The sequence below is a fragment of the Dipodomys merriami genome, unplaced genomic scaffold, assembly GCF_024711535.1.
Source record: "Dipodomys merriami isolate MVZ:Mamm:240054 unplaced genomic scaffold, mDipMer1.0.p SCAF_1, whole genome shotgun sequence".
Taxonomy (NCBI): Eukaryota; Metazoa; Chordata; class Mammalia; order Rodentia; family Heteromyidae; genus Dipodomys; species Dipodomys merriami.
The window spans coordinates 73,455,848-73,527,936 of NW_027202270.1; the positions used below are offsets into that span (position 1 = coordinate 73,455,848).

At 36.1% G+C, this 72,089-nt stretch overlaps 1 pseudogene; it reads right to left on the reverse strand.

Annotated features, from left to right (window-relative positions):
* Positions 1–26,960: 26,960 nt before the first annotated feature.
* On the reverse strand, positions 26,961–39,065 carry LOC138837949 (complement C1q and tumor necrosis factor-related protein 9-like; annotated as a pseudogene).
* Between the last annotated feature and the right edge of the window lie 33,024 nt (positions 39,066–72,089).

The window sequence follows — 72,089 nt, forward strand, 5'->3', positions numbered from 1 at the left end:
TGTTTTTCTACTCTTCTCAACAACCAAACTTACTTGTGAACTTGAGTCTCAGTCACTAAACTTGACACACAATTTAAGACTAAACAAAATGTGAGATAGAAAGGTACCAGAAGGGAAGATTGAGGAAATTCACAGTTAATGTTTTTCTACTCTTCTCAAAGCCTCATTAATTCTGTAGTCTATCTCCTGGTTTTCTTTTTTTCTTACTTTCCTCAAGCTGGCAACTGCTCTGGATATGTCTAATTTACTACTATGCCTCAATCCTCCTCGCTTCCTGCATTTTAGCAACTGGCTATTGGGACTTTATAAGCAGGTTGTCTTTCCATCCCATTCCGTTGAATTTAGTTAATGGGAAAAACCACAGGAATGTTGTAATGTGAGGGAAAACTGAAGGGTAAGAGTTGTGTCCTTATACCTCCACAGAGTAATGCTGAAGCCTTCCTCTGAGGACATTTCCTGGAGTTGTACCCATGCTTATCCTTTGTGCTTTGCCTGTCATGTTTCCTTTATTCCCTATTTTCGTGTGTGTGTGTGTGTGTGTGTGTGTGTGTGTGTGTGTGTGTGTATGCACGCATTATATTGTGAAACTACTGTACAGAGGGGTTACAGTTACATGAGCAAGGTAATGAGTATATTTCCTATCTAGCATTGTTGCCTCCTCCTTTGTTTTTCCCCTACCATCCCTTCCCTCTCCACCTGCACAACTACACTCGCCTCTCTCCCCGCCCCACCCCACCTCCGCCCCCACTGGCCTAAATTGTAAACTTCGTTTTTCAACATAGTGTCTTGTACATCTCATTGTTACAATGGGTCAACCTGTATCACTATTTAAACATTTTGTTTTTCCCTTCCCCTCCCCAAATTATACCCACATCAAATACAGTGAAAACAAGGATTATACCATGGGGGAGGAACATACAAAGCAACAAAAAAATCACATGGTACCTTATAAATACGTTAGAAACAATAGCAAGTAGGAATAAACCACCTGTGTCCCTATCTTGAGGTTCATTGTGCTTAACTTTCTCTTATCTGGTCATATTTACATAGCTTTTGACCTTTTCTACTTGTCCCAGACATATACTAGTTATTGCAAATAAGGGAAACGATGGGACTTTTACTGGGCTTACTTTGTGAATAAGACAAAGCCTTCTCCAGGAAACTTGATGAAAAAAAACATCTGAATATTCCACTCTTGGATAATGTTCAATAGCTTTGAGATCTCATATCATTGATATATATGCCCCTTATCATGAGATTTTCCTTAAGCTCCCATAACCAAAAATATATAGGAACCTATGGATCTTTTCAGGAAGGGAGGAGGTATTATTTCTACATATAAATGTTCATATATGTATGTGTGTATAATATATAATATGCACTTCAGGTCATACCATTCTTAAAACTCACCTGTGGACTTGAATTTCAGTCAAACCAACAGCTTAACACACAGGGAGTAAAACGTAAAATGTAAAAAATACCAGAAGGGAAGATTAAGAAAACTCACTTAATGTTTTTCTACAATTCTCAATGCCTCATTAATTCTGTAGTCATTCTCTTGTTTTTCTTTACTTCTTAATATTCTCGAGGTGGCAACTGTTCTGGATGAGTCTAATTTACCGTTGTGGATAAACCCTCCTGTCTTCCTGCATTCCAGTAACTATGTGGACCATACCAACAGTCTGTCTTGCCCTCTGCCATTCATTTGTGTTTGTTAATGGGAATAACAACAGGAAAAGTTCAAGTAGAGAAAAAACAAACTGAAGGCTGAGACATGTATCAATATCTCTTTTCCCATTGCCGGATTACCATGGAGAGACAATCTTCAGAAGAAAGGTCATAGCTTTTGTTACATGGCCTTCTTCAAAGAACCCTCCCTTTCCAAATCAGAGATACTGTTTTCTTTTGGTGTTCCTTTAAGGCTTAGGATACTAAAGGCTAATTTTAAATTACTTCAGTGTCACACTTTCTCTTTTAGTTTATGTGTCCCCTACTAGCAGGATTTTGTAAAAGAGTCCTCCTATTAAATTGATTTTAATTTATCCAATTAAAGTTCCAGCTGTCCCCTAATGGCACATTGATGCAGATTAATTCACAGACAGCCATTTAGTCATGAGGCTGAAAGTAGGATGAGGACTGGGCTAGAGTTAAGACTAAATTTTAAATTGGTGGGATGGGAGCTATAAAGATGTGCCCACTACCTCCCTTATTCCGGCAAGAAAGTTAAAGTTCACATTCTGGAAAGTGTCCTGTCATCTCCCGTTCTGTAATACAGTAGCCCCTGGCCGCATATGACTCTTTAACACTTAATGTGGCTGGAGATTTGCTCTCACTATAAAATATACCAGATGTTGACAACCAAACATGGACAAAAAATGTAAAGCATCTGAATACTTTTCATTTCAATTTTAAATTCAAATGGTATTAATTTAGGTGCTTAAATAAAATACAATAAATGAACACCACTTTTCTTCAAATATTTTTAGCATTATTCTAGAAATTTTATCAGGTCCTCTGTGGCTCATTGTTTTTCTTTTCTCAGAAGAACAGAAATCCCTAATTTCCTAGTTCTGGAGGTTAGGAATCTGAATAATATGTTGTTGCCAGGGCCATGATCCCACTCAAACCTGTAGGGTCAAATTGTTTTTCTTCCTACTTTCTTAGTGTTGCCAGTGAGGGTTCAGAGTATGTCACTCCAATTATGACACTCTTGTCTTAAAGAACTATTTTGAACTGAAGTAATGAGACAAAGCAGATATATGATGAAGTGCTGTTGTTCATCTTCTTCTGAAAACACACACACCTTCTATGAAAGTGCCCTCAGCCGGGTGCTGGTGGCTCACGCCTGTAATCCTAGCTCAGGAGGCTGAGATCTGAGGATCACAGTTCAAAGCCAGCCCGGGCTTTCTGTGAAACTCTTATCTCCAATAAACCACCAGAAAACCGGAAGTGGTGCTGTAGCTCAAGTGGTAGAGTGCTAGCCTTGAGCTGAAGAGCTGAGGGACAGCGCCCAGGCCCAGAGTTCAAGCCCCATTACTGACAAAAAAAAAAAAAAAAGAAAAGAAAGTGCCCTTTTCCACTTCCTGTGCCTGAAAGAGGAGAAACCACTGAAAACCAGGGGAATCCCCATGAAGAAGCCTTATTAATTAGCCTTTATCTGCCATTAGTTGCCATATATTTGTTTTTACATAATTTTCGACAGAGTTCGAAGTCTATTTTCCTTTTGCCTTCTCACTTCTCTCCAAATTGATTATTCCTTTGCTAAAATGCCACATAATTTCAAGTTCTAACTACCACCTTGCTTTGAGTTCTTTACCACCGAGTATTCCTATCAGTATATCTAAATGCATGGTTGCTTTTCTACTTTCCATCTTCATCATCCATCTAATTTGCAGGCCATTAAAAAAAGAACCTACAGTGGATATGGAAACAAAAAAAAATTCCTCCACTACAGCAGCATCCCTGGCATTCCTTGGTTTGTAGCTTCATCACAACAAATTCTGTTTGCATCTTCACAAAGCATGCTCCGCTAGACCACAAGCTTTCTATTGGACAGTGCTACTGTGACTGATTCAACTAGTCACGCTTTTCTGTTATTTGAATTTCACAACCTTTATTCCCTTACATTTGTCAATAATTCAACACCGTTCCTCAAAGTCACTTCTGTAATTTTTCATTGTTCCATATATCTCTTTCTTCATTCTCTCCCTTGGGGCTATGTATTTCATTTAACTCACTGCTTTCATATGAAGTATGTGATCATTGCCACAATGGAAAGCCAAAAGTATTAACACCCAGTGAGTCAGTCACTGTTGCCACTAACACCAGCTCTGCCCTCTGACTTACAGATCCTCTTGTACCACTTAGGAGGTTAGAAATGTGGATTCATTTAAAGAACATGGAACTATTCACTTATAACCATCTACACAGCTTTTGTACTCAAGAGTAAGTGCATTGGAGCAGCACAGTTATGTCATAGATTATACTACATTCATGCAAAAATATCTGTTAGTGAGATAATCTATTGGTTTTATATTCTTTTATAATGTAGGAAATTTATTCATAGTCTCTTAAAACTGAACATCAAGCAGTTGATACACCTGGTATGGCAGATACCTTCACTTTGGAAATACTCAGCTTGTTGAGTCTTGATGAAACTAGGCCATATGGCAAAATTAAAATTTCCAGGCACTGGAGTTTGCCACTATAGATAGATGTGAGGAAAATTAATCTATTACTTTAAACATGATACAAAAGGACTTCCACATACAATAGGTGATTTTTATGAGAATTCTAAAGGTTTCTTCTGACACTTGTGAATTAGGGAGAAATCCTTTAGTCTCAAATAACAAAGCCCAACACAAGTAGGCGTCAGCTAAAAAAAAAAAAGAGTTTATTTCTTACATTGCAAAGTTTTCAGGCCTTCATATAAAATGTGTGTATCCTCTCTAGGTCTCTTTCTTTGATGTTAGCTCATGTCAGAACACCTCTCTCCGTGTGTTGACAAAGTTGATGATAAACCCATGCTTTCTTCTCAGCATCACACAACAAAATAAATGATCTTCTCAGTGGTTCAGTCAGCATCTCAAGTGAAGTTTTCACTGGGGAAAATGTCTATGTACTTACCTTAAGTAGTCTCTAAGATCAAGATTTTCTAGGCTTGGTCATCAGCTTGTCTGGACTTAAGGGGAAAGACAGTTTATAAATAAGAATATAAAAACAGCATTTCACAAAATGTCAAGAGTTCTGTTAACAGAGTTCAGTTACTGGGTATTCCACATTATCAGATAAAATAAGAGAATTAACAGACTAAATTGAAAATCATATTCCTCTTCTTATAATTCAACTTGTTTATTGATTAAATTTCTTAAAATGGTCATTAGGTATTGCTATCAACAGAAAAAAAGACAAAGGAAAGAGAGAAACACTTTATTAGTTGAACTCTGAAAAAAATGTTGATCTCTCCCTCAAGTATTATATTTATATCTAAAGAGAGAGAAAAACTTTTCTCAATTTCTTTATATCCAAGGAAAATCATGATGAGTTAGAAGTACAAATATTTAAACTCATCAAATTCAAAATTTTAGGCTCAACCCAATACTGTCACCTACCTTGTTTTGTAGTTGATATTTAGTGAAATTATTTATTTTGTTCAGTAGCACATAGAAGACATGGATTGAAAATGTTGACTATATTTAGATTCCTGCCAATCAACCAAAAAGGTCCATAGTGATAGTTATATGACTACTACTATACTGAACTTGATAGGAGATACTAAAAGGTCTTATACATGATTTTAGCAGAAGGAACTCAACATCAAATTACAGAAATAAAGCTAACATGAATAAAACAAAAATAAATAATTTGAGCAACAAGAAAACAGCCATAAATGTAGACTCAATGCTATGGGAACACAAAGAAGAAATTCTTATAGTTTTATGAAGGTGAAATATCAATGCTTTGTTCATATACAGACTTAATTAAGAAAGGGTTAATAAAAAAGAAAAGCCAAAATATCAAAATCTTTCTTTATAGCACAAAAACACTCTTTTCTATTACTTACAAGAAATGCATACACTAAACATTCCTTTATTCTATTTCAGAATATTTTAAACACTTACTGATTTAAGATAATAAGATATTCCTAGAAACACAAAAAGGTAAAAACCTTATACAAATTCTAGAGATCATATTGAAATCACTTAAAAATATTCCTAGCATCAAAATTAAATCATGTTATTTTGAGGAAAGAATAACACATGTTCTATGCTGTAGCTAGTGCAAGCCATGATTGGATATAGAGTATGTGTTTCTGTGACAATTCATGACACTGGAAAGAATTTTGTAGGTGTTTCTTGAGTGTCATTTTACTCATTGGCTGAAGTTTAGATATTTTGCGGTTTCTTCCAAAATATGTCATTATCTCAAACTTCAGAATTTAGTTCTAAGCTGAAGCAGAGGATTAAAATTTCATACCCATACATATACTAAACTTATATCTTTGGAATGTCTAGGAATCCTGTAAGAATGGCTCATAAAACTAATTGCCAACCTGGGAAATTATAATATTTCTTTACAGATAGCAACAATGGAAAACAATTACAGGACTATCTTTTACCTTTCATTACATTCTTTACTGATTGTTGATGGTGATAGAGATAATTCTTTATATTTCTTTAAAACCATTTTTTACTTCCATGAGATACTTCAAATGCATGTATTTAAACTTTTCTGTTTCTCATTTTTACTAGAAATATCATTCTTAGCATTCTTTTAAACTTTGTTGGAACTTTTGCACATATGTTGCTCCTAAAGCTTAAATTTAAGCCCTGGGCACTATCCTGTAGCTTTTACCCAAAGTTGGCACTGTACCACTTGAGCCACATTTCTACTCCTGACTTTTGGGGATAAGAGTCTTATGGAATTTCCTTCCCAGGCTGGTTTCAAACCATAACCTTCAGATTTCAGCCACATTAGTGGCTGGGATTACAGGACTAGGCCACTGGTACCCACTTTTTAACATGTGACTTTCTACCTTATATCAACTAAAAATACAAGTTATTACAGTTTTTATGCTGAAAAAAATAAGATATTCTACTTTGGTTAGAATAAGTCTCAACACTATCCAACATTATAACAACTTGCATTTATTTCTAATTAAGTCAGCACTGGCTGCCGATATCATAATTTATATTTTCACATATTTTCTAGAAAACTGATTATTTTACATACTTATAGTGTAAGCAAGGGTAACAAAATACAATCTGTCTTCTCTGTTAAAAATATTATGTTAACAAAACATATGCTTATCTCTCATGGTTTCAAAATGTACTTTAGTTTTTAATCCAATTTCTCATCCACCAAATCAAACTTTTATTTCTATTTTATAAGCAATTTCCTTAAAATATTTCAGCAATACTTTTGAGTACACTGTTCTATTCAGATAACAGGTCATATGCTTTGAGTATTTAACTCAGATTGAAGTCTTATCCTTTTATTTGTGTCTTGTCTACAAAAAATGTATAAAGGGGTTCTTTTGTTGCATTCACAAAGATCTGCCTCCAATGCCCAGGTAAAAGAATGAAGTTTGTTATTTAGAGAATACTAGCTCTGAGCTAGCTTTTGTATACTGCTGGTTCTCATTTTTTTTAATATAGATAACTCAGAACAAAGTAAACTAGTTCATATACATATATATCACTTGCAGATTAGTTTTTAAAACAGAATGTCAAAGTATAGTTTATAGGCCAAATTAACTTGTAAGTTTAAATAAAGTTGTTTTTCAAAAACATCTATATATTTGTTAATATAATATATGTATTAAATAACCATTTACTAAATTAGCACACATTTGCATATATTTATAAATTGGTAATGCAATATCAAAGTTTGAACAGTGGTGGGTCAGTAAAAGATTTACTACTGATTTTATTTTTTAAAGCTGTCCCTATTGTTGGCTTACATAGATTTTTAATATATATATTATAAAGATATTGTACAGAGGGGTTACAGATTAATAAGGTAATGAGTGCTTTTCCTCTTGAGCATTGTTACCCCTCCTTTGGTTTTCCACCCGCCATCCCTTCCCTCCCCACCTTTACAACTCCTCCCTCCTCTCCACTAAGTTGTGGAGTTGGTTTTTAACATAGTGTCTTGTACATCTCATTGTTACAATGGGTCAGTCTGTATCCTTGCAGTGTTTTGTTGTTTTTCTTCCCCTCCCCAAATTAGAAAAATGAATATACAAGATGCAGGGCACCCTAATCAATTACAGTGAAGACAGCGGTTATACCATTGGGGGAAAACATACAAAAGAAACAAAAGAAATCACGGTAGTACATTATAAGTAAATAAAACAACAGCAACAAGAATAAAACCTTTTGTGTCTCTACCTTGGGGTTCATTTTGCTTAGTAACATCTTATATGGTCATATGTGGATAGCTGTTGGCCTTTTCTACTTTTCTGGTAAGGTTATCCTAGACGTATACTAGTTATTGAAAATAAAGGAAATCATGGGACCTATGTTTTTTTGGGCCTAGTTTACTTCACTTAATGTAATTTTTTTCCATGTCTTTCCATTTCCTAACAAATGGGGCAATGTCATTATTTCTGATGGAGGCATAGAATTCCATTGTGTATATATACCACATTTTCTTGATCCATTCATTTACTGAGGGGCATCTGGGTTGTTTCTATAGCTTAACTATGGAGAATAATGCTGCAATAAACATAGTTGTGCTGGTAGCCTTCGGATGGTCTTGTTTGTGATCATTCGGGTAAATGTCCAAGAGTGGGATTGCTGGGTCATAGGGGAGCTCTATGCATGGTCTTTTGAGGAACCTCCATACTGCTTTCAAGAGTGGTTGAACAAGTTTACACTCCCACCAACAATGTAGTAGAGTTCCCTTTTGGCCATATCCCCTCCAGCATCTGGTTTTTCCCCCTTTTTATTTTTGTAATTTGTTCTTTTTTTAAAATACATTTTTATTGTAAAAATAGTGTACAGAGGGGTTACAGTTACATGGAGCATTATTACCTCCTCTTCAGGTTTTCCCCTACCATACCTTCCTTCCTCACCTCTCCAACTCCTCCTTCCCTCCCCTCCACAAGTTGTAAAGTTCATTTTCAGCATAGTGACTTGTATATCTCATTGTTACAATGGGTCAACCTGTATCCCTATTTAAGTATTTTGTTATTTCCCTTCCCCTTCCCAAATTAGAAAAGTGTATATACAAGATGCGGGAATCAAGTACAGTGAGAACAGGGGAGGAACATACCAAAAAACAAAAAAAAATCACATAGTACATTAAAAGTGTGTTAAAAAGAATAGCAAGAAAGAAAGAACGAAAAAACACGTGTCATTGTCTTGGGTAGATTTCTTGATGGTAGCCATTCTAACCGGGTTGAGGTGGAATCCCAATATTGTTTAGATTTGCATTTGTTTTATGGCCAGAGAAGTTGAGCATTTCTTCATGTGTCTATTGGCCATTCTTATTTCCTCTTCAGAGAAGTTTCTCTTTAAGTCTTTAGCCCATTTATTAATTGGGCAGTTGTTTCTTTGAGGATTTGTTGTTGGGGAAGTTAAATTTTTTAGTTCTAAGTATATTAAATTGATATTTGATTATATATTATTCTTATTCTCTTGGTCAAATTTTTCATCACCATGATAAAACATCTGTTAAGAACAACTAGGGAAGGCAGGACTTACTTTGACTTGCAGGTTCAGTGGTTTCAGTCTATATTCAGCTGGTTCCATTACTTTTAGGCCTGTAGCAAGGCAGAAACATCATGGAGAAAAGGCAAAGCAAAGGAAACCTGCTTCTCTTATTGAAATCAAGAAGCAAAGGTAGACAAGAATGGGGCAATATACAGAAGGCTCTATTGCCTCAGTCTCCATCATCTCCCAAAAATGTCATCAAATTATGGATCTACCAATGCCTTTATCCAGTTATATCCTCCAAGTCTTACCAGCTCCTGATAATAACACCACTAGTTGGAACCCCAAAACTTCAACACCTCAGCCATTTCAAGGAATCTTAATATCTATCTCATAACTCTGATTTTTATATCTAGAACAGTGGTCTTTAAACTTAATACTTTGTAAGACTTTATAAGACTTACTTTGATAGAATGTCACAAGGTATCTCACAGGCAGCCAATGAGCTATCATATACAAACAAATTACTGGAGCTTTATAAATTGCTTAGAAATTTGGTTGTTGGTGAGCATCAGGGTAAATAGAGCTTAAAACATATTTGAGAAACATGTACAACAAAGGAATGATAGGATCTAAATAGTGGTGGTATAATGGCAACTCGTAAAAAAAGCAAAATTAGTCATTAACCACTGCTATTGAAGTAAGGCATACCAATGATGCTCCCACAAGTTAAGTGAACATCCATATTCTTCACATATTTGTGACCAGAAGTTTAGCAATAGGATTCTGCACATGTCCTGAATTCCAGCCTCAGTAGTGATATGGTAGCTTGAAATTAATATAAAAATTGGTAGTCCTTACAAACACGCTGGGTGGGTGATTAATAAGTGACCTGTAAAAGTCAAAGTCTTTAAATTCAGCTTTGTAAATTTATTGCCTCTAATGAGTTAAAAAGACTTGTCAGAAGTCCACAGCTGGTAAATAATGTACTAGGCATTTCAAAGCTTTGACTTAATAGCTTTGAGAAGATGTTGACAAAGGACCATACAATAGTTGAGAAAGGACTTCCCTAGAACTTCCCTTGGAAGAGAAAGGACATGAACTCTCCTCTGAGATATTCAAATATCTCCTACCCATTAAGCAAACATCTACAGAGAGCAGAGAGTTGTCCAAATCCAGGAACGAATAAAAGAAACACTGCCAGAATACTGTTATTGTTTGCTTTTCTTGCCAGTAAACTCAGACAGCAAAACCTCCATAAACCCATAATGTGACAGCAGACAATGCCTCAGCATTTTCTAGATGAGAAATGCATAGCTGAAGAAATTGTAAGTGCCTGTCCAAAAACACAGGTGTCCAAAATCCTAGCTCACTATTCTTTCTGTGGCCATTGGTGCAGACTTGCAAATGGTTTAGGGTTTTCAGATCACCAGAAGCAACATTAGCACTGAGTTTCCAGGCTGAGACTCCTTACCATCTCTGTCTACCTCAGACCCTATTGTTTTCCCTTCCTCACCTAATTAAATTCAAACTGTTCCAGATTCCACTGAGCCTGGGTTCTTTAGGGTCATTAAGAAATTCAGCTGCAATCTTTTCTTTGCATGGAAACATTATGGGCTTTATATTTTTATATCAAATAAAAGTATGCATATATTTTTGGATTTATTTCTTAAAGTCCTGCCTAAAAGTTGATTTTTGAACTGCCATGCATTTTTTTTACCTTTCGACTTCAGCTTTTCTGTGAAAGAGATGCCTATTCTTAAATCCTTTTGTGGATGCTCCCACAACAGAGTGTCTTTGTCTTGCACATTCGCTAATGAAACTTATTTGGAATGAGCTGTATGCATGCCACTGCCCCCCAAATGGAGTGCTGCAGATGGAAGGGGGTTCACAGGGGGAAGATAGAAATGAGAAGCTGGATCACACTGTGTATTTCATTAGTATTTTGTAGAAAGATTATGGTTCAGTGGGTTGAGAATATCACATATATCTATTGTCCTAAATGGTGAATAAATTCAAAGCCTGTGCTTAAACTAACTTCAATTTTGAAGATATAATTTAAAAGCCTTCAGTATACACATGGCTGCATGTACTTGCTATGCCCTACATTGAAAATGTAGTTGTAATTCATTTGTGAGAGCAGCATGAGGTAGTAAATCACATACTGGCCTCACAGAGGAGAAACCTGAACTCGGAGTCTTGATGGCTCCAGCTATTGGCTTTGGTACCCTTACCAAGCCCCTTGATTCACCTTAGACTTAGACTTCATTTTTAAAATGAAGACATTGGGTAATGATGACTATAATAAGCACTTTCCAGCTACAACATCAGTGACTACAAATTACACATGGCTTGGCCTCAAAAGACACTTGACTGGACAAAGACAAAACCAAACACTGCTCATTCCTGATATTTCAGCATTGCTGAGATGCTCTAAGAACATACTGAAATGTGTTTCTGTTTGACACAAACCAATTTAATCCCATTAAATAACTGAATGTAATTGAGCCACACCCTGAGAAGCACAGGTAGCCAATTCCATACCCAAGTCATTATACATAATAATGTAAGAGAAGTCAGTTTTTTCCTCAAAGCTTGTATTTCAGACATCGGAAAAGTAGTTTAGTAACAGAACCACTTGACCTGCTTACTAAAACCTAAAGACTTCATGTACTCCTATATCTGTCTCTATTATCACAGCTCTGCTCTAGGTGTAGATGTTTGAAGCATTAGTGGTGACTGGGTAAATCAGTAAATGATAGACATTCTTACAAGTACCTGTGGCTGAGGTAAGTAATGCTTTGCTTTAGAATTTTTGTTGGAGTTATTATGACTTTGTTTGTTGCCTTCTAAACTGGATGCTATTGGTTTACCATGAATTGTCCATAGTGCCTGTGTGTAGGCTTTCCTTTAAAGTGGTTCTCCATTATCTGCAGGGAAGATGTTCAACACTCCAATGATGCCTGAAACTTTAGAAAATAGCAAACCATGTTACTACTAAGCACATGTCATGTACTGCGGCCATATCTTTGGCAGTTTCAGCAAAACTAAGCATGAATTTATTTTCCCTACTTCACAAATTTTATGAATAGTTTTGTTCTTACTATAAATCTTTTATAACTCTTTTTGTCTTTTCTTTGGGTACTGGGGATGGAAACCAGGACACTACACTCGCCAGGCAAGCACTTTGCTACTGAGCTACATCTTAGCCCCTTTCTATTAATCTCATAGCGTAAGTATATAATTATTTTCTAGTTAACTTAAAAGCATTCTTTTTTTCATATAAAGGGTGCCCTTTTCAACTTTTCTTTGTCATATTTGAATTGTCAGAAATACTGTTTTCATAAAACAAGAGTTTCCTGAGGACAAGTCCTCTGACATCCTAAGAATGGACTTGAGAACCAATGTGGTTACTAAAGGATTGATGTGTGAACAGTTGTATAATGTGGACACACTGGACAATGGGACAGTTTATACCTAGAGTAGGATGAAATTAAATTGTGTGGGATTTCATCTCAGTACTCAGAATGACAGTCAACTCAAATTTTATGCATTATATATTTTGAAATTTTTCCATTTTGTGTTTTCAGACCATTTTGACTATCATAGCTGAAATCACAGAAAGTGAAACCGAATAAGAAATTGTTCTACTAAAGAATCTGCAATAGAAAATGTATTCATTCATTCATTCATTCACTTAATGCTGCTCCATTGTGTCAGTAAATGAATCTGATGAGACAAGTGCATAACTCTTTTTCCTAGAAGGAGAAAAAGGTATGTCATCAAAGAAGAGCTGAGTAGAACATACTCTTAACAACGATGTGCATGGTGCTGTGGGATCACTGAGGAAGAAAAGTTTGCTTTTTCAATGACAGAAATTTATTCTATCCCAATTCTGAGACCTAGAAACACAGAAACAACCAGTCAGCAGGGAGGGCCATTTTCCCTCAAGAGAATCTATGAGAGAAGTTTTGAGGGCTCTGTGTGTACATTGGTTTGTGGCCACATCACTCCAATCTCCATGTATCTTCACATGCTTCTTTCTTCTGTGAATCATTTAATCTAGAAGGAGATCTTTGATTCTTAGGATGGTCAGGTGGGCTTCACAGAGTAATCACAGCTGCACTGAAGTCTAGAGGAGTTGAGTGTTTTACACCAAGAGGAGCAGCGCTTACACAGACTAAGTGAAAACTCCAGAAAGTCTGAATAACATGACTGAATTTAGCATTGCTGTGTGGAGTTCTTGTGGAGTCAGCCATGGGGAGTAGGCTGGATAGGAGAATAAAAGGGAAAATTACATAATACAATGTATGATTTTGAAAGAACTTAAGGAAAGCTATGGAAAACAGATTGCAAGAAAGTTGAAGGCATTATTGTCAGTCTGCATAACATTGGCTCTGCATCCTGGAACATGAACATGTTTGGACAAAAAATAGCCATAAAAATGCATCTGCAGTAAACATGTACAATTTTTTATTACACCACAATAGGATAACATGGATTTACACACACGCACACACAAACACACACACACACACACACACACACACACACATTTCAATAGTGTTCTAAATAATTCAAAGGTGATCTTAAGTATACTTGATGAAATATCTCAACAATTTGCAAAAACTGTGACATTTTGTATAGGAAATTAAGAGCTTTGAATTTTAGTATCTAAAGGGGATCATGGAACCAATTTCTCAAAGCTACTAAGAGATGAATGTAATATATCTCGTGATGTATTTATAATACCCAAAGTAACTGGTTATTTTTCATGTCACTAAATGACTATAAAAGTAAATTTCATTCACTCAATTCGGAGGGGTTAATGGCCGCTGCATTGGTCAGAGATGCAATTTGTGAAGAAGGTGACAAAGAGACAACATTTTCTTTTACTCTTGGAACATGAATTCATAAATAAGAGACCATAAATAATAATCTGTCAGTTAAGAAAGCAACTCTAAGGATCACTTCCCCATACACAATCATTAATAGCAACAATTCTTTCTTCCAACTCTGGTGAAGAAGAAAACTCTCCTTTGTTAGGGACAAAAATTGAAATTTAAAAGTTAAGATAACATCGATCACAATGTGAGTAATATTCTTTTTCTCACATGGGAAAATGAAGGAATGATGATTGTGGCAATTGCTTTGTGAAGGGAGGAGGAAGATGAGGGAGGATTACAGAGAAAATTACAGAGTGGATTACAGAGTCTGATAAAACATCTCTATCATAACAAATATATACCAGAGTTTGTGAAATTAAATTTTTGACCCTTAATAATTAATCTACTGGTCTCTGTTTTAGAGTTCTGACCACAGAAACAAATTTTTTTTATTGTGAAAATACCATACAGAGGGGTTACAATTACATGGGCAAGGTAATGAGTGCATTTCTTTTTTTTTATTGTGCAAATACTGTACAGAGGGGTTACAATTACATGGACAAGATAATGAGTACATTTCTTACCAAGCATTGTTGCCTCCTCCTTTGTTTCTCCTTACCATCCCTTCCCCCACCACCACCTCTCTCATCACCACCCCCATGACAAAGATGTATAGTTCATTTTGATATAACATCTTAGAAACAGATTTTTAATGGCAGACATTTTTACTGTAACAAAATATACAAAATGTATTTTATCCATTTTTCAACTTTATTGAGCTATAAATGACACATGAAAAACAGACATATTCAAAGTGTGTATTCAAAGTGGGTTGATATGGTGTATACATTACGAAGTGATTATAGCAATCAAGTTAATTAACATATATATCACCTGGTGATCATGACTTTGTGTCCATAGATGTAGAAGTGATTGGTTGTACATTCACAGATAAGCAGAATATAAATAAATAAATAAAGCAAGAGTCACCAACCCCTTCTCTGGTTCTACTGGGGTTTAAACTAGCTGCCTTGCACTTGTTAGACACTGCTACCAATAAGCTACAGCTTCAACCCTTCTCCTTCTACTCTAGAATTCTAGTTTGACTAATAGTTTAAACTGGTTCCTGTTCATGGGGCATTTATATTTGAAAAGAAATCAACATCTTTCATTCCAAAGGACTGGGATCTAATTCAGGATAATAGGGTGATAAGCATCTACCAGTGCAGACATTTCTTTGGAGAAATGTTTTGCTCACATTCTATATAATTTTGGTAGTAAAAGACCATAAAAGCTGAAGAATATTCCAGGCTTGTTCAGTCATTGAAACTCAAGAGAGATTTGTCCAAGTGGAAGGTAGCTAGATCAGCTATCTCCTTAAATTCATACAAAATACAAAAGGCTAGATTCTTTTCAATTTTCTTGCTGGAGTTCTCACTCAGACAGCTAAAACCTAAATTATCTTTTTTTTTATTGACAAGGTGATGAGCAGGTGATTACAGTTGCATAAATAAGGCAATAAGTACATTTGTTTTTAATCATGGTTATCCTCCTCTCCCACTTAACCCTCCCTGACCCCCCCCACAAGTTGTAATATTCATATCCAACATAGTGTCAAATGAATATCAATGTTGCTGTGGTTCATCTGTTGTTCTGCTGTAAGAAGTAAATTATCTGACTGCTGTAACTCTGGGTGCATGGAAGAAGCATGTTTTTTTCAAGACAGAGAAACATAGAAGAAGGGAGGTAGGCAGGAAGGGAGAAAGGAGGGAGGAAGAGAGAACTAGAATTTGTGCTGATATACTTTAAAGTTACTGTGCCTTGATTTGCAATTCTGTATCTAGCTATGCATAAGGCAATGACCAGTAGGTCATTCCAAACTTTAACCACTAATACAGATGTTTCCTCTTTTGGGCTACTTTCAAGAAAAAAAATCATTCTTTTAAAGTTTGGTGTAGAGGTACAGATTCAGAACCTTAGTACTTGGCAATCTGAGGCAGGAAAGTGTAGAATTTAAAGTTCTTATGTAGGTTGGGCTACATAAGAAGACTGTCTCAAAAAAAATCCACATATAATAATAAAAAAGAGGATTTCTGGGGCTGGGAAGGTGGCTCAGTGGTAGAGTGCTTGCCTTGCATTCATGAGGCCCTGGGTTCGATTCCTCAGCACCACATAAGGAGAAAAAGCTGGAAGTGGTGCTGTGGCTCAAGTGGTAGAGCACTAGCCTTGAGCTGAAGAGCTGAGGGACAGTGCCCAGGCTCTGAGTTTAGGCCCCATGACTGGCAAAAAAAAAAAAAAAAAAGGATTTCTGTAATTTGTGATAAATAATCAATATAAAGTTTAGGCTGTGTAAGGGATGCACCTTTACTAAATCAGAGAGATTCACTTAAAAGTTGTTTTTGAGGGAAAACGCATGATGAATGAATTTTCTTACTGCTTATGTATAACAATGATGAGCTAAGTTTCATTTTAAGCTATTGTGTGGCCAATGCTACTATAATTGCATAACTTTTCCTGCAACTCATGAAAATATATTTTAATAAAAGAATGTAAGCAATTTTATATTATACAAGAATCTTTCAAATCAGGGAGGAAAACGGTGAAGGAGAAGCTGGGGGCTAAACAAGCTCTGGAGTAGAAGCCAGTTTTAGTGTTCCAGTGGAAAATCTAAGGCTAGAGAGTCACACCAAGTGTGTCATCATAATACAGAAAGGAAAAACTCAAGCAGCATGGTTGAGGACATAGATTCAAGCACTTCCAGACCATGGCAACAGAAGGACAAAGGTGCCAGAGGCGATGTGCAAGCATATTCTACTCATCACCAGCAAGAACTGAAAAGGAATGGAAATCTTCACCCTGCTGACCACAGACAGTTGCAGACTGTGGACCTGGATGGCTCAGAAACCAAAAGAAAGGTGTGTGTATGCCCAATACATCCTCACTCCTTCTCAGGAGCAGCGGTGGGAAGGTAGCTCCCTCCCCACCACCTCCAGAGAAGAACTCCATCTTTGATACTGACACAGACTGTGCCAGAGCAGCTAACACATAACTCATGCCTTGGAAGAAGAAAATAGGAGCCATTGAAGAGGTCAAGGAACCTGCAGCAGGGCTCACCTCCAACCCTATGGAAACTCTCTTTAGTGGGTAAACAGAGCCAGAGGCTACCCTACCCAGCTGTAGCACCTGAAGCAACCCCAGCCCTAGAGCAATTGGAAATGTGTTACACGTAAATCCTGAGATTGGCTACAGGCTGGGCTTCTGAGTCTCTCTGGAGCTAGCCCATCAGGGAAAAGCTATTGTTTGCTGATAGGCCACAGCCCTACCAACAAGCTAGAGGAAACAGCAACCTCCCTCTTTGTGATACTCAAAGTAGATGGCCCTCCCACTGAACTAGACTGGGAGGAGGGACATAAACTCCTGGGTAAGGCAGAGCTTCCTTCAGCCTGCTCAAACAAAATAAGTTAAGAAAACAACCAAAGGGGCTGGGAAAGTGGCTCAGTGGCAGTGTTTGTCTTGCATGCATGAGGCCCTGGGTTCAATTCCTCTGCACCACATAAGCAGAAAAAGCCAGAAGTAGTTCTGTGGCTCAAGTGGTAGAATGCTAGCCTAGACCTGAAGAGCTGAGGGACAGCACCTAGGACCATATTTCAGGACCCATGACTGGCAAAAAAAAAAAGAAAGAAAGATAAGAAAAGAAAAAAAAACAGCCAAGCAACAGTAAAACCAAACATCACAAGCAAACCAGAGATTTCACCAAGAGACTGGTTATGGACACAAGGGAGACACAAGATCCACCCCCTTAAAAAAAAATTCGAAGAACTATTTTTCAACTATTTTTTTTAACTGTTGTCTATTTTTTTCACTTTTATTTTAGGTTTGCTTTTTTTGTTTTTTGTTGTGGTTATTGTTTCTGTTATATTTTCTTTATAATCTTTTCCATTTTGGTCATTTTTTTTGCCTTACTTAATTGCTGTTCTGTTCATCCCCAGATATATACTTGTCTTCAATTATTAGACCTTATCCATCATGTGTGCATACTTTATTCAGATATTGATTACTCAATTCACAAATCCCAGCCTTAGATCTTTAATTAGAGAATTAATTGCTTATACTTACATATTTTTAAGTGTTTCATTTAAAATTTTCATTTCTCATTTTTTCTTTTTCTTTATCTCTCTTTTCCTTTCCTTCTATCCCATTCCTCTCTCTGAATTCCTCTATCACTTTCCCTCTGTATATTCCTCCAATCTTATTTTCTCCTCACAACTCTCCCTAAATCTAATAATTTATCTGCTGACTCCTTCTTTGATCCCAAGTTGTTTGTGGTTGAACAAGATTGCACCTGTTGAACTAGATTTTATCTGTACTCATTTTAACTGCAACAAACAATCTGTGCAACTACAGGGCTCTGGTTGATGCCTGCTTTAAAATAGTGTTCTAGGTCAGAATTGGTTTGTCTAACATACCCAAATGGGCAGAACAAGTAGAAACAAAAAAAATGGCAAGTCCAGGTATTTCAACTCCCACTCATGATAATCAGGCAACATAACAGTTAATGAATAATCCAGAGGAAAGTTCCCAAAATGCTCTACAAACGCTACAATAAACATACTGAAGGAAAAGATTGAAAGCCTGCAAAGGACTCACTGTGATCAGGATAGGGAAATGCATGAGCACAATGAACCTAACCAAAGTTTAATACAGGAATATTGCAAGCAAGAGGAGGCTAATCAAAGATTAATAGAGGAATTGCATGAGCCGGATGAGTATAGACAAAGGTTAATGAAGGCATTCATGGAATTCACAAACAGACAGCTGGAGGAATTCAGGGAGGCCACAAAAGGAATGCTGAATGAAGCCCAATAGAAGGAAAGGAAATCCAATGAAACCATAACCAATCAACTAAGAGGTTTGAGAATGAACACTGAAAACCAAATTAAGGAAGCAAAGAAGTCCATACAAGATCTAAAACAAAGCTCCAACAAAGAATTTGAAGTCATAAAAGCCGAACAATTAGAAGGAAAGGAAATTAAAAAAAAAAAAAAGTAGAAAGTCTTGACAGTAGATTAGACCATGCAGAAGATCAAATCTCTGGGATTGAAGACAGCCTAGATATTAGAGAGAAAGAGCAGACAACTATTCAAGACAAATCCAATAAATATGATAGCTCTATTCAACTTTTAGAAGACACCATTAGAAGGCCTAATTTGAGAATAATGGGTGTAGAGGAGCACCTAGAGACAGAAGTTAATGGTCTAGGAAATTTATTTAACAGGATCCTAGCAGAGAACTTCCCAAACATGCAAAAAGATAGGCCCATTCAAATACGAGAAGCCTTTAGAACCTGAGATAGACCAGACCAGAGTAGGACATCCCACCATCCCATTGTAATCTACTCAGGATCAATTCAGACCAAGGAAAGGATCTTTAAAGTTGTCAAGGAGAAAAGATCAATCACCTATAAAGGGAAACCAATCAGAATAATTTCAGATTTCTCAGGAAAGACAATTAAAGCAAGAAGACCCTGGAATGATGTATGACATACCCTAAATACAAACAACTATCAACCAAGAATACTCTACCCAGCTAAACTCCATCACAATAGAAGGCCAAATAAAAATCTTACATAGCAAAGAAAAATGGAAACAATATATGTCCACCAAATCAGCCCTACAAAAATACTTAAAGATGTCTTATACATAGAAAACCAACAAGATCATAATAAAGGCCAAGAAACTGCACGCAAACTGAGAATCCAAGAACCGTAGAAAGAACCCAGTTGTCACAGCCCCCAAGAAGGTGTATAACATGGCAAGAACTACCAAACACCTCTCAGTCCTAACTCTCAACATTAATGGACTTAACTCTCCAATTAAACGACATAGACTGTCTAGTTGGATTAAAAAGCAAGATCCTTCTCTCTTCTGCCTTCAAGAGTCACACCTTGCCCACAAAATCAAACATATATTGAAAGTGAAAGGCTGGAATAAAATCTACCAAGTAAACAATCCCCATAAACAGGTGGAAGTTGCAATCCTAATAGAAAAAATAGATTTCAAATTAAAATTAGTGAGAAGGGATAAAGAAGGTCATGACATACTAATTAAGGATCTCTCCTTCAGGAGGACATTATAATTCTAAATACCTATTCAACAAATAACGGAGCACCCAAATTTATCCAAGAAACACTATTTTCCCTAAAATCACACATAGACCGGAAGACAATAATTGTTGGGGCTGTAACATACCACTATCCCCAACCTGGAAAAAACTCAACAGAGAAACCTCAGATCTAAACTGCATAGATCAACTAGACTTAACAGGCATCTATCGAATATTTCACCCAGCAGCATCAAAATACACGTTCTTCTCAGCAGCACATGGAACATTCTCCAAAATAGACCACATTTTAGGTCACAAAGCAAATTTGCCCAAATTCAGAAACACTGAAATTATGCCCTGCATTCTCTCAGACCACAAGGTAATAAAATTTGAATTCAACACCAAAAGCCACCAAAGAAAATCCTGTAAAACAGGAAGGCTGAAAAACACACTGTTAAACCAACAGTGGATAATAAAAGAGATAAGAAAGGAAATTCAAATGTTCAGGATATTTAACAAAAATGAACACAAAAATCACCAGCTCCTCTGGAACAAAGCAAAGGCAGTACTCAGAGGCAAGTTTATAGCACTGAGTTCCTACATCAACAAATTGGAGAGATCTGAAACCAACAAAACAAAATTAACAGACCCTTAGCAAATCTTATCAGAAAAAGAAGAGAACACACCCAAATAAACAAACTGAGAAATGAGAATGGAAAATCACCACAGAAACAACCAAGATTCAGTATATCATAAGGGAATACTTCTCAAAACAGTATGTTAATAAGTTTGAGAACCTGGAAGAAATAGATGATTTTCTAACAAATATTGACATGCTCAAACTAAACCAAGATGAGTTAAACCAACTTAACAGGCTCATATCAAGCATTGAAATAGAAACAGCAATAAGAGACCTCCCATCTAAGAAAAGCCCAGGACCGGATGGATTTACATCTGATTTCTATAAGGCTTTAACCAAAACTCACAACAAAACTCCTCCAACTCTTCAATGAAATTAACAGTGAAAGTTCACTGCCAAACTCTTTCAATGAAGCCATCAGAACCCTCATCCCCAAACCAGGCAGGGATTCATCAAACTAAAGAACCATTTCTTTGATAAGCATTAGTACAAAACTTCTCAGCAAAATTTTGGCCAATCAGATTAAACAACTCATCAAAAACTCATATACCATGATCAAACAGGATTGATTTTAGGGATACAAAGCTGTTTCAAATATGCAAACCAATTAATATAATTCATCACATCAACAAGAGCAAGGATAAGAACTACATGATTATCTAAATAGATGCAGAAAAAGCATTTGACAAGATCTAAAAATTCAATGTGATACCTATCAATATTCCAACCTCATTCTTCAATGAAATAGAAGCAGTAACCCAAAAATTCATATGGAACAATAAAGGACCTTGAAGAGAAAAACAATCCTTAGCAGAAAGAATAATGCTGGAGAAATAGCAAAACCAAATTTCAAACTCAACTACAAAACTATAGTAATCAAAACAGTTTGGTTTTGGCACTAGAACAGACCTGAGGACCAATGGAACAGCACTGAAGACCTAGCAATGAACCCACAGACCTATAGCCACCTAATCTTGATAAAGGAGCTAAAAACATAGAATGGAAGAAAGACAGCCTCTTTAGTAAATGGTGCTGGCAAAATTGGTTTAACACCTCTAGAAAATTAAAGCCTGACCTTCTATTTCACCCTCCACCAGAATCAACTCCAAATGGATCAAATACCTCTGAGTCCAAGCAAACACCCTAAAAACATTACAGGAAGAAATAGGAAAAACTCTAGGGCTCCTTGGCAAAGGTGGAAATTTTCTTAGTAGAGACCAAGAAACACAACAAATCAAAGAAAGTTTGGACAAGTGGGACTGCATGAAACTACAGAGCTTCTTCATGGCAAAGGACATAGCAAGCAATATGAATAGAAAGCACACAGACTGGGAGAAGATCTTCACTAGCCATACAATGGACAAGTATCTCTTATCTAAAATATACATAGAAACTCAAAAAGTTAAATCCCCAAAAATAAATCCTCAAAGAAACAACTTCCTGATTAATAAGTGGACTCAAGACATAAAGAGAGACTTCTCTGAAGAGGAAAAGAATGGCCAATAGACACATGAAGAAATGCTCAACTTCTCTAGCTATAAAGGAAATGCAAGTCTAAACTACATTGAGATTCCACCTCACCCCAGTTATAATGGCTATAATCAAGAACTCTAATAACAACAGATGCTGGAGGGGATGTGGCCAAAAGGTAACCCTATTGCATTATTTGCTGGAGTGTAAACTTGTTCAACCACTTTGGAAAGCAGTATGGAGGTTCCTCAAAAGACTACATATAGAGCTCCCCAAGACCCAGAAATCCCAAAGGATCACAAACAAGACCATACCAAAGCTACCAGCACAACTATGTTTATTGCAGCATTATTCACCATAGCTAAGATATGGAACCAACCCAGATGCCCCTCAGTAGATGAATAGATGAAGAAAATATAGGAGATATATATATATATATATATATATATATATATATATATATATCATAGATAGATAGATAGATAGATAGATAGATAACTTCTATGCCTCCATCAAAAAGAATGACACCGCACCATTTTTTAGAAAATGGAAAGACTTGGAAAAAATTACATTAAATGAAGTAAGCCAGACCCAAAGAAACATAGGTCCCATGATTTCCCTTATTTGCAATAACTAGTATATGTCTAGAACAAGCAATAGAGGTCAAAACCTATGTACATATGACCAAATATGATGATGTTAAGTGAAATGAACACCAAGATAGGGACACAAGAGATTTTATCTTTCTTGCTTTTTTAATATACTATGTGATGTGTTTTTTTGTTTCTTTGTATGTTCTTCCCCCATAATATAACCCTGTTGTCACTGTATTTGATTCTGGTGTTCTCCATCTTGTATATACATTTTTCCAATTTGGGGAAGGGAAGGGAAATAAAAAAAATGTTGAAATATAGGATGACCTATTGTAACAATGAGATGTACAAGACACTATCTTGAAAATGATCTTTACAAATTTTTTGGGGGAAGGGATGATTTGGTGAGGTGGGGGGGAAAGGGATGGTAAGGGAAAAACAAAGGAGGGGGTAACAATGCTGGATAGGAAATGCACTCATTACCTTGCTCATGTAACTGTAACCCCTCTGTACAGTATATTTGCAATAAAAAATATATATAAAATGTTTCCTCTTCTCTAATGTAGCAAAAACAAATATTCAGTTGTTATCATAATGTATTAACTACTATCTTGGATCCATAGACTAATTAGTTTAGGATGTTCAAATGTTGAGAATTGAATCCTGTTGTCTCTTAGCTGCTCTTTGTTTTCTTGTGTTGCAATTAATATGTATTCATGTGTGTAGTTATTTGAATAAGGGGCGCATGTGTGTGTGTGTGTGTGTGTGTGTGTGTGTGCATGTGTGTGTGTATGTGTTTTACTAGATTTTTAACTCAGAGCCTCAACCTTCTAAGCAAGGACTCTACCACTTGTATCATATCCCTCAGCTTCTTTTGCTTTAGTTATTTTCATGATAGTGTTCAGTGTTTATTCCTCTGTGACCGGAACCATCATGCTCTTATATTGAAGCCTCCAGTGTAGATGGTATTACAAGCATTGCCATCATACCCAGCTACTAATTGAAATGGGCTCACATTTATTATAGGTACTAGTCACTGTACCAGATTTAATTAATTGAATTTTTGAATTTTATTTTAATTTTTACCAGTTGTACATAAATGCAACTTCTTCTACAAGGCATTTTTTAATTGCAATCCTCTAAAAATCTTTGCATCCCTCTTTAAACCCTGAAAAATCTGCTAATTTATAATTTTAAATAATATTTTGCCTTTAAATCGATTTTTCTGTTGTAGGTAGTACATGGTGACTTCCTGTTACTAAAAAGAGAATTCAGTACACGTCTCTCAATTCTGATTCAACCACCTCCCAGAATTTACATATGGCCTCTCCCACAACCCTCTCACCTTTTTCTATATGTTTATAGTTTATACTATAGTTGCAGTTAGGCTAATCACAGATTTTAGATTTTTATGTGTTCTTAATTACTACTTATAGTTGAGCTTTGTAGTAGACTACCATAACTTTTCCTTTTTTTTTCCTTTTTGCTAGTCTTGGAGCTTAACCTCAGGGCTTAAGCATTGCCCCTGTGCTGCTTCTTTTTGCTCAAGTCCTAGCATTCTCCCACTTGAGCCACAGCTCTACTTCTGGCTTTTTCTGCTTCTGTGGTGCTGAGGAATTGAACCTAGGGTTTCATGCAATCTAGGCAAGCACTCTACCACTAAGCGACATTCCCTGCCCTAACTTTTCCTTTTTGTTGAACAACTGTAATTTACTGTTCTTAGTTCTTAAATATTTCTTTGTTCTCATAAGTTTTGTAGACTAATATTAATTTCTTTCCGAAAAATAAGGATCGTCCCATCACCATAAATATTCTAACCTTTTCATTGTCTGAAGATTGCTTTCTAGGCCTCTTACCATGCTCCCATTTGGTATGTTTGTACTCGTCTTTCCATCATGCTACAGTCCTGGGATTTCCTTCTCTACTTACTAGATTCCCTGTTATTTGAATTTGTGTTCCTGGTATTCATTTTTGTAGTATTATCCTGAAAAGAATGCCTCAGCATAAATTCAAAGAGTGTGGATGTCCAAAAATAGCCCCTTTCTCATTTACACATTTAATTAATTGTTTTGGTGAATGTAGAATTTTAGGTCAGAAATCATTTTCTCTCAGAACTTCAAAGATTATCAATCTTCCATTACATTCTGAATTCCAGTGTTGTTCAGTTATTAGCATATAATGTTTGTGTGTCTTTTAGAACATTCCCTTTACTTCCAGCTCTCAAATTCCATGCTGATGTGTCAAAGTGCTAAATGTATGCTTTTGTTAATCATGTTTCCTTCCATTTCTGGAAATAGATTTCATTATTTTAAGTAAAATATAGCGATTGTTTTCCTTCCTAGAATTCCTATAATACAGATATTAAAGCTTCTGTGCTTTAGTAGTAGTGTGTTTTTAATACATTTTTAAATTTTATTACCATTTTAATTGTTATTATTTGTTGTATTTTCTGGGACAAATCCTCAGACTTTGATCCAAATCATCTTAGTTTTTCTTTTCTTATTTTTAATTTCTGACAATGCATTTCCATTCTCTGAACAATTGGTACTATGTTGTCTTGCTGTTTTAGTAATATTTGTGTGGTGGATAATAAAACTTAATTTGTATAGTTTTTTTGTTTATCTAGTCTCTGTGTCTTCAAAATTTTCCCCTATTTGGTTTATGCTTGTCTTTAATATTCTAGTCATCCTGAAATTTATAAGCTGAAGATTTTGAGCTCATATATAAGAACTTTTCACTCTGGTCTTCACTGTAAGTTCACTTAATTGCCATTTCTTGTTGGAATAGTCAAAATCAGAACCTCTAGACTATTTTCTCTCACACTGACTGGATTTTGCAAAGGAGAATGTTCCGTTGTTTGTGTGGAACTCTTCTTTTGGTGTTTCCCAGCAGAGTTTCTCAGATTTCATTTTAAAAATACTAGCTAAATTCTGACTTCAAAACAGTAACACAACATCCTTGATCTGTATTATTTAGTAGGCTACTCCATCTTCTTCTGGGATTACAAATGATTTCTTAAACTATATTTCTTCTTTAAGCTCAAGATACTTGAATGAGTGTTTCATTTTTACCAGGATACTTGTAAAATTGCAAGTACCAGAAATTCAACAAGTATTATTCTAAGAACAACAATGAAATTACAAAAAAAATTGTATAGGAAAGCAATTAAGGATAAAGAAGAGTTTTTACCTAAAAGAGACAAGTGGGTAGAAACAAAGATAAGAATAGGGCATTTTATGTAGCTGTGAGACAGGAAAATAGACAACAGATGCAGTTAAATTCTGTGTTTGCGTAGACTGTTAAGTGTTTAGAATAAAAGGTTTAAAATATGTGACTCATTTAGGCTAAGTCTAGAAAGACTGACACAGTAGAAATCAGCAATGTAGATAGAGAGAGAAAAGTAGGTAGACAATATGCAGGCTTATTTTCCCACTCACAATTAACTATCAAAGGCCTTTGTGATCGCAGTTTGAGAGCAAAGGTATGGCAAATGATATTTCAAAAAAAAAAGCAAAAATTGAAAGGGGTTATGAGTTTTTATACAACATAACCTCTCCCTTCTCTCCCCTAGTAGGGGGAGATATAACTCAGAGACAGATGTCACTCTTGAGTTATTGCATGCTGGAAGGTGGCCAAATACCAGTTAGAAATTAGTTTTTCCTCCATTAGTCTGAGGTAGATTACTGTAAATTAAACTTCATGTAACCTGCTCTAAGCTAGGAACACATCATTAAGCTTCAGAGTTATGTAGCTGAGAATACCAAAGCATTTTGCATTTGTTTACACTGCTTCCCTGCTGACAGTCATAAAAATACTTTAATCAATGCATGGCATCGTATTGAAATTTTTCAAGGCAATTGTGCACCATTTGAAATGCACACTTGAACAGGTACATGGGGTGAGGAACTGACGGGACTCGCGCTTCCCAGCCACGTGAATGGAATGTGGGAAAAGACCTCGGAATTCTCATTGAAGAATGGGTGCAAAAAGAAAGCAGCAGCACAAACTCCAGTTCCCCTTCTCCGGGAACAGAGCCTATGGAAGCATCCAGAAGAGATGGATGACACAAAGAGGATGGCAATCACTAATTTGAGGAACTTATCTCATCAAATCATCCGATCGCTTCCATCACCAACCTAATTCTGCCAGGAGAAGCAGTAGATGGGCCAAGTCTCCACCATGAGCTACTAAACAACAAAAATGCAGTGAACGTGGTGTTGTCATCCTCATCTGCAAACAAGCCATTGAACCTCTCTCCTCCCGTCACCTGCATCCACACCTCGTCCCCTAACTTCAGCTCTAAAACCAGCACGCCCGAGGCCTGATCCTCAGAGCTCATGTAACCATCCTTCGTGTGCAGGACTTTTACCCCAGGTATCACCAAAGATACCTGCACTGTCTTGGAGAGCACAGTGACGTGGTAAGTGAAATTATACCCTCTGGCCACGTGGTAGGTGAATTTCCCTGTGGTGACGTTATAATGGTTAAATTCATTGTAAGGATCTTATCAAACACAATGGAAACATCAGGAGAAGGAAACTTACTTAGACCTGTGAGACCCACAGTAAGAGCACTTTTGTGTAAGGCGGGAATCTCCCTAATTTTCCCCTTTTCTCCCTGATCTCCTTTCAATACTCGTATTCCCCCAACTCCTGGCTCACCCCGGGGTCCCATGGGTCCAGCTTCTCCCTTGGGACCTGGCTTGCCAATCGGGCCCACAGGACCAGGTAAGCCCTTGAGCCCCAAGGGTCCAGTGTTGCCCTTCCGGACCAGTGGGATCTACGTCTCCTTTGTTTCCCTTCTGCCCCTGAGGGCCAACCACTCCTTGGAGCCTGGGTCTCTCATGGGGCCGATGGTCACTTTGGCCCGTGCTTCCCAGGGGGACCTCGGGATTCTGGGTCACCTTTTGCTTCAACCTTTCCATCTTCTCTTACAGAGAAAAAGAGAAGAAAGAGGGGCTGTATGAAACCTTTCCATCAAGAAGCTGACATCTGAGGGTTCCTGTTGGAAGCCAGTCGGAGAGGCAAGGGCGAGGAGATTCTTATCTCTCCATGAACCAGCCAAAAGAAGCTGGAACTTGTTTTTGTTTTGTTACTTTTTGTTTTCTTTTCTTTTTGTCTTGTTTGTTCATTTGTCTGTCTTTGGTTGGGTAAGAGTGAACAAATGCATCATTGGTACTCACTGGACACTATGTTGAAAATGAACTATACATCTTGTGGGTGAGAACAGGAGGGAAAAACTGTGAGAGAGTGAGGGAAGAGGTGACATCTAAAAAGAAATGTACACTTTACCTGACTTATGTAACGGTAACCCCTCTGTACATCACCTTTATAACAATTTTTTAAGCCAGAACTGGAGCTCTGCTCATTAGCTTTGAGTGAGAGGAAGATGAGAGACAATGCCTACTTCAAGTCCCACAAAGCAAATTAATAAAATTTGTAATCAGAAAAGGTACACGGGATGAAGCTATTCTTGATGAACAAATGCTCCCATTTCTAACTATGACATTCACAGGCCTAAAAACCCAGCTCTCTTCTCCAAACCAGATTCAGTGTAGTAAATTCCTGAACAAGAAAATAAGTACTTTCTTTCCTTTCTTGCCTCCTTTTCCTATCTTGCTCTCCATAAAATTGAGAATTTGTACTCATCTTCTGTTTCAGAAATAATGGAGTCAATTTGGGTTCAAGTTATGACAGTAGAGTATGTTCATGTGTGTGTGTGTGTGTGTGTGTGTGTGTGTGTTTACCAAGAGATAAACTGAAGAAAGCAATATGTGTGACATTTAGTCAGGGCTATAGAAGATTACTAAATGTTTGTACTGATGTCCAGATTCAATGTTAAGACTGTCTAAAACCTTTCTAAAAGATGGTGATGAGGGAAGTAAATGTGCCATTCTTCTGTGATGCCATGCCTAGTAAAGACAAAAGCAAACTCAGAATTACCTACATCGCTTAATACAAGAGGACAAATGAAAATACACATTACCTGAAGCTGGATGTGGTGTAGCTCTTGTTCAAGGCCTCTTTCTGGTAATCCAAGTGGAGGTGCCTCCTTGTAGGTATAGAACAAAGCACCAGTGAACAAGTGAGCAAGCATGGATACATCAGAATTAATTTAATGTCTATGTGAGTGTGGTTATCAGAGTTGGAATATCAAACATTGTAATTTTTGTATCCCTCATCAGCCAGTTTTCTAGACTGTTATCTCAAGATAAGTGGATTCTATTCTAGTTGTTTTCATTACCACACCCTACATCTATTCCATGAGTGAATCTGGTTTTATCCTAAAAATACATGTAGTATCTGAGCCTTTCCTCCAAAGATCTAGTTTGTTCCTTCTTATAAAGTAGCCTCCTGAAGCAGCAGCTTACTACACCATTTGTCTCCCTTTCTTATTACATTCTCTTTTTTTTGGGGGGGGTTAGTGTTTTTTTATATTTTTATTTTTATTTTTTTTAATTTAATTTTATTTTAATTGTGAACATACTGTACACAGGGGTTACAATTACATGGGCAGGATAATGCGTACATTTCTTACCAAGCATTGCAGCCTCCTCCTTTGTTTACCCTTCACATCCCTTCCCAGCCTCCCCCCTCCCCCCCAATCCCAATCCTTCTCCTTCCCCCCCCCCCCCGCTCCCCCCCCCACCGACGTTGTAAAGCTCGTTTTGGACATGACAACTTGTACTTCTCATTGTTGCAACAGGTCCACCTGTATCCTTAAACAACTGGTTTTTCCCCATGTCCTCCACAAGTTATACTGACATCAAATATAGTGAAAGCAGGGGTTATACTGTGGGGGAGGGACATACAAAGCAACAAAGAGATAATCTTATAAATGCGTTAGAAACACATGCATGAAAGAAAAAAACATTAAAATACACATCTAAGGGTTCATTTTCCTGACATCACATTATCTGACCTTTTCCGCTTGACTCATACATATACTAGATATTACAAATAAGGGAAACCATGGGACCTATGTTTCTTTGGGCCTGGCTTACTTCACTTAATATAATTTTTCCAAGTTTTTCCATTTCCTAACAAATGGGGCAATGTCATTCTTTCTGATAGAGGCATAGAATTCCATTGTGTATATATACCACATTTTCTTGATCCATTCATCTACTGAGGGGCATCTGGGTTGGTTCCATATCTTAGCTATGGTAAATAATGCTGCAATAAACATAGTTGTGCTGGTAGCTTTAGTGTGGTCTTGTTTGTAAACATTTGGGTAAATGCCCAATTATTACATTTTCTTTTGTCTAATTTGCACATACCACGTATAAGGTAGCAGATATCAACAACGATGCACCTCATTATAATTCTATTCCTAGCAAATATCAGTGTTTGAAATGGATGTTTATATGTCTTTGTATGCCTATGAGTATAGTCACACAGAAAATAAATTTTACAAATTGTCTCTCCCACTAAATGTAAATTCAAAGAAACAGAAGTTTCATCTCTTTTGTTCTCTGGTAGATTCTCTGTACCATGAACAATGTCTGAAGTTGTCAAAAGTACTGCTCAATAAATAGTACTTAAATGAACTTAGGATCACATAAGCACATTTACACCTACTCTTGTATTATCTCGCCCACTTCTGTCTCAGATGATGCCTCCTGGTATAAAACCACCATAACAAAGCAAATCAAATACCTACTATATACCAGAGTCTATATAAATAAGTATGAAGTTCATGTTTCAAACAATGAAAACAAAGGTACCAGAATGCATCATAAGCTGAGCACTGGTGGCTCAAGCCTGTAATCCTAGCTATGCCTGTAATCATAGCTACTCAGGAGGCTGAGATCTGAGGATCGTGGTTCAAAGCCAGAATGGGCAGAAAAGTCTATGAGACTCTTGTCTTCAATAAACCACAAAACGGAAGTGGCTCTGTGGCTACAGGTTCAAGTGTGCTACACTTGAACTGAAATGCTCAGGGACAGGACCCATGCCCAAGTTCAAGCCCTATGACCAAGAAAAAAATGAACAACATCAAAAAGCAGAAGAAAGATTAAGGAATGTCAAGGAAGAGGTTCCAGGGTGGTGGATATTAATATAGAATCAGACTGAGACAGGAGGTCAGATGGGTGAAAGATATCAATAAGTTATGGAGCAATGGGGTCACTTTTTCTAGCCCATGAGAATGCTAGTACATAACTATATTTATGTAGGGAAAATTCCTACATTTAAGACTTATCTCAAGTCGCATGATAGAAATACCATCAAGTCTGCATTATCTAAGATAAAAGTTTGAAAATTGCAGTTCTGCTGGCAGGACTTATGCACTGTAACATTCAAATTTTAGTTTTACTTCTGCTGGCTATATTCTAAGTAAACCAGGAAAAAAATTCTTTTCATAGGTTATTTTAAGAAAGCATCAATTTAGATGCAATAATGAAAATAAATTTTCATTGTAATTAACTTAAATTTTTAAAATTATTTTTATAAAGAAAATAATTTTATTTAGCTCATGCATTTAAAGACTGAAAGCCCAAATAGTACAGTGCAGGCTGTCATAGAAGCCCATTGGTAAAAGAATCATGTGCAGCACTGAGCACTATAGTGTGTCCTGTGAGTATTCTCTACGAACAACATAGGGGTTATCATCTAGCTTTAAAAATTATTAAATTTATAAAATACTCTCATATGTGCTTCCTGTAAGCAAAGACAAGCTAGTGGACCTTATGATAGAAAAGGAAAAGTATGCACACTTACTTTTGATATACAGATATATGTGTAATACTACAGATCTTTAAATACCTGAATGGTTACAACCATATAGAATTTGAAAATGGTAAACATCTAATCTGTATATATATATATATATATATATATATATATATATATATACAAGCACATATAATGTTTCTCTTAACAAAATTTGGAAACACTTTCATGTTTTTTTTATTGTGAAAATACTGTACAGAGGGGTTACAATTACATGGGCAAGATAATGAGTACATTTCTTATCAAGCATTATAGCCTCCTCCTTTGTTTCCCGTTCCTATCCCTCCCCATTCTCCCCCCTCCACCCAATTCTCCTCCCTCCTCCCCCCCCACCAAAGTCGTAAAGTTCATTTTCCACATAACGACTTGTACATCTCATTGTTGTAATGGGTCCACCTGTACTTTAATGTTTTTATACTTCATATGAGCCAGTAAAGTTTTTCTCAACTCTAAGAAAGTAAATTGTATTATAGGTGGTATTTTTTTCTTTATCAACTGTAAATTTACATTACATAAATGTATTTGTCCTAAGTAGGTTCTCAATAAGGACTAGTACAATTGAAATAATGATTAAAAAAAATAAGTGGATGTTCAAACACATCTGAATGAGGCACAGCTTGATATGTTGCACAAAGAATTAACGAAGGAGAACCTTGCCTCTAGTGGATAATCTTTAAAACAAAAGGATAATGAAAGTATGCTTAGAATTATTACAAACTAGCCGAGCGCTGGTGGCTCACGCCTGTAATCCTAGCTACTCAGGAGGCTGAGATCTGAGGATCGCGGTTCAAAGCCAGCCCGGGCAGGAAAGACCGTGAGACTCCTATCTCCAATAAACCACCAGAAAACCGGAAGTGGCTCAAGTGGTAGCGCTCAAGTGGTAGAGCGCTCGCCTTGAGCTGAAGAGCTGAGGGACAGCGCCCAGGCCCAGAGGTCAAGTCCCATGACCGACAAAAAAAAAAAAAAAAGAATTATTACAAACTGCCAATAACAAAAATATCATGATTGAGATCCTTTATGTTTTTTTGAAATATAGCTCATATCTATATTTGACAGTATGGGTTAAAATGAAGTCCCATTTTCTCATTCTTCAAGGAAATAGAAGAGGCAATCCAAAAATTCATATGGAACAATAAAAGACCCCGAATAGCAAAAACGATCCTCAACAGAAAAACAGTGCTGGAGGAATATCAATAACAAATTTCAAACTCTACTACAAAGCCATAGTAATCAAAACAGCTTGGTACTGGCACAAGAACAGACCTAGGGACCAATGGAATAGAATTGAAAACCCAGAAATGTGCCTACAGGGCTACAGCCATCTAATCTTTGATAAGGGAAGCTAAAAAAAATAGAATGGAAGAAAGACAGCCTCTTCAGTAAATGGTGCTGGCAAATCGGTTAACTACATATAGAAAACTAAAGCTAGATCCTTATATATTACCCTGCACCAGAATCAACTCCAAATGGATCAAAGACCTCAGAGTCAAAGCATACACTCTGAAAACATTACAGGATGGAATAGGAGAAACCCTAGGTCCCCTTGGCACAGGCCTAAATTTTCGTAATAGAGACCCAGAAACACAACAAATCCAAAGAAAGGTTGGACAAATGGGATTGCATGAAGTTGCAGAGCTTCTGCATGGCAAAGGACATAGCTAGCAAGATCAATAGAAAGCCCACAGATTGGGAGAAGATCTTCACTAGCCATACAACACACACAGGTCTCATATCTAAAATATACCTGAAACTCAAAAATTAAATCACCCGACAACAAATCTTCAAAGAAGCAACTGCCCAATAAATAAGTGGGCAAAAGACTTAAAGAGAAACTTCTCTGAAGAGGAAATAAGAATGGCCAATAGACACATGAAGAAATGCTCAACCTCTCTAGCCATAAAAGAAATGCAAATCAAAACAGCATTAATAATACCACCTCACCCCACTTAGAATGGCTATAGTCAAGAACTCTAATAACAACAGATGTTGCAGGGGATGTGGACAGAAGGGAACGTTACTGCATTGTTGGTGGGAGTGTAAACTTATTCAACCACTTTGGAAAGCAATATGGAGGTTCCTCAAAAGACTCCACATAGAGCTCCCCTATGACCCAGCAATCCCACTTTTTGGGCATTTGCCCAAATGATCACAAACAAGACCATACTTAGGTATCAGCACGACTATGTTTATTGCAGCATTATTTACCATAGTTAAGATATGGAACCAACCCAGATGCCCCTCAGAAGATGAATGGCTCAAGAAAATGTGGTATATATACAAAATGGGATTCTATGCCTCCATCAGAAAGAATGGCATTGCCTCATTTGTTAGGAGATGGAAATACTTGGAAAAAATTATATGAAGTGAAGTAAGCATAGGTCCCATGGTTTCCCTTATTTACAATAACTAGTATATGTCTGAGTCAAGCAGAAAAGGTCAGATAAATTGATGTTAGGGAAATGAACCCTAAGATAGATATTCAAATATTTTTTTCTTTCATGCGATTGTTTCTAACACATTTATAAGATGATTTCTTTGTTGTTTTGTATGTCCCTCCCCCACGGTACAACCCCTGCTCTCACTGTATTTGATGTTGCTATAATTTGTAGAGGGGAAGGAAAAAAACAAATCGTTTAAATAGGGATACAGGAGGACCCATTGCAACAATGAGACATACAAGTCATATGTCAAAAACAAACTTTACAACTTTGGTGGGGGAGAGGAGGGTTGGGTGGGGAGGGCGAGGGAGAGGATGGGATGGGAAGGGGAAACAAAGGAGGAGGCTACAATAATGTACACATTATCTTGCCCATGTAATTGTAACCCCTCTTTACAGTATTTTCACAATAAAAAAACACAAACACATACATAAAATAAACCAAGATGTAATTAAGCTATATCAAGAATGAAAAAAAATGAAATCCCATTTTATAGATCTGAGTAGTGAGACCCAGGATAATAATCATTCTCAAAATAACTATAATTTTGGACAATATATCTTTAGACAATTACTTGAATATCTGTGTGAAAATAGGAAAAATAGTTATGAGTAATTATATTTTTAGAATGTCAAAATTCTAAATAACATAAGTGTACAATAATGAAGGTCCAGTTAATAAAATTGGTAGATTGGTATAATAAATTTTATAAACCATCTAACAGTATATTTTTAACTTAATTTTATTGTCAGCGTGATGTACAGAATGGTTACAGTTACATACCTAAGGTAATGAGTACATTTCTTGTCAAACATTGTTACCCACCCCCTCATTTTTCTCCCATTTCCCCACCCCTCAAGCCCCACCCCCAACGTTGTAATACAATGTTTTTTTTTGGTGGGGAGAGTCTGGTCGTGGGGCCTGAACTCTGGGCCTGGGCGCTGTCCCTCAGCTCTTCAGCTTAAGGCTAGCATTCTACCACTTGAGCCACAGTGCCACTTCCGGCTATTTTCTTTTTGCTTATGTGGTGATGAGGAATCGAACCCAGGGCCTCATGCATGCAAGGCAAGCGCTCTACCAGTGTGAGCCACCTTCCCAGCCCCTACAATGCATTTTAAAATAACCTAAGAAATAGAAATGTTGTGCCTCTGTGGCAAATAGAGACAAGCAAGATACAAAATCGCATGTAGAAGTATAAATCACAAGTATATAGCGCAAATGAAAATTTGTGACAGGAGAATAAAACAACTATAAACAAAAATAGATCAATTATGCTTGGGTAGCTAGAGCATCAAACTATTTGTGACTAATTGTTTTCTGACATTTCTTTTATTCTTAAATTTCCTTAATGGCAAAACAAAGGAAAGTAAACTTTTTTGAGTTAAAATAGCTTGTAATCAAATAGCCTCTGAGAAGGCATCACCTTTTCAACTAAGAAGGAATCATTTTATTTTTTTGATCATTTCACTAGGAAAGATATGTACTGATTATTCAAACAAAGATGTTGGAGTAATTAACCCAGTAAGAAGTAGTGTCTTCCCCTTCTAAACTAAAACCTGGCCTTTGAATACTGATGTTGGAAGTCAGTGAACAGAAACGGTAGGCATTTGTTGAAAGTTCAGAGACCTGACGAATGGGAGGTACATAGGCTTTCAATCATCACAATGCTCTTTTATAGATTGATAGCAAATCATAAATGATTTGGACTTGAAATTGTGCTGCTTTATAGACCTTGGCTGTAATTTGAGCAGAACTGATAGGGGCTTCTTTTGAAAGTTCAGGTCAGGAGACACTTACTAGATAGCATAGAAATATTTTGTAAATTCCAATTGCTAGACAGAAGTGAAATAATGTAAACATCCACTAAGGCCACAGCTCTGCATTATCAACCAGGGCAGGACATATCTAAAATCCACGGGTAACCTGGAGAAAGCACAGAGAACCTTATTTAGAATCTGAAAAAGGAGTAGAAACAATTCAGATCAACATGCTATGCCTTTGGTTGGGAAAACCAATGCCAATGTTTGCATCTCAAAAGAAGTTGATAGGTTCTGTTTAATGGAAAGAAGATATCTAGCCCCATGTTTTGATATGGAATACAGCCTTGCTTTTTTTTTCTTTTCCCCTTGACACCTAAGTTGAAGAAAAACTAGTTTGCTGAAATTTTCCATATTACTTTTCAGGTGAAAAGTTAGGGGTCAATTGAAAATACATAGCCTCTTGGCAAAACACATTCCACGTCCTTGAGTAGGTATGGAAATGCTGTGTCAACAGTCCTGAGGGTGACTGGGCTCTACTGTCTACTTTTTCTAAAGAACAAAATGTCTTGTTCCTACACAGCAAAACTGATTCCATTATTATTACATCCAACATCATCTATATAATTTGTGGAGGCTATTTAAAAAAAGTAACTATGGGTGACCTTATTAAAGAAGTTTATTAAGAATTTGGACAGGACGACAAACCTTAAAACCAAACAGAAAACATCGTGAAAATGGCAATACTTCCCAAGGCTATCTACAAATTCAACGCAATACCTATCAAAATTCCAACCTCATTCTTCAAGGAAATAGAAGAGGCAATCCAAAAATTCATATGGAACAATAAAAGACCCCAAATAGCAAAAACGCTCCTCAACGGAAAGAACACTGCTGGAGGAATATCAATACCAAATTTCAAACTCTACTATAAAGCCATAGTAATCAAAACAGCTTGGTATTGGCATAAGAACAGACCTCAGGACCAATGGAATAGAATTGAAAACCCAGAAATGAACCTACAGACCTATAGCCATCTAATCTTCAATAAGGGAGCTAAAACAATAGAATGGAAGAAAGACAGTCTCTTCAGTAAATGGTGCTGGCAAAATTGGTTAACTACATGTAGAAAACTAAAGCTAGATCCTTATATATCACCCTGCACCAGAATCAACTCCAAATGGATCAAAGACCTTGAACTCAAAGCAGACAGTCTGAAACCATTACAGGATGGAATAAGAGAAACGCTAGGTCTCCTTGGCTCAGGCCGAAATTTTTTAAATAGCGCCCCGGAAACACAACAAATCAAAGAAAGGTTGGACAAATGGGATTGCATAAAGTTGCAGAGCTTTTGCAGGGCAAATGACGTAGCTAGCAAGGTCAAAAGAAAGCCCACGAATTGGGAGAAGATTTTTACTAGCCATACAATGGACAAGGGTCTCATATCTAAAATATACTTGGAACTCAAAAAATTAAACCCCCCAACAACAAATCCTCAAAGAAACAACTGCCCAATAAATAAGTGGGCGAAAGACTTAAAGAGAAGCTTCTCTGAGGAAGAAAGAAGGATGGCCAATAGACACATGAAGAAATGTTCAACATCCCTAGCCATAAAAGAAATGCAAATCAAAACAACATTGAGATATCACCTCACTCCAGTTAGAACGGCAAAAATCAAGAACTCTAACAACAACAGATGCTGGAGGGGATGTGGACAGAAAGGAACCTTACTTCATTGTTGGTGGGAATGTAAACTTGTTCAACCACTTTGGAAGCAGTATGGAGGTTCCTCAAAAGACTTTTCATAGATCTCCCCTATGACCCAGCAATCCCACTTTTGGGCATTTACCCAAATGTTTACAAACAAGACCACACTAAAGCTACCAGCACAACTATGTTTATTGCAGCATTATTTACCATAGCTAAGATATGGAACCAACCCAGATGTCCCTCAGCAGATGAATGGATCAAGAAAATGTGGTATATATACACAATGGAATTCTATGCCTCCATCAGAAAGAATGACATTGCCCCATTTGTTAGGAAATGGAAAAACTTGGAAAAAATTATATTAAGTGAAGTAAGCCAGGCCCAAAGAAACATAGGTCCCATGGTTTCCCTTATTTGTAATATCTAGTATATGTATGAGTCAAGCGGAAAAGGTCAGATAATGTGATGTCAGGAAAATGAACCCTTAGATATGTATTTTAATGTTTTTTTCTTTCATGCATGTGTTTCTAATGCATTTATAAGATTATCTCTTTGTTGCTTTGTATGTCCCTCCCCCATAGTATAACCCCTGCTTTCACTATATTTGATGTCAGTATAACTTGTGGAGGACATGGGGAAAAACCAGTTGTTTAAGGATACAGGTGGACCTGTTGCAACAATGAGAAGTACAAGTTGTCATGTCCAAAACGAGCTTTACAACATCGGTGGGCGGGGGGGGGGGGGGGGGGGGGGGGAGGAGAAGGATTGGGATTGGGGGGGAGGGGGGAGGCTGGGAAGGGATGTGAAGGGTAAACCAAAGGAGGAGGGTGCAATGCTTGGTAAGAAATGTACGCATTATCCTGCCCATGTAATTGTAACCCCTCTGTACAGTATGTTCACAAATAAAATTAAATTAAATTAAAAAAAAACAAACAGAATCCTCTGAATATGTGTATCTACACACTCAAGAAGTGACCCTGGTTGTACATGTATGCTTGTGCGCATGGGTCGCACATCCCTGGGTCCTTCATGTCCTTTAGTTAGAGTCACATCTTGTTCTCAGAAAAAAACATGTGCATTTTGTTTCAGCTAATTTCTTCTTCCTGTTGCTCTGCTTTCTATAACCTCCTGCAGCTAGTTATTCTCCTAGCTCTTCAGCCTGGTTACTCAGAGCCTTCCTTCATGACATGTCACAAGATCAGACATTACAGAGAAGACTCCTGCTAGATAGTGCTTCTTCTTTCTTTCAAACACAGCCAGAGTGTACTCCATATTTTTATTAATGTATTATGTTATATATAATATTAAATATTAATATTAATTCAATACAGGCTCTCCATAGACTATAGTAATATTGAAGTAAAACAATCACAAAATAGTAGGCTAACAGTATCACATATCACCCAGTTATTGAGCTACTGACATGCCTCTGCTGTTTCTGACATATTCAGCCACTATCCTGCTATCTGAGCCAGCCTGGGATCTTGACCTATGTTACATGTCATTCATATCCATTGTGCTTGGTCAGAGCTATCTCTGGAATGCTAAGAACATAAGTATACCTGAAAGGGTACTTCATGACCCGATGTGTGGGGCATCTCAGTGACCCAGCCTTCTATATTGAGCTGAAAAGTTTAAGCTATATCTGATTGTCTATAGAGAAACTTAAAAAAAAATCAATGCAAAACTGCTATAAAGACACAGGTATTCCTATATGTATAGGTATAGCTATAGGTATTCCAGGTAAATAAAGAGAAAAGAATCTAACAGACAAATGAAAAACAGGAAGGAAGGGAGTAGCTATGAAATATTTAAATAATTAAATAATTAAAGGCATAGGTCCAAAATACATTGAATTCCAATTGTGGGGAGTCCATGTGTTTACCAGTTCAATTTTAGATGATGAACTCCAAACTTAATTTTCCTTTTTCAGTTACAATTCATTGATTACATAAAGTGCTTTGCCTTTCTGCCATAATTAGATGATTGCTTAATTTAATTTGGGCTTGCTGTCCAAAAGATTCCTGATGGGTATTAAAATTGATAATGTAGAGTGACAACCAGGTATGAAGATTTTATCTTGACTATTACAAGATGAATATATTAAAGAGCATTCAAACAAGAAATTCTGTACCACAGCTAATTTTAAAATTCACATAAAATATCTCAGAATATTTATAAATGCACATTTACATTTTATAATTAAATTTAGAGCTCAGGTTAAAAATCAGATATTACTACAAATGAGGTTTCTTTGTTCTTATTATGGACACATTTAGAAGAAGAAATGTCCAGTCCTGAGTCCAAGACTAAATGCTTTAAATGTTAGACTATGTCACTAGCACCACTAATTACATTACTCATTCATGTTCCTTCTCTTTTTTTCTATTATTTTAATTAAGTTGTACAATGAGGTTACAATTCCATAATAAAAGTTATGAGTACAATGCATCTTGATCATTGTCCTTCCTTCCCTCATTCCTTTTCTTTATTTTTTTAATTTTTTTTTTACAGCCATGGGGCCTGAACTCTGGGCTTGGGCACTGTTCCTCAGCTTTTCAGCTCAAGCCTAGTGCTCTACCACTTGAGCCACAGCACCACTTCTGGCTTTTTCTGCTTATGTGGTGCTGAGGAATTGAACCCAGGGCCTCATGCATGCAAGGCAAGCATTCTACCACTGAGCCAACATCCCAGCCCCCCTCATTTTTCTTTTCTATAGATCATTTTCCTTTTCTAAACTAAGGCTCTCCATAAATAATAGTGAAACCTGGGCTCAGGACACCTTAAGTCTTTTTTTTCCCCCCAAATATTCTCTAGTGAGTTTAGGAATTGAGTTGTTCAAGATATTTACAAGGGAGTCAGATATACTTAAGGAGACAAGAACCAGGTCACTGTCCCCTTCTTTCAAGTTTAGCAAGTCTTCCCTGATTTTTTTTTTTTTATAGAGAGTGACATTTTACAAAAGGGAGCTTCAAGTAAAATAAAAATTTGAAGGAACCCATGGTTTAAAAAAAAAAAAGGCGTCAGACTACTGTCCTAAAATGACTCAAATTATAACTGGGGGAGAAATTTTATAAGTACGTGTCATCCTAAGATAACAAAATATAGGCAAGATGGATAAATTTTGAACTCATCAATTGATAATTTATGTTCATTCAGGCCTAACTCATGATCACACTGACCTTTTACTGCGTACACGGAAGAATAATAGCTCTGTAAGGAAAAGAACTGAGTACTCAAGAGAGAAAGTTCAAGAGCAACCCATTTAAACTTAAATGCATACAGTTGGATACTTAAAGTTGGCCTGATTAAAGGCAAGTCAGATGTGACCTTATTCCTCATTAGGGAACAAATTTATGATTGTTTATGTAATATTAAATAATGTGTCACTAATAGAAGATAGATACTACTTAACTTTCTGAGGATAAACTTCTTTCAATTCAATCTGAATTAATTCTGCTTAAGTATAGAGTAACTAGTTCCCAGAACAAAGATGTTTCATTCATGAGACAGAGCTGTCTGTAAGTCAAAAATGATTGATTCTCAGTAATAAACAGAGAGTTATGATAAGAACTCTATTTTTGTTTTCTTTAAAATTTTCCATAACAGAAAGGTAAAAGTAATATGAGATAACAAGGCAATGTGCTTATGTAAAAATAAAGTAATTGAAATTTTCATGTACTAATATAAGTTTTACATAATTCATTGGCCAAGGATCAGTGTCTTCCATTGACCAACTACACATCAGCTTCATATCTCTTAAGCTGAGCTGGAGCTGAAAAACAATCAGGACAAAGGAGACCGCAATTGATTCTAAATTTTCCAGTCAATGGAAGTAGGCATGTGAATGATTCTTAAAATTTCTCTGAACTGCCTACCAAATGCCCCTCCTCCAGCCACATACCCCAATATTACTCATGTTATGGTTTGAATCACTTTCTTATCCTGTCTAGTGTTGATCATCTCCTAGCCATTGAAATTCCATGTGGATATGTCTCTAGTCCAAACAACATATAAAAATTGTTGGGATGACCAAATAGAACCAAAAGTACACTAAAACTCATGACAATATCTCCTGTCCTGCTTTTCAACAGAATTTCAGTATGTATAATTTAAAATATTTAACTTAGAAGACTCTCAAAAAAGGTTTGGCCATATACCATACCCCTGGAAATAAGTTATGCCAAGAGAAATATCTTGAGACCAACTGATTGTGTTCTTTCCTTTCTCCTTTTCCTACATGGACAACATATGGTATGATAGCCCGAGTTGCAGTTGCCACATTGAAAGGAAGTGCTATATACTAAAAAATTACAGAGCAGAAAGGAGCCATTTTCTTAAAACATGAACACTGTTCTTTCTAGTCTTTGTAATATTTTTAAAAGATCTAGATTTTGTTAATATAGGATTTCTTCTAAATGAAACCAAAGCATTTTTTTCTTTTTGTTTCTTTTGTTTTGTTTTCTTTTGTTTTGTTTTCTTTTATTTGTGCCTTTCCTGGAGCTTGAACTCAGGATTTGAGCACTGTCTCTGAGATATTTTGCTCATTATTAGTGCTCTGTCACATAAGCCACACCCTCACTTCTGGATTTTCCTGCTTTGATTGGCTTCCAACTGTGATCCTCAATTTTCAGCCTGGAAGCAAAAACGCATTTGTGAATTGATACAGCTGACCATAAACTCTCCAAAATGTGAACAATATATTTTGATAATTATTAAATTCTCAGGGAAATACCAAATCCAACAATAAAATCTGCATAATTTGTAAGTATAATTCAACAAGAGTAAGGTAAGAATGTTATCTTTATCTCCCTTAGATTTCACAAGATCCCACTTGACCTTAGAAGGTCCTCAAGCAGATGCCTGACAGTAAATTCTTGTCATTACTAGTCTATAGTTAAATAGACCACACTAAACCTACCTATTTTATATATGGGAAGAAAGAAGTGTAATGTATATTTCTCCTATTGAAAGGGTCATGTTTTCACTAGAAAGAGAAACATACACATGTAGTGATTTTTTAAATTAATCAATGTATTGTGCATATCATTAACCACCCTATAAAGAAAATAAAAGAGTAGCATAAAATATTCCCACAGCTAAATCATATTTTGCCATTGTACAACTAGAAAATGATGCCCCATCCACAGAACATTTAGTGCTGTGATGTGTGTTTAATAACTATGCATCATGTGAAATATGAAAAGTAAACAGCACCCTCTAGAGGTATACAGCTTGTACATGTGTCCTGTGCAACCTATGAAACAGAGATTTCAGTGTGGGCTGGAAAAAGACAAGGATATCATGCAGGGAAAAGACTTAGATTTCAACCCTCTATATATGAGTTAGATAAAATATAGAAAGAGTCAGATTTTGTGTATTATGGATTTTAGATATTTTTCTCAGGAAAACAAGTAAGTTATGCCTTATCTACTGATTTCCATAGCATTCCATGTGTACAAAAGTAAATAAACTTATAACCTTGCCATTAGAAATCCACCGTGCATACTCTCCTATTCTATTAAGGAACTCGCTGCAGAGTGGCAGTAAACCAAATTTCTGAAGAGCTTTAGATATGATGGCGAATGACACATTTTCAGGGAGAGTGTTTCCTGGGGAGGAGAGTTACCAGTGATACTTTCTACAATGCCCAGGGTACTACAGTAAATGCTTCAACTATTGGCCTATAGCATCCTGACTCAGATGCCAAAGCCAAGGGTTTCATCAGAAAAAAATGAATGCAGCTTTTAAACCCTTTTGGACAAAACTAGGACAAAACATAGGAACTTCATTTAATGACTCTTTTAAGTTAAAATGCTCACTCCGTGCTCTGGAAAATACCCTTCCAAATATCTCTATAGCTCCTTTCAACTAAAAACAGGAAGAAATATATTCTTGCAACAGGTGGAATTTATTTTCTAAGAAGTTGAAGTCAATACTATTTGCTTGATAAAGCATCTAATTATTTTTCTTTTCCTAAAACAAGAATTTCCAGCCTACCTCAGTCCATTCATATCTGGATAGAATTCATAATTGATCATTTAATTTTCACAGGTGATTCCATCCTAGCCAAAGTGGCACTGTAGTTATAGAGGAAATTAAATGTGAGCCAGGTGCCCGTGGCTCGCACTTGGAATCCTGGATACTCAGAAGGCTGATATCTTAGGATTCAAAACCTACCCAAACAGGAAAATCCTTGAGACACATCTCCAATTAACCAGCAAAAAGCTGGAAGTAAAACTGTGGTTCAAGTGGTAGAGTGCTATCACTATAGATCAGAGATCAGTGCTTAGGCCTTGGACTGGCACACAAATGAAAACCAATAAAAGTACGTAATTATCATGGTTCACATTTATTTTTCTGCAGGATAATATTTACCATTCTTGTTAAGTCGATGTAAATCCTTGAATATAATCATAATTCTTGATCCCTGGGCAAATGGATGAATTTGATTATAACAAAATCACAAAGATCTGGAGTTTCTAGACACTGTCCTCTTTGACATTTCCTTTATGATTGAAGGAATCAAAGCTCAAAATTCCCTGTAAGGCACCAAATGAGAGGAGGAAATCTCATGATTAGTATTTTAACTTACAACTGAAGAGAAACCAAAGTATTGGGTTCTAATTGGTTTCCCTTCCCTCCTTAAGAGTGGCTTTAGCCGGGCGCTGGTGACTCACGCCTATAATCCTAGCTACTCAGGAGGCTGAGATCTGAGAATCGCGGTTCAAAGCCAGCCCGGGCAGGAAAGACCGTGAGACTCCTATCTCCAATAAACCACCAGAAAACCGGAAGTGGCGCTGTAGCTCAAGTGGTAGAGCGCTCGCCTTGAGCTGAAGAGCTGAGGGACAGCGCCCAGGCCCAGAATTCAAGCCCCACGACCGACAAAAAAAAAAAAAAAAAGAGTAGCTTTAGTGAAAATTGAGGGGATGGGAGATGTTTGGAGGGTGAGGGAGAATGAGAGGGGTTGAAACTGATCAAGATGCATTGTACTCATAAGCCAGCATGTTGAATTGAAATCCTTTGTACTTAAAGACACAAAAATTAAAAAGAAAAAAAAAGAATGGCTTTAGTCCTTCTTAAGCAGAAAAAATTCTATGTCAAGTACTTACTCATTATTTTATACTTAAATATTTTAAAAAGTTTGATACTGTACTGCTTTGCTTGTGCTACAATGTCTGACTTGCCTATTGGCATATAATCTCTGGCTCTCAATGAAGTTTGGTTGTTACAAACCTAACCAACTACTTTTAAATTGTTATCAGTTGCTGGATTTTAATTTATTTATGTTTTAATACTCAAACACTAAGGAGACTACTTTGTTCTGAGTGGAAGACACATTAAAAACTGCACAGTAAAAAAAAATTATATGTGGTTTGTTTTGTGGTTTATTTTAGTAAGAAGGTGGCATTTCAGTGGGACAGAAAAACACAAATACAATAGACCTTGATACAAACGTTGACATACACCCTGATAGTTACATATACCCCAGTAGAAGACTATGCAAAGAGTTCTGCAAAATTTTTAATTGAAGTGATTCTCCTGAGAGGAAAGGCAAGAAATATTTTGTGAGATGTTAACCTGATATTTACTTGAGAATATTCCCTTGCAAGCAAATACACTTTTTCATTTTAGCAAGTGTTGCTGTGCACTAAGATACAACAATGCTCTATTAATTTAACTCTTGTCAGTGAACAACAGTTCTGGCACAAGAATTCCTAAGATAACTGTAGCCTACTTCCTTAGGCCCTGATTCTATTTCTCTGCTTTATTATTTAACTCATTTTTCTTACCTAACAAAAAAGCATAATATATGCTTATTGTGGAAACTAAAATATAATTATATAAAAAGTATAAAGAGAAGAAATATATAAAATCTCATTACCTAAATATTAATAGCCCTCTGAGGCTTTATTTAAACATCTTTAACGCAAATAGATAAGCATGCAGAGATTTAAAATCTTCTAAAATTATATTAAATATTAAGGATTTTAGATAACCTGCTTTTTATTTTAAATACTATAGAATAAATATTGAAAGATATTTGTGAATACTGTGCTGACATATTCAAATGATAATGTGGTATAGATAGTAGATTAGTTTTGGCTTTCATACTACACATAATCTGCACATATATATACATTCATATACATATATATGTACCACACAAACAGTTACATCTAAATCTATGTATCACTCTTTCCAGGTATTCTTATAGAATGTAGTTTCTAGAAGAGGCTCTCTAACTGCTGATAAGGCAGACATGTCTATTAACACTTCAATAAGACTGGTGATAGCCCAACACTGACAATACCCCAAACTTTTCCATCAATCTGCAAAGTGTGATCATTTGATTACTACTTGTTTTAGTAAGATTTTTTTTCTTATTGTTGAGAAATATCTGATATAAACAATTTAAGGGAGGAGAGATTTATTTTTGCCCCATTTTCAAAGGTTCCAGTCCTGGGTCAACAGACTTTATTTCTTTTAGGCCTCTTACAAGGCACACATGTTCTGAAGGAAGGAAGGGTCTTGGAAAAGAAAGCTGACCACTTCATGGCTGACAGAAGCAAGAGGAGACATTAGTGGATAGCATGCTAAAATCTCTCTCAAGGACACACCCCCAGGACCCACTTTCTCCAATTAGGCACACCTTCCACAGCTCCACCAGATCTCAAGAGTCCACTCACATTTTGAGTCTATCAATGAAATAAGCTACTGGCTAGGTCAGAATCCAAGTAACCTAATGCTCTCTGAAAACACACTTGCTGATACACCCACATGCATGCTTTAGTAATCTCTCAGGAATATCCCAATCCAATTAATCTGACAATTCTGATTAAACATTGCACCAATGAATTTGAATATCGTTTTTATACTCATCAAATACTTCTATTTCTTTGTAAAGAAACAAAATCTGTTGAATGTATGTCTCTTTTTGTTAATTCCAAAAGGATTGGTTGATAACTTTAACTTTACATACTTTTTAACTTTAGCAAAACTATCTTCAGTCTTCCATAATAAGCTTTTGTTCATTATGTGTACCAAATTTTTACCTTTAATTCATCACTAACTTATACGAATATTATATAGTAAAACCTGAATGTGTTCTCCTTTTTAGTTCCACATATTTTTAGTCAGGTTTAGAAAATACTCCAACATTATAAAAAATGATTTTATAGATTGAAATAATAAATAAGAGCACAAAACAAGTTTAAATTTTTGGCCATTTTAATTCATTTATTTAAAAATGCAAGAAAGGGAAGCAGTTTTTTAATATATATTTTTATTGTAAAATACTGTACAGAGTGGTTACAGTTACATTTTTTCCTATTGAGCATTGTTACACCCTCCTTTATATTTCCCTTACCTTCACTTTCCTCCCCACCTCCCCAACTCTTTCTGCCCCTCCCTGCAAAATTGTAAAGTTTGTTTTCAAACTGGGCTGGGAAATTGGCTCAGTGGTAGAGCGCTTGCCTCGCATGCATGAAGCCCTAGGTTCGATTCCTCAGCACCACATAAGCGAAAACAGCCTGAAGTGGTGCTGTGGCTCAAGTGGTAGGGTGCTAGCCTTGAGCTAAAGAGCTGAGGGACAGTGCCCAGACCCAGAGTTCAGACCCCACTACCAACAAAAAAAATCAAAATACTGTCTTGTACATCTATATAGTACATTATACTTACATAGTACATTATAAGTACATTAAAAAGAACAATAAAAAAGATAAAATCTTTTGTGTCCCTATCTTGGGGTTCATTTCACTTAGCATCAGGTTATATGATCATATGTATATAGCTTTTGACTTCTTCTGCTTGTCCTAGACCTATACTAGTTATTGAAGATAAGGGAAGCCATGGGGGCCTATGTTTTTTTGAGTCTGGCTTATTTCATTTACTACAATTTTTTCCAAGTTTTTTTTCAAATGGCTTTTCAGCATTGTAGTATCACTTAATGACAAACTCAAATCTTTCTCTACTTTATTGGAAAGTTCTCTTTTATAATAATAAATGGAATATATTTCTGCCACTGTAGTATATATATATATATATATATATACATATATATGTACATATATATACACACCTATACATATGTACTTAACTCAGGATTAAGTATTATAAAATACATATTAAATTTTAATAAAATTGAAGGTTTGATTAAGATTGCATAAAGATATTGGTGCATTTTCTAAATATTAATATTAATATTCCTCTTCCGCAAAGCATGAACTTTTATAAATAACCTTAACATACATAATGTTATTTTTCATAAATATCACATTACATATTAGAATACACAAGTTATATAGTTTTTCTAATTGATTATTTTAGATGTATAAAAATATTTTCATTTCAGAGATAAGCCAATAGCTTTACTACAATATTATATCATTGATAATGGAGTTGAGTAGATTCTCTTGGTATTATCAGGGCAATGGTTACACTACTCAAAAAGAATAATTTTTCCTCCAACACTACAAATTTTTCCTCATGCACTTTTTTGGTTTCTAGTATAAAACCATTCAACTGTAAACCTGTTATTAAAATTGTGCATAAGTTGGGGCTGGGAAGGTGGCTCAGTGGTAGAGCGCTTGCCTTGCATGCCTGAGGCCCTGGGTTCAATTCCTCAGCACCACATAAGCAAAAAGAAAAAAAGCCAGAAGTGGCGCTGTCGCTCAAGTGGTAGAGTGCTAGCTTTGAGCTGAAGAGCTGAGGGACAGTGCCCAGGCCCGGAGTTCAGGCCCCACAACCAGACTCCCCCCCCCCAAAGAAAACAACAACAACAACAAAAAATTGAGCATAAGTTATTCTTTAGGGGAAAGAATGACTGTATTCTTCCAATTTGTCCCACTTTTTTGAGAGCAGCATTTATGAATAAGTGGGGATGTTTGTGAAGTTTGTGGCAAATTTGCATAACACCTTACCTGATTTCAGTTTTACTGGTTATCTTTTCTGCTAAATCTAAAAACCTGTTTAAAAGATGTTCCACAGGGTTTACTTTGGATTATTATCCTTATTTCAAAGCTCACTAAATCACCTTGGCATTAGGTAAACAATAATGAATTTTTCATTAAACATGGTGAATCAAGTTGTATGAAATTTAGGTAGAGTCATTTGTAAATTTGAATACTGCATCAGGCTTTCTACTGCCCGTGACCTCTGTGAGTTCTTGTGTATGTTGTCTTGTTTCCATGTGTGTCTGGTTAATTAATAGCTTACTGATTATTCATCTTTAGCAATTATTTGTGATGGTTCTCTGGGACCAGATTGACTGACATCCTTTCTCAGTGAGATACCACGGTCTGTTCCTACCAGATGTCTAGAATACAATCTATGATTACAGATACAGCTTCTCTGACCAACTGCAACAGTGTAGCTTATGACCACAAAATGCCAGATATGATTTTATTCCTTTTGATATTTTTCTGCTTTACTCAAAGCAGGATAGGCCTTGCTTGCAGTTTCGGGATTGAGTCCAGGTTAATATCTTTCTCATACTCACATGACATACCAAAGGCCTCCCAGTTACATTTTGAATTTCAAATTAAGAAAAAGTATATTTCTCACGTACATTTCAAATAGTATATAGAACATTACTAAGTTAGAAACTTTTAATTGCTTAACTGAAGTTCAAATTTAACAGAGCATCCTGTATTTCATCTGTTAATCTCAGTAATAGATTAGTTCTTCTCCATAATTTATCCTCATGGTTTAGCACTTGGAAAATCCAGATCAATGTGGGAAAGAGTTTTGTTTAAGAGTTTTTTCATGAGCAGGACTTGAGCCTTATTTCTTGTCCTTTTTGTTCCACAAGACTGAAAATAAATCCAAATTATATAACCTCCACAAATACCTTCCAGAGAAACAGATTTGGTTCATGGATAGTCTGCTTACTTCCCAAAACATTTCTGGAAACTGTACATCTTTGCTTTGCTTTTGCTTTTGTTTTGTTTTTGTTGGTATAGTAGTGAAAAGCCTAAATTTTATTCTTGCTTTTCAAGCATGAATGATGACCTGAATAACCTAGTCTGAATTTCTGAGGATGTTGGAGGTGCCTGTCCTGTTCAGTTAGCAGAGGAAGACTGGGTTTTTTCCTAGACTATTATGCTACGTGACTTCATATCAAGTGTCCAACAAAAAAGCAGCTCTGCAACAAGCATAGCTTTATCTGGCAGATATTTTTTTCATACTTCAAGCACTAGTAAATGTGAAAGTGGAGCTTTCATCCCAGCTGGAATTAATTACTCCTTCCTTGGGGCTTTCAAAGCAATTTGTAACTTAATATGGCACTAAAACTTCCTTGGAATATAGATTTGTACAAACACATCTGCCTTTCCCTTTTGAATGAAAGCTTCTTAATGGCATGAAGCCACCCTCGCACCTTCACAGTTCAAACTGCCCTCAATAAGGCAGAAGTTGAAATGCTTTCAGCATTAAAAAAAAAAAAGCTCTATTAAATTATGTTGGTTGAAAGGAAACCTAGCAGAGATTTTTATCCCAAACTAACTGTAATCTATGTTTTAACACTATCATAAATGTCAACAGTAAAAGATGAGACACATAATATGTGACTATCATCTAAGAAGGGTAGCCCAAACAGCATAGGCTACTAACACTCCACCTTGAATCACCTTTACCAGTTTGTTAGTGACCCAGCTGCAGACAGTACCCTGAAGGAATAGCACAGAATAGGTATAGGTTAATGATGATGGGTAACGGATATGCCTGGAGCCTGGAGAACCATCTATGTTCCTGGGGTACCACAGTACGGGACCCTAGAAAGCTATGGATTTCACCAGCAAGGTAGGCTAGAGTGCTGGATGGAACAACACACACACAGGTGTATAAACCTGGAGACAGATGTGAGGCAAAAAACTGTTTTTACTTTCAATTACACTTAGAATGTGTCATAATTTTCTAGCAAAATTTGTAATTCCGGCAAAGTAAAAGCAGGAGAAAAGGATGTGGTAAGGCTAGAGGTTCCAGGAAACAAAATCCAAACCTCCTACAGGAAGGGAATTTTATCAGTTATGCATCAATCTCTCTGCAACAACCCATTTCTTATTGTGTGCATTGCTAGATCCAGGCAATTGGAAAATAAGCTCATATTCTGAGACATCTGAGACATACAGAATAACAAAAAAGAGAAGGGGACTCATGTGCTAAAAAGGCTTTGCAGGTAGAACAGGTCATAATTAGATGTATTATTCTGCACAAAATAGAAAGCAAATTCAACACAAATAAGCCCAGTAGCAGAGAACAGAGGTGCTGGCACAAGTTCCCTTCCAGGAAAATACATGAACACCTGGTTGTGATTGTTGTTTTTGGACCTGATAGTCAGATGACAGATATATTATTCTACCTTAGAAGAAGAAAGTGGATATCCTGGAAGTATTATTTCATATCTTTATTCATGGTACTATGTATTTTAGTACTATAAACCCATCAATGTGTCTGCTAATTTGGAAATAATCCTCCTTATGTTTGATGAATTGAGAACTATAGGACCCATCAATTCTGCATCTACATTATACTATCACAGTTAAGATCACTGTCTCTCATTTTGGGCCAGTACAATAAAAGCCACAGTCATTTGTTGGGTGCCTACATGAAAGTCATTTGTGCACTCTAAATCTTAGTTTCCTTTAGGGAAGTACTAACCAATATTGCAGGAGGCCATTGATTTAGACTGGACTCATGCCCTGAGCTCCAACAGGCCTGACCAAATCAAACTGAGTTACTCATGATAAATATCATATCATTAGTGTGAAATGTTAAGGGAAAAAAGGTAGATTCCAAGGCAGACTAGTTTTTGGTTTTGTTTTCCTTTCCCCCTCCCCCACTGAAAACAGAAGGTTCCTGAGTCAACAACTGCCTTGTTGTTTAACACTTTTTTTTTTAATTGTCAAGGTGATGTACAGAGGGGTTTCAGTTACGTAAGTAGGGTAACAAGTATATTTCTTGTAAACCTTTTACCCCTTCCTCAATTTTCTCCAACTCTCTTTACTCCCAATCCCCTCTAAGTTGTACAGATCGTTTTCAACATATTGTCTTGTGTATGTTGCTGTTGCATTGATTCCCCCCTTGTCCTTTGTCTCATTAACTCTTTAAAAAGGTAACCTTGCCAGGCACTAATGGTTCAGGCCTATAATCCTAGGTACTCAAGAGGCTTTGATCTGAGAACCATGGTTCAAAGTCAGCCAGAAAGTCCTATAGACTCTTATCTCCTATTATCCCGAGAGAGAGACAGAGAGAGAGAGAGAGAGAGAGAGAGAGAGAGAGAGAGAGAGAGAGAGAGAGAGAGAGAGAGAGAGAGAGAGAGAGAGAAATGGAGCTGTGGTTCAAATACTAGAGTGCTAGCCTTGACCTTGAACAAAAAAAGCTCAGGGACGGTGCCCAGGTCCTGAATTCAAGTTCCAAGCCTGGCATACTCAAATATAAAAATAGTAACCTGGTGTTATCCAGTTTTGTTTTGTTTCTATTCTGTTTCTGTATTCCCAATTACAAAATCCACTGTTCGACCATATCTAGATTGTTGCCCCAACTAATAAATCACAAATGATAACTGGTGCCATTAATAACTAAATTTGCTTTTATTGTTTCTTTTGAAAAAAGTGGATTAAGAAAGTGTTATACTTCCCAGGATTGCTATAATAATTAAATATAATTAAATCTAACCCCTTCAAGATGTATAGCTAAAAAGTTTCATTTTTGAGACTGTTATTATTCAAAGAAAATTAATGTGAATCAAGAGGATAGAAACCATATCAGAAAGTTTTGTTGTTTTTTCATATTTTGTTGTTTTATTAGCATATATGTGTTTTGTGAAATTTTTGTATATGCATATAATGTGCGTTGGTCAAACTCACTCTATTATTTGATTATAAAGTCTTTCTTCTGGTGTTTGTTTTGTTGAACTTTGATTTTTCCTTTGCAGGTACTTGAAAGGGGTGGGACAGTCAAGGGGAGGGGGTCAAAAAATAAAGAAAAGAAGGGGAGAATTCAGTCAAGAATTCAAGATATAGCCTACAAAATACAAAAGCATGAGAGAAAAGGTGAGTAGGGGAGTGATCGGTGAGAATGTTGAAATGGGTAATATTGATCAAGCTATATTATATTCATAAACTTCTTTGTTCAAGGGCAACTCCTTTGTACTACTACTTAAAGATAATAAAAAAAAGTTAAAAAATTCCTTCTTTTCCCTTTCTCAAACAATTTTTTAGTGGCACTGGGGTTTTTAACTCAGGGCTTTGCATTGAACAAAAGCTTCAGTAGGCAATAATCTAAGGAACGGTACTTATTGCTGTACAGATACTCCTTGTCTTCCATGGTAAAATGTTAAAGAACACAAGAAAAGTGAGTTCTTTAGGCTATAACTTCAGATTAATCAGATAAATTAAGAAGCTAGTGTTGTTTAGTAATCATCAAATCAATTCATGAAAGTTTTAGTTAATCTCTCATAGCTTCTTCATTGAGCTTTGTATGAGAAACCTTTTCTTGTAAGAGACAATTCACAACTAGACTAATGTTTTAATGACTACTAATTAGTAGCAATTTTCTTTCTATATTTAAAGTGCTGGAATCTTTTTGCAAATGGATCATTACACAGCTACTTTGTGATGTAAATAACAAAACCTAGAAATGGTATAAGGAGGATTTGACCATGTCTGAAAGAATTGAATCTTCCAGATTTGCAGAAGGCTACACCAGTGATGACAAAGATGCAGTGTAACAGCCTAAAGTTGGATTCCTAAGTCACTTCATTCCTATTTCTACTCCTCCCTGTGTTAAAAAATTAACCTGATAATTGGTCATTTGTATTCATATTATGCCTTTGACCTTCCAGCAAGTGAAAGAAAACCCATGTGAATTTTCTTACATGTAAAACAAAAATTTAAATACATTCCATTCTATACTTGCTCATGACACACTGAAAGTGAACAGCCTCTGCTATTTATAGTGGCATGCACATTATGATTTGAGAACTACAGCTATTGGAAATAGGATATAAATTTGGCTTACTAGCCAAATTTACTTACTGTGAAAATCTGTATTGAAGAATGATGGAAGAGATGACATTGATGAAGATGCATTGTACTCTGAGTACAAGAGGATACAGGAGGGTGAGATCTGAGGATCATCGTTGGAAGACACCCCAGGCAGGAAATCATTGAGACTCTTATCTCCAGTTAATTACCAGAAAGCAGAAGTGGGCCTGGGGACTGGCATACAAAAGCCACAGGGCTGGCATACAAAAAGAAAAGTAACTACTTAAAGATAATCTATACCTCACCATGTCCAGAGAAGACACTCATCCTTTAAGCTGAATTGGCTGAAGAAAGGAGAACTGCCAAAAAGGAGAACCTTTTTCCAGATAGATGGTGAAGGCTCAAATGTCTGGGGCAGAATTTGGACTGGAAGGGTTGAAATGGTAATCTTCTTACAAAGCCACTCTGAATTTAAGAAAAAATAAAGTAGATGGACAGAATCAATGCACCACACATGTAATCATAAAAATATTATGGTGAATACTATTAATTGGTACAATTTATATATATACATAAATAATTATAATTGACTTCTGTACAATTCTTTTTTATGAATGCATGCTAGTTTTTTTTAATTTAATTTAATTTTATTTGAGAACATACTGTATAGAGGGGTTACAATTACATTGGCAGGATAATGCATACATTTCTTACCACACATTGCAGCCTCCTCCTTTGTTTACCCTTCACCTCCCTTCCCAGCCTCCCCCCTCCCCCCCACCCATTCATACCCCCCTTTCCCCCCCCACACCGACATTGTAAAGCTTGCTTTGACATGACATTTTGTAATTCTCCTTGTTGCAACAGGTCCACCTGAATCCTTAAACGACTTGTTTGTCCCCATCTCCTCCACATGTTATACTGACATCAAATAAAGTGAAGGCGGGGGTTACACTGTGGGGGAGGGACATACAAAGCAACAAAGAAATAATCTTATAAGAATGCATGCTAGTTTTGCAAAGACAAAACAAAGAGAAGAGTGTTTTACTTTCTGAGTGTTATATAGAAGGAGTAACAATAGGACTTACAACTGAGTTGGTAATGGTGATGATGTTTTGATTTAAAGTAAGAGAGTCAATCTCAGGAAAACTGAATCTGAGAGGTAGTTTAGAACCCCTTCTCTAACAAGATGCTTTCAGAGTTTTGCAACCATTTGCTTTATTTCACATTTTTAAAATGTGAAGAACTATTGAATGCTTACATTGGTACTATATCTCACTTGTTTTATATTTTTAACACTTTAATACTAAACATTTTATGAATGCTTTCTGACATATATATGACTGCTTTTGAAAATAGCAGGAATCTATAAACATGCAAAATAAAATAGGTAGTTTGTCAAATAAAAAAATTGAAGAGGAATTTCAAAGTATATTTGAGAAAGTATATGAAGTATATATACAAAGTAAATTTGAGAAAAATTTATAGCTAGGATTATATTTACTATTGAAAGCTTGAATGATTTTTCCCTAACAACAGCCACAGCAAAAGAATATGACTCACTCCCAATAGTACATTCCACTGGAAGGTCTAGAAAAAGGTCTTATGAAATTAAAAAAGAAATGAACGTTACACAAATTGGAAAAGAACTAAACTTCTTTTATTCTCAAATAGCATGGTAGAATGTGATAAGTATCCTAAAGAACCTATTTTTAAAAGTAGCAGAATAATTAATTTTAATGGGATTATAGAAAATAATGCCAATACACAAAGACCTATTGGATTTGTATGTACTATAAAAAACACTGAAAATTAAAATAAAATTAATCATTCAATTTAAAGTACCACCCAAAGCCCTGAACCACTGAAAGAGAAGTTGAACAAATATGAAGAGTATTGAAATCAGAAACCATGATTAAAGAAACTAAAGAAAATCTAAAGAAATGGAGAGGCTTGTTTTGAAGATCGAATGAGAGTTCAATCACTGAAGGGACAATTCAATGCCAAATTCCATCCAATAGTTCTGCACAAGTTGGCTAGCTAGGTTCAAGATTAGTCAGAAATACAAAGAATTGAGAAGAGCTATGATCATTTAAGGTGTTGATTTGGATGAAGGAATAGTCTTTTTTTAAAAGTTCAATTTTTTTGTCAAGCTGATGTGCAGAGGCGTTACATTTACATATGTAAGGTAGTGAGTACATTTCTTGCCCAACACTGTTACCCCTCCCTCTTTTCTCTCCCTCTTTCTTGGCACACCAGGTAAAGCACTATTTTTGATGTGTCTGTGAAGGTGTTTCTAGAAAGAATTGTAGAGTAAAGATGAGTGGTATGACCATTTAACTGTCTGGAAGCCCCAAAAGAACAAAAGCAGAAAACAAATTGGCCTTTTTTTCCTAGAGTTATTATTGACAACTATGGACACCAGAATTCCACTCTGGCCTATATTTTGAACTCCAGGATTTATACAAGAATCCCCACTTTGAGTCAGACTCAAAGTTACAATAATGGCTTCCTCGGCCCATAGATATTCAAACTTAGCCTGAATCTCTACTACCCACAATGTAGAATCTCCAACTATAGACAATGGCCTGGTGTAAAACTCCTCAGCAGTTGTAATGGTTATAAATCTTCCTCATATGCTCATAGTATTCATATGCTATGCATTTTGTCTCTCTTCAAAGCCTTGACTCATACAGAAGTCAAAATTCATTTTTAAAAAGCCAGTAAAAGCTGGGTGTTCGTGGATTGCCTCTGTAATCCTGGCTACTCAGAAGGCTGAAATCTGAGGATTGCAGCTCAAATCCATCCCAGGCAGGAAAATCCATGAGATCTTATCTCTAATTATGTACAAACAATGCTGGAACCATGGCTCAAATGGTAGTGCACTACCCTTCAGCACAAAAGCTCAGAAACAGCACCTAGGCCTTGAGTTCAAGGTCCAGGTCCAGTACTAAAAAAGGAAAAATAAAAAGTTAGTAGAAAATAGCACTTAGGTGTTGTATGAAAGTGTTTTTAATGTACTATGTGATTTTTTTTGTTTCTTTTGTATGTTCTTCCCTCATGGTATAACCCCTGTTGTCACTGTATTTGATTCTGGTGCCCGGCATCTTGTATATACATTTTTCTAATTTGAGGAAAGGAAGTGAAATAACAAAATGCTGAAACAAGGATATAGGTTGACCCATTGTAACAATGAGACGTACAAGACACTATGTTGAAAATGAACTTTACAACTTGAGGTGAGGGGAGGGTGGAGTTGGGGAGGTGGAAAGGAAAGGATGATAGATGAAAAACAAAGGAGGGGGTAACAATGCTAGGTAGGAAATATACTCATTACCTTACTCATGTAACTGAAACCCCTTTGTACAGTATCTTTACAATAAAAACAATGTATTTCAAAAAAGAAGATAAAACTTACCTCTCCTGGCTTCAAGTCCTACATTAAAACTATAGTGAAAAAAGTAATATCTTGATATAAGTATTGAAATGCACATCTATGAATCTGGATTGAGAATCAAGAAATGGACTTGCATACCATTTTTTTCAAACTGTTAGTGAGAAAAGATATGCTTTTGACCATAAAATATTTTGGAAACGATGGGACAAAGGGTGAACAAATGCAGCAGTAATACTCACTAGACACTATGTTGAAAATGAACTATACAACTTTTGGTGGAGGGGTTTGAGAGTGAAAGTCTGGGAGAAAATGAAGGAAAAGGTGACACTGTTCAAAAAGGTATCATTACTTGACTTGTGGAACTGTAATCCCTCTGCACATCACCTTAGGAACATTTTTTACTTTCTAATTACATGAAAGTAATACACATTTAAGAGAAAGCATACTTGAAAGTTTGAATTTAATCCTTTCCAAGGCTTAAGATGTACAATAAAATACCCTCTCACAATCTGGACAATGGCTGTGAACCACAGTTCCTAGTCAGACACACACATAATCACAAGTGTAAACATCTGACACTATATCATACTGTGCTGAATTTTGAAGAGAAATGGGAGCAGGCAAAAAGGGTGACCTTGATCATGGTATTCACAAACAGGCGAATTGAATTGAAATCTCTTTGGATAGCTACTTAAGGATAATTTGAAAAAAATAATTAAATTTAATTAAATATTTAACACATTTGAGAAAATAGACTTTTTTATTGTGAAAATACCATACAGAGGGGTTACAATTACATGGGCAAGATAATGAGTACATTTCTTATCAAGCATTGTTGCCTCCTCCTTTGTTTCCCTTTCCCATCCCTTCCCATCTCCGCCCATGCCCCTGCCAAAGTTGTAAAGTTCATTTTTCGACAAATAAAACACTAACCTTTAATACTGAACAGAAAACAATGATTAAAGTATATTTAGGTCTTGCTACATATCTGTTAAATCATGAAAAATGAAAGAGCTGAACATACCAAATGTTGGTTACTGTGTAAAGCAACTGAAATTCATAATCTGTACTGGTGAGAATGCAAAAACTCCATTGCAATGACTGATTGTTTTTTAAGTTATAGATACACTGTATCATCAAAGCATTTCACTTCTAGATATTTATCCAGTCGAAATTGAGTTTGTGTGTGCTTGCAAAAACTTGTATATAAATATTCATGGTAGGTTTACCCCAAACTAGATATAAGCCAAATGTGTATCAGCAGGTAAATAGATAAATTGTGAAATATCTATGAAATTAACTATAAAATGGTCAAAACTACATATGCAATATTTTTTTAAAAAAACTTCAAACCATAGTGAAAAGAAATTCAAATAAGTGAATACTTAATGTTAATATGTAATATTAACATTTAAAAAAACCTTCAAACCACAATGAAAGAAATTCAAAGACAATTCAATTCCATTTATTTAAAAGCCTCCAAGAGACAAAGTCAACCTAAAATGACAGAAGGCAGATTAATGGTTTCTTTAAGACCTATGGTACAGAAGATATAAATTAGGAAGTGATACTCTTCCATGGTTGTGTAAATTAGCTCTCCATTAATATAGCAAAATATCTGTGATGAACAACTTTCATGAAGGGACAGTTTGGGCTCACATTGTCACTAGATGTTGTGACTTTGTGCTGGTGGTTCTATGACATATCATTGTAAGATTTTGAGGCAAAGAAAGCTTACTACCTCATGGCAGCTGGTAAACAATGAAAAGTAGGAAAGGCCCTGGATCCTAATATCGCCATAAGGGTCGTGCTACCAATGATCTAACTTCCTTTACTATGCACCACTTTCTGAAGGCTCCACTACCACACAATAGAGCCACAATGAGAATCTAAACTATAATAGCATTGATCAAAATAGTCTTTGCCTTGATTTCAATGCTCATTTCATAGATGTGTATATTCAGTTCATCCAAGTACATACTTTAATAAGTGCATTGTTTCATTTGTAAATTACACTGCATCATTTGTAATTTATGCACAAATCAAGCAAAAAAAAATAAACTTCATTGAAATATGAGTATCAAAATTTAGTTTTCAAAATATGGTCCAATTTTGGTTTCCTATCACCCTTTTCTCTCCTGTCAGCCTGCCCATAATTACATTAGTATGTCTCTAAGAGACCAATGAGTCAAGTATACAGCAGCTAAACATCATCACAAAATGGTGAAATAAATCTATGGTGAAAGTAGTTTAAATGTTAGCACGATTAGAGTTTCATTAGACAAGCATTAAACAAATTCACTCATTTGCTTTCTTCTCATTTAGTTGTAGAAATGTATCATCAGAGCTTCTCCATAAAAAAAAACTCTAAGTCCAGTATCCAATTATTTTTAACAGTAAATCAAAGAAGTAAATAGACACTTATCCTATGTTTTAAAAATTAATTATCCAATTGATTGCAAGGTTTTCCTATTTGGTAATCTAGGACTAAATAGATACAATGGCCAGGTTGGCAGAGGTAGTATCAAGATGGCCAGACTGTTGGTTTAACATTAGCTCTGTTATATTCTTTGTGGCAGCTTTTAGTGCAGGAATATAGAAAAAGATAGAAAACTCTCTTGGCCACCTTGCCTTTCCTCTATGATGTTACACACCAAATGTTGTCCTTAGCACTTTCTTTCTCATGCTTAAGTCCCCAGAGGAATAGAAGAACAGACTAATTTCATATTGTTCTTTTAAAATTCACCTGAAATTACTTAAAGGAAATTGAGGAGAGTGTACTGCTCGCTCTTCTGGCTTCCAGCCCTTGTGACTCAGATGTTATATCAACATGAGATACTGTTAAAAAAGATCATTAGAAATGTTTGATAGGGCAGGATCCAAGCAATGTCGTTGGGATTTCCAAAGTCTGGGAACTAAATCTTTGTGTCTAATATGTTTCAGTGGAAGAAATGCCAGGTACACAAATTAATTACCTGTGAACATTAATTTCCTTCTCTTTTACTAAGTATATTTAATCTCAAAAAATCGACTCGTTACGTTTTACACCGGTTTCTATTTCTAACTTGCTAGTATGTTAAAATTGCTGTTACTTAGAGAGGAGAAGAGTCACAAGACCAGAAAAATTGGAAGCTAAAAAATATCTAAGACAGCAGCAAAAATGAGAAAATACATATCATGAAAAATCCAACTCCTATTTGGCTACTAACTCAGGGTTTCTCTGCCCTCTGGTCCATACTGTTGATTCCCTACAGACACACACACACACACACACACACACACACACAACCACACACACACACACACACACACACACACACACACACACACACACACACACACACACACACACACACACACACACACACACACACACACACACCAGGCCATATTCTTGCTCTTGTCTTCTTCTATCACCAGAATAATGAAAGCATTGATTTTTAGAGGCATATGCAGGATTCTATTTCTGCTAAAAATTAATTCTACTAATATATCATTAATATATTCATTTTTTAACTTTTTGTGTGTGTGCGGGCACTGGGTCTTGCACTTGGAGCCAGTGTGCAGTAACTGCACTCTCTTGCTCAAGGCTAGCACTCTACCACTTGAGCCACAGCTCCAATTCTGACTTTTTGTGGTTACTTGGAGATAAAAGTCTCAAAGACTTTTCCTGCCTGGCCTAGTATTGAACTACACTCCTCAGATCTTGGCCTCCTAAGTAGCTAAGATTACAGGCATGAACCCACCAAGCCAGGCTATTTAATGTATTTTTAACGGCCTGGTAGATTCTTTGCTAACTTTATTTCTTCAATAGTCTTCAACATCAAGAATTCTTTTAGTTTTTAGTTTTAGAAGTTCCAAAGATATTCAAAATTAATGGATTTATAAATTTCAGCAAGTATCTGTTATTTTTTTCTTAGTATAAAGTAATGAGAGTGAGGGGAAAAAAAGAAAACAGAAAGAAAAACAGACATGTCAAGAAGCAAATATTTTCTACTTCCCTAAATCTCAGGCAATATTTACATAAGGATCTCATTATAAGATGTTTCCCTAGCACGATTGATCCTAGATTCTACTGTGACATTCTTGCAAATGACTGTATGCATGACCTCTCTGTCTTTCTCTCTCCCCCTCCTTCCAAACTGTCCATCTTATTTGTTTCCCCCTTACTTTCTCTGTATCCCCTTTTTGGAATAACACATAGCTGGTTGGTTTTTCACACTTATATGCTTTACAATATTTCCTGGACATTTTACATATAATAAAACTGTTCTCTCCATTTCTTGTTGGTACTTAAAGAAAAGGATGAGCAAGGCCTTTTTCTTCTGGCAATCTTTTTCCTATTTTTTTAGTCAGGATATACACACAAATATACTAAAGATGTAGGTAGTTACCTAGTACATATGTTCAAAACATATGTATACATCTTGCAAAATATTCTGCTCAGAAGTGGTTTGGTAGATTTTTATTTTCTAAAGGGATTACATAAATCAAATAGAATTTTACCTGTCTTAAGAAATTATGTAAATCTGTTAAGATGACTGCTCGAATAAGAAAAAGAAATGACACTGAATATTCTAAACATAGATTTACATTTACCATCTTTTTTGAACATTGACACTACAAGGAGAAACTTCCTGATCACACATAATAGCAAAGTATTTGTAGAATTTGCATAGTTCTGGTATTTTGCATTAATGTTTAAATGGCATCTGCTTGATATATGTATCATTCATTAATCATACTAAAACCCTCAGACTAAATTTGAATTACCTGTGAATCATTTTCAGAACTTCAGAAATAGTCTCACATTCCCCAGTTGAAGCTTTGAAGTTTTGAGAAGATCAAAGAGACTTGCTCAACTGTGAAAACCTTCTTAAGAGCTTTCCAAGACTCGACACATCATACACATTTCACATATAAGACAAGATTTAGGAGAATTTAGGCCACATTGGCATAAATGTCAGGCTTATTTGCTTTTAATATAAGTAATATGAGTGTTCTATAGAAGCCATGATCAAATTCTTTTTGATAAAATACAGAAGCAGATGGCCCATCAGGATGATTAAAGCAAAGTGAAGTATTTTGATATGTCTAATTTAGGGAAGAAGTGAGGAAAGGGAAAGATAGGTGTAAAGTTTAGAGGGAGGAGAGAGGAAGAGAGGGATTTAAATAATAATATCTATCGTTAGAAAGCCTGGTAATGATCTGCCTCTAACAAAATTACTTTTTCAGGTACATAAACGTAGTTCCAGCATTTAAAAGTAGGTTATAACTTCCTTTGTATTTCTGTTTTCTATTTGAATACAACCTACCTCATTCAATATATATGCTACAGTGTCCAAACAAACAAACAAACAAACCTGATATCTATTAAGTTTAATAATGAAGAGACCCTTTACTAGAATCCAGGATTAATTACTTTCATTTGTGAATGAGTGTGGGTGGTGGGTGCACGTGCACACACATGCATGCGAAACCTGGAGCTTGAACTCAGGGTCTGGGTACTGCCCTTGAGCTCTTTTAACTCAAGGATAGTTCTCTACCACTTGAGCCATAGCTCCAGTTACAGCTTTTTGATAGTTAATTGAGATAAGGGTCTCATGGAGTACCCTGGGCTTTCCTGGTTTCGAACCCCAATCCTCAGGTCTCAGCCTGAAAAAAAAATAAACTAAGTATACTTAATATATTTTACATTTATTTCAGGATTTTACTTTAACAAATAAGGTTGAATAATGAACCACTAATTGATCTCTAGCTCTTCAACAAAGTGGGAAACTGATGTTTTCCCAAATACAATGACTAGAAATCATAGAGTTCTTAAATAGAATGCTTCCTTTTACTAGAATGCAAGGAGGCAGAGTAAAAATGGTGGAAAAATTAGGCTTTAGAGTTAATTCCAACATAAGTGAATTTAAATTTCACATCAAATCCTTAATAATTATGGATCCTGTGGCAAGAAGTATAAGTAACTTGTCCTCAATTTTATCACCATTAAAGATAGACTATGTAGACATAGTGAAAATTGTAGGCAACAATGTATTTAAGATAAAGTTGACATACAAAAGTGGCTTCCAGTCTTACTATGATATTATTAAAAGTAGGATCATGTTTTTATTTCATTGCTAATTACAAAATTATTGTTTCATTTTCAAAACAAATCATCTGAGTTTGTGGCTAAATTCTCCCATTTTAGAAGGATATTAGAAAGCTTGTTTGATACTTTCAAAAGTAGCAAGAAATTCAAAGATTAGAATACTAAACTTATCACTCAATGAAAATTGGTAATTCTGAGAGGGCATCATGGGTATGAAACCAAATTATATATCCAGGCATTTTTTGTTACCGTTATAAAAGAAGTAGAAAAATAATAATAATAATGAATAGTGATTTACAATCGTTCTATGCAGAGCCATTGTCTCATCTCCTATCATTCATCCAACATTTACCCTGTGAATTGACACTGCTACTATCTCTATTTCCCATATAAGACAAATTGAAACACAGAGACTCAATACCTTGTTCAAGGTTGCAGAAAAGCAAATGATAAAGTCAAGCATTCAGATCAAGTCTTTCCTACACTATTAACTTTATGTAATTCTGCCTTCTTCATATACAGTACTATTCTGGATTATATAAAATACAATGATAAAATGTTTACTTCATATATTGATTAGGGTAGTGCTATAACACATGGCAGAAAGACTCAATACCTTCCTGGGTTTTCATGTCTCAGTTGTATATAAGTCCATATAAATAGTCCTGTCTGACATAGTGGTGCCATCATTATCAGAAATACAGGGCATTTTTTTTCCTTCTTAGGAGAAAACATCTTATCACTACACCTGCATTTCTGCTGTGGAAAGAACAAAAGTTAGGTAGACACCTGACTTTCAAATATTCAACTCAGAATTTTATGTTTTTCTGGTTCCATTGGCTATCTCAGTTACACAGCATAATGGTGGATGCTAGAAATGTATTTGGAGCTGCAATTGCATGTGTTCGACTAATATTATATTAATATAAGAGAAGGTGAAACTTCTATGTACTCCTAGTACCCTAAGGCTATTTGCATCTAACTTAATCTATGAGGCAAGATTCAGAAGTCCTCCTCTTCCTACATTGTTGTAATAAACTTTGTAACATTCTTGACACATAGTCAACAACACCCAAATTATCATGAGTATTAATTAATTAATGCTAATGATCTATTATAATATCTATGAGGTAGCTCATTTAGTATGAATCTTAATTTGTAATGGAACTTTTTTAAAAATCTAATTTAGAATATAGTTTTATCACACATCAAGTGAGTTGCCCTTTGTAGACCTTCCATAGAATTTCAAGAAAAAGAACTGTTAAGGATGCTTATAAAATTCCAGCTGTCAAGATGAGAGCATTAATATATACCTGTAACCTCTGCTACTCAGGAGGCAGAAGCAGAAATATCTTAAGTTTGAAGCCAACTTGAACCAAGTTAATGAGACATAATACAAACCAAGGGATTGAGGTCTTAAATAATAGAGCACTTTACTAGTAAGCTGAAAGACTTGGGTTCAATCCCCTATACAAGAGGGGAAAAACAAAATCCATTAGTTTATTATCAGTATAAATAATATGGTTATCATTTCACAATTGTCTTTTGTCTCCAATGGCCAAAGAACATAAGACTAGGGAATAGAGATAGCCAGGGTGTTTGTGTGGAGGGATGGCGCAGCAAGGAAGAACCAAGAATTCAGACTGAGCTGGGCACCGGTGGCTCATGCCTTCTAATCTTAGCTACTCAGGAGGCTGATATCTGAGGATCACCATTCAAAGCCAGCCCAGGCAGGGAAGTCCATGAGACTCTTATCTCCAATAAACCACCAGAAAACGGGAAGTGTCACTGTGACTCAAGTAGTAGAGCACTAGCCTTGAGCTGAAGAGCTGAGGGATATCGCCCAGGCCTAGAGTACAAGCCCCATGACAGACAAAAAAAAAAAAAAAAAAGAATTCATACTAAGGCAGCCATTAGCATTTGCTAATCTATTGGAATAGAAGGCAGAAATACGAGAGCAGACCCTGATAACCTGCACTGCATTACAGGAGCAGCACATTGATGAGATTTCAACAACAACATATTGGATCATTTTTGATAAATGGGATTATTTTCTTTCTCAAAAAGAGCAAATGTTCTATCAAGTGTTTAACAAGTTTTATTTAATGTGTTTTTATCATGTACAATTATTTTGTTTTGCCTAAATTATTTTTTTCTTTTTTTCAGCATTATTATTTGAATTTTATTTGTTTTTATTGTAAAGGCAGTATACAGAAGGGGTTACAGTTATATAAGTCAGGTAATGAGTATGTTTCTTTTTGAATAGGGTCATCTCTTCCCTCCTTTTCTCCCAGTTTTTCCCAGTTTTTCCCTCCTGATGTCCTCCCCCAACAAAAACCAAAATAACATAAAACCTCTTGATTTAATTTATTGGAGTTTATTTCAATAAATATTATTTTATATGATCATATACACATAGCCATTGAGCCTTTGTGATCCTCTTCTAAGAATATCCTCCTTTGGTCTCACTGTGTGAGTGTTTAGAATCCTGTTTAATTTATTGCATCCAACTGTCATTTTTTTAATCTTTTACCATCCAATATGTTTACTTGTATATTATTTTTATCCTTTTCTTCTGTTACGTAATGATTTCAGTACAAATTCTTTAAAATCACAGTAGTGCCAGTGGCTCACACCTGTAATTCTAGCAGAGGCTGAAATCTGAGAGTCGTATTTCAAAGCCAGCCAATCCATGAGATACTGAGGGGAAATGCCCAGGCCCTGAACTCAAGTCTTAGAACACACACACACACACACACACACACACACACACACACACACACACACACACACACACACACACAATTACAGCCTAACTTTACTTTAGACCTAAAATGATGTATTTTCCAGGTGTCTTTCAAGCTCTGAAAAATCAGAGACTAGCACTGTATCAACAAGACTCAGTTTATTTACCTGTAAGGCAACAATGTAATGTTGATGGTGGCAAATTGCTGATTGCTGTCCAAGTAATAGAGTTTAGAAAATAATCCCAATTTCTATTTTGTCCAGGGTCAAATAAACAAAAACCCAACCAATTCAGTTCAATAAATACCTTAGTATCAAATAGGAAACCAGACAAATATCACTTCCAAACACATTGCAATGTCTCTGGGTCTTTTCTCCACACAGTCATACATGATGTATGAGGAGTAAACTGTACTTGGCAGCAAACAAGTTGCTTTCAGTTGTCCAATGACAGCACATAGCTCATAGGAGCTAAACTGGAAGTGATGAACAGACTAAGCATGATCATTAGCCATATCATGTTAGCCAAGAAATAGCCAGGTCAATACACAGTGAAGGGTCCTGTTACCATAATGAATAAAAACACAGTGTTCTAGGAGAAGGATGAAGCTGTTGACAGCTTATGGTACATTCCCTGCTAAGGATGAGTATAATTGTTTTAACATGAGGGAATATACCTCATCTGTGGTTTTCAGTCTTCTTCAAATATCTCTTCTTCAACTGTTCAAGATTCTTTGTCATTAGCTAGCAAGATCAATAGCCCACAGATTGGGAAAAGATTTTCACTAGCCATACAATGGACAAGGGCCTCATATCTAAAATATACTTAGAACTCAAAAAGTTAAATCCCCCAACAACAAATCCTCAAAGAAATAACTGCCCAATAAATAAGTGCGCTAAAGACTTACAGAAACTTCTCTGAAGAGGAAATAGAATGGCCAATAGACACATGAAGAAATGTTCAACCTCTCTAGCCATAAAAGAAATGCCAACCAAAACAACATTGGGATTCCACCTCACCCCAGTTAGAATGGCTATAATCAAGAACTCTAATAACAACAGATGCTGGAAGGGATGTGGCCAGAAGGAAACCCTACTGCATTGTTGGTGGGAGTGCAAACTTGTTCAACCATTTTGGAAAGTAGTATGTAGGTTCCTCAAAAGACTCCACATAGAGCTCCCCTATGACCCAGCAATCCCACTTTTGGACATTTACCCAAATGATCAAAAACAAGACCATACTAAAGCTACCAGCACATCTATGTTTATTACAGCATTATTTATCATAGCTAACATATGTAACCAATCCAGATGCCCCTCAGTAGATAAATGGATCAAGAAAATGTGATTATATATATATGTATATATATTATATATATAAAATACATACACATAATGAATTCTATGCTTCCATCAGAAAGAATAACACATACCCATTTGTTAGACAGGGAAAAACTTGGAAAAAATTATATTAAGTGAAGTAAGCCAGGCCCAAGAAACATATGTCCTATGGTTTCCCTTATTTGCAATAACTCCTACATGTCTGGGACAAGCAGAAAAGTATAAGATGATGTTAAGTAAAATGAACTCCAAGATAGGTACACAAGTGGTTTTATCTTTCTTGCTATTGTTTTTAACATATTTATAATGTACTATGTGACTTTTTTGTTTCTTTGGTATGTTGCTCTCCTACGATATAACCCCTGCTTTCACTGTATTTGACTCTGGTGCCCTGCATCTTGTATATACATTTTTCTAATTTGGGAAGGGGAAGGAAAAAAACAATATGCTTAAATAGGGATACAGGTTGACCTATTGTAACAATGAGATATACAAGACAGCATGTTGAAAACAAACTTTACAACTTCAGGGGTGGATGGGGAGGAGTTGGGGAGAAGGGATGGTAGGGGATAAACAATGGAGGGTGTAAAAATGTTCAATAGGAAATGTACTCATTACCTTACTCATGTAACTGTAACCCCTCTGTACATTATCTTTACAATAAAAATATATATTATATATAATAAAACAGATTTTTGTTATTGTGATGGGTAGGGTGGTGGGAAGAGAACCATAGCCAAGCAAAGCTGCAAATAGTTCTTATTAGCAGCTGAAGATGTTTTGTCACCTGGGGCAATTGAGCAGAAAACTAAATTACCTGGAGATGTTTGGTTCACTGGGCTTCTGGTTAAGACTGAAAACTCTTAATTGTTCAACCTTTGTAATCTGAATTATTTAAACTTGAAAGAGCCAATATTTCATTTTAGTATGCATTTTGAATCCCTTGAATAGACCTGAATTGGATAATTAGATTTCACATACACACCCCCCACACACAACCACACACACACACACACACACACACACACACACACACACACACACACACACGTCAATAGAGAGGGACAAGGAAGTTACCAGCAGCTGGAACTAAGTCATACTGCTCCCCAGACATCTACTAAATGACCATTTACTTGTTGAACAAAAAATTATCTACTCTCTGCCAAGCATAGAGAACAAACATGGTCTTGGCAGGGCTTGGTGAAATTTGCCCAAATGTTGAATCACAGACAGCTGGTTCTGGTGAAAGCATCAAAGAGTAACCAACTTCAACAAAGAACCAATCCTCAGCTGGCTGTTGGGGAAGGTTTACTTGGAGAGCTGGCATTTAATCTAAAGCCAACAGAAAAACCATAACACTTAAAATTACTTTTTAACTTTTAAAGAGACAATAAAAATAAAATCCTAGCTATGTTGGTTTTCAATAATCTGAACGTTCAGTGTCAAATCACAAGGACCCCGTAACCTTGACATTCTTGGCATTTGAGAGAAAATAAGCCTTTGTTTTGAGAATCTATACATTCAGAGGTTAAAGTTTAGATGACATCATCATTATTAGTAGGCACAATGTTTTCTGAGTTATTCCTAGGGATTACAAACCCCATTTTATTATAAGGATATATCTGGGATCTTTGCTGAATCCTGGGACACTTTTTCCCTATTACCTTTCTTAGTTCTAAATCAGATTTAGCCGAGAAGAAAATTGCAGATCTCCAGGAAACTATACCCAACTTTGATCTGATTTGATCCTATAGCAAGTAGGTTATTTGACTTCTTCTCCAAATTTTCTAACATCAAATGTGGTAAATATCAAAAAGAAACTGAAAATAGAGAGTGTAATGTTATTTCTTTCATGGAGTTATGTTTTGAAATAATCTTCTGTAGCCACCTTCTCCAGTGTAGAAATATATATTACCTTTTAGGCAATTTTGTTTTGTTTCTCTGTTTCTGATTTTAAAAAAATCCATTTCCCTTTTTTTTTCTAATAAACACCAAAGAAAAGAATCTTTCTAAAGGTCCAGCAGATGGCAGCATAGAGCTACAGTTTTCACCCAGAGAACTTTGCTGTTTGGCTGAGCCAGAGAAAACCAATAAAACGGAACACAGAAACAGAATCAGAGCCGGGTCTATAAGCCAAGGGCAACCCAATTGACAAATATAACCCCTCCACATGTTCCTTAACAGAAACCAATGAGTGTTCAGGGAGAGCATTATGTTACTGTAAGTAACAAATAAAAGGAAACTACAGATATTACTTACATACTAGCTGTTTCTTAGGCATCATTTGAAATGCAGTAAAAGAAGCATTTATGAATGCAAATACACTTTCTTGGTCAGTTAGGGGTAAGAAGCTAGAAGGGTAAGCACTTCCCACAGATTATTTCTTACTAGAATTAATGCTGGATAGTTAGATGCTAGTAGAACAGAGGGCTACTCTCTCTGCCATCTGATAGTTAGTTAACAAGTCAGCCCATCCCCTAACCAAAGCCTCAGCCCATTACAGTGCCCAAGGACTGAACTCAATCACCATCTTCCCTTTCCTTCCCAGAATTCATCGGTTCTTTTTTGTCTCTAAGTTAAATTTTACTGTACAAATGATGTACAGAGGGGTTACAATTGCATAAGTCAGGAAAAAGGCATCTTTTAAAATACATTTTTATTGTAAAAATACTGTACAGAGGGGTTAGTTACAGTTACATGAGCAAGGTAATAAGTACATTTCCTATCAAGCACTGTTACCTCCTCCTTTGTTTTTCCCTTACCATCCCTTCCCTCCCACCTCTACAACTACACAAACCCCCCACCTCTCCCTCCCCCACCCCCACCTCTTTCTTCCTAAATTTTAAAGTTTGTTTTTCAACATAGTGTCTTATACATCTCATTGTTTCAATGGGTCAACCTGTATCCCTATTTAAGCATTTTGTTTTTCCTTTCCCCTCCCCAAATTAGAGAAGTGTATATACAACATGCAGGGCACCAACATCAAGTACAGTGAAAACAGGGGTTATACCGTGGGGGAGGAACATACAAAGAAACAAAAAAAAATCACATGGTATATTATAAATACGTTTAAAACAATAGCAAGCAAGAAAAAAACCCACTTGTGTCCCTATCTTGGGGTTCGTTTCACTTAACATTATCTTATCTGGTCATATGTACTTGACCTTTTCTGCTTGTCCTAGACATAGAGTAGTTATTGCAAATAATTATGGAACCTATGTTTCTTTGGTCCTGGCTTACTTCACTTAATATCATTTTTCCAAGTCTTTCCATTTCCTAACAAATAGGCGATGTCATTCTTTCTGATGGAGGCATAGAATTCATATATATGTGTATATATATATATATGTTTATATATACACACACACACACACACACACACATATATATATATATATATATATATATATATATATATATATATATATATATACCACATTTTCTTGATCCATTCATCTACTGAGAGGCATCTGGATTGGAAAACATTATAGGAAGGAATAGGAGAAAACCTAGGTTTCCTTGGCACAGGCTGAAATTTCCTTAATAGAGAGCCAGAAACACAACAAACCAAAGAAAGCTGAAGAGCTTCTGCATAGCAAAGGACATAACTAGTAAGATCAATAGAAAGCCCACAGATTGTGAGAAGATCTTCACTAGCCATACAATGGACAAGGGCCTCATATCTAAAATATACTTAGAATTCAAAAAGTTAAATTCCCCAACAACAAATCCTCAAAGAAACAACTGCCCAATAAATAAGTGGGCTAAAGACTTAAAGAGAAACTTCTCTGAAGAAGAAAGAAGGATGGCCAATAGACACATGAAGAAATGCTCAATCTCCCTAGCCATAAAAGAAATGCAAATCATAACAACATTGAGATTCCACCTCACCCCAGTTAGAATGGCTATAATCAAGAACTCTAATAACAACAGATGCTGGAGGAGATGTGGTCAGAAGGGAACCCTACTGCATTGTTGGTGGGAGTGTAAACTTATTCAACCACTTTAGGAAGCAGTATGGAGTTGCCTCAAAAGACTCCACATAGAGCTCCCCTATGACCCAGCAATCCCACTTTTGGACATTTATCCAAATGATCACAAACAAGACCACACTGAAGCTATCTGTTCTTGACTCTTAACTTCCTCACGTATAAAATAGCAATAACAATCTGTCCTGCCTCCTTTCTAACTCTGTGTTGCATATTGAATAAGGGGGAACCACCATAGGTACTGAGGGAAACTGAGGCAGCAGAATCTGGGAACCTGAAAGTGACCCTAAAGTCACCACTGAGGGTGTGAAGCCTGTTAGCACCATTAACTATTCAACACTGGACAGATTACTACAAAGTCTAAGTTTCAATTTCCTGTACATCTTCTTATGGTTAAGAATGACCCCACTGGAATGGATTGACTCTTTATCTGTCCAATACACTTGCTGTAATTATTAACAAATGGATTTTGTCCTGCCTTGTCTTTGATTCTCTGTATGGATTTGGGTATGTCACAGCCTCTCCAATTCCAAGTCTCAGCTTCTTCTCTAAAATTAAAAAAAAAAAGCTGGATTTTATGCCAGGTGCTACTGGTTCACCCTTGTAATTCTACCTACTCAGGAGGCTTAGATGTGAGGACTGTAGTTCAACACCAGGAAATCCCCAAGCAAGAATGAAACCAGTTAAGCACTGAAAAAGTGGGAAGTGGTAGAGCCCTAGCTTTGAGGGGAAAAAACAAAACAAAACAAAAAAAAAATAGGGGCAGCACTCAAGTCCTGAATTCAACCCCCAGACCAACACACACACACACACACACACACACACACACACACACACACACACACACACACACACGTTGAATTTTAACTATACAATTCAAATGTATAGTACATTTTTTAAAGTAAAAAGCCCCAAACAACAGAAGAATTCTTACTAAGAGAGAGGGACTAGATGAACACAGCTAACAGATTGGTTCTTGGAATTGGGATGTGCTGGGAAGGGGATTTAGCAGAGGGTCATTTCCATGCTGTATCTATGGCTCAAAGAA